Genomic DNA, 72,089 nt, shown 5'->3' on the forward strand with positions numbered 1-72,089 from the left:
AAGTGATTTCTTCCTGCGGAAAAAAGATTTCCGTGTTTAACTTATGGAATAACGGATTAATCTTATTTTCCTTAATATTTTGTATGAATATTACGGGAAATTCTTTACCAAAGATTAAAAGATTGTGAAAATATGGAATAGAAATATCCGGAACATTCCAGAACATTCTGGCTCGGGATTTAGCGGTTATCAGAAAATGAAGACGGAGGCCCGGACTCCAAATGTACTCTAATTACTGTCAAAACGACCGTATCGGCGCGTAGATGACAATTAAGAGGTAGACACAAATATTTGAGGAATCACTTGACGATAAACTTACGAACTGTCACAAATCGTTCCGCGTACCAAACATGCGGCCCAATCATCACCGGGTGGTTTGCGGGAGGTGCAAAAATGAAGTATCTACAGTAGGCAATGGTAGCAACATTAAATTTGGTCTGATAATTAGGTTTTTTCGCACCCACTTACCAGCAGTATGGTTGATGATGATAGTAACCGTGATCTTAATCTTTTGATTAAAGATTTCATAACCTCTGACAAACAATGGGATATTGGTAAATTATCCAATATAGTGAACAACGATATTGTGAATCAGATTACTAGCATTTTACTGCCACATAATGATATTCCAGATACCCACTTTTGGGGGTTGTCTGTGAAAGGAAATTTCTCTACAAAAACAGCAACTTGGTTAGCGCAAGGTTTGTTCGATCAAGCTTTTAACAAATGTGAATTTCAGTGGATTTGGAATTTGAATATTCCTCCAAAGTTGAAATTTTTTCTTTGGAAAGCCTGTGATGACGGCCTCCCAACGAAAGGCAGACTTCTAAAAAGTCATATTAATGTCCCACCTCATTGTGATTTGTGCAACTGTCCTATTGAAAACAAATATCATTTCTTCTACGAATGTCCCGTGATTGGGCCTGTTATCCAAGACATGAACATTTTTAGCTTCAACAATTTTTTGTCAAATTATGATAATATTGCAAGTCAAAGTTTTATAATGAAACTTAATTATCTCAAGAACTTAATTCCTAAAGATGATTTCATTAAAGTTATTTTTATTTGGTGGAATGCATGGTTTTATAGAAATGACATTATCTTTAATAATGTGGTTTTATAGAAATGACATTATCTTTAATAATGTTCATTTTAATATCAGCAAACTTATTACCTTATGTAATAATAGCACTAAGACCTGGTATGAGACTAGACATAGGGATCTCAACAATCCTGAGAAAGACGAGTCAACTAGAAACATTCCTAGTAAGGAAGAAATCTGGTGGGAGAAACCTAGAAACGGTTTCCTAAAGCTAAATTTTGACGGATCGAGAATAGAAGGTAATAAAGCTGCGTTAGGATATTGTATAAGAGAAAAAAATGGTAAAGTCGTGTTAGGAGCAAAAAAGTGTGGATCTAATAGTATTCTTGTTGCGGAAGCTCTCGCTTTAAAAGAAAGTGTTTTAGCCGCTAAACACTTACGAATCTCAAAGTTAATTGTGGAGGGTGATAATTTATGTGTTATTAACTCACTTCGCAGTATTTGGCAAATTCCATGGGAAATCTCTAGTATTATCAAGGATGTGAAATTAGACCTTCATTTGTTCGATGAAGTGATAATTAAACATTGCTTTCGTGAAGCCAACAAGGTTGCAGACTTCATGGCTTCTGTTGGACATTCTTGTCCAACTCTTTCGAGGTGGTTTGAAAGCCGGTGGCTTCAACTTACCTCTCTCATTCGAAAGGATGAGATATGTTGGTCCTACCCTAGAAGATCAACCTAGTTTTCTTACCTTATCAAAAAAAAAAAAAAAAAAAAAAAGTGAAGCGCGGCAAATTTGCCCCCTCGAACATCAGGTAAAAACTCGGTCAAAGCTCAACTCGTGTGACCTTAATTTGAGATCGGACTCAGCTTGATAACTTACTTAAACGAACCCAAATTAAAATTGGCTCGATTTAAAAAGCTTCCAAGTGGCTCACACTTGTATAATAAAATAATATCTTACTTTGTTTTATAATATCTTTGTATAATCATATCAAATGTTTTCATTCATTTGCGCAATATTTTATTTAACCTCTAAATCGTGTTACTAAAACTATCCGAAAGAAAAAGACGATAACTTAACAATTTTATAAAGGATCGAGTTGAGTTCGAATTTGGGTTAAATCTCACGAGCATAGTAATGGGCTCAATTTTTTTTATGCTCGAGCTTAAGCTTTGTTTCGTGAGTAGGAGCCGAGCAAAGCCAAGTTTGTGCACAGCTCGTTACTAGTGATGAACCCTAGTAAGGTGGATAAAAATCCAAATTAAATTTGGTGATAGTAATTTCAATTTTTTATTTATATAAACGAGCACAATGCTTAAGATAATTGTAGTTTCCTCTATGTATACAGAGTATTCAATATTAAACCTTAATTCCTTATTATCAAACAACGTTTTCATGAAAAAAATCAAATGTTAGTTATTACAATTGTTGTCAGTTCGACAAATGGAGGAAAAAAAACCTATTTAGAAATCCTTTAACTTGATAATACGTGAATCATGTTTCAAATTTTGTTTGGTTATATCGACGGGTAGAGATAATTTTTGCATGGTTAATTTATCAAAAATAATTCAATACTACTCCATATAACTAAATTAAAGAAACTATATTCCATTTGTCTCGTCATTTACTTATCTTTGCTTAAAATATCCTTTAATTAATACTCCCACCGTTCCGGTCAATTGTTGTCATTTCGTTTTGGCACAAAGACCAAGGAAAGAGGAGAAAGCCAATAACTAAATAACAAGTGGAACAAATTGAATGAGAATGATCAAATTACTCATCAAGTTCATTCTTAAAATAGAAAGGACAACAAATGACTGAGACGCCCAAAATGGAAAGGACAACAAATGACCGGGATAGAGGGAGTATAATATAATTAAGAAAAAAAAAGGGTTATTTCATAGGAATAATCCATCCTATAGCTGCCCTGCAAATAACACTCCATCCTTTCAATTATTTCAATTAAATCCATCCTATGCAACCTACCTTCCCATAATAGTCTAAGGTAACCGGCTACCTACCGATAAGGTCAGATTGTAAACCATAAAAATTCGTACCTGCGATAATCATTAAAGAGGAACAAATAATATGGAAACAAGAATTTATTTTATTATGGAAAGATTTAGGGTTACAATTTCCGTAACTCTCTTGATTCCATCTCTAAGGAAATTAGGGTTTTGATAGTGACTACGGGGTCTTATCGACTTAATTCCGTAGGGAGATGATGGGGTCGTTTTGTGACTTATTCCATCTACCTACAATTTGGTAGTAGGAAGACGAGGTCTTTTGACTTAATCCATCTGCTCTCCCCTTAAACCCTAAACACAAGAGCTGTATTTATAGTCTAGTAGCTTGGAGGGCAAGACGGCATATTCTAGAATATTCTAAGATATTATCACATTATTTTCTGATAATTATCTCTAAAATACAAAAGATATTATAAAATAAATAGATACCAAAATATAAAATTTCGGTGTCTACACAGATTTTTAAAAAAAAAAATCTAAACTAATACTCCCTCCATTCAACAATTATCACCTCATTTCTCTAATTTATGTGAGGGGTATTATATTAAAGTGGGGTGATAAAAGTTGAATGGAGGGAGTAAAACATTATTAAATTCTAAAAGAAAAAAAAAATTAATTAACAAAAACTTCATCACTTTCTTTTACCAGTACCACTCCTCCGTCCTTTTCCATTACTAAACACCAAGAAGCACCCTCTCAACCTCACCCCACAACCGCACTGCACTCCACCTAAAACCGCACCACTTTAACGCCTCACCATCGAAGCATACTAGCCCGCTCACCATTGCCTTCCCCATCACCAGATCCCATCACTTTTGTACTACCACACACCAACCTTCACTTGTAAATTAAGATCAACGGATTTGAGGGCAGAGTACTCGGAGGAGCGATGGTGGGGAAGACAATTTGTGGGTAAGCATGGTTGATGTATAGCAGGCTGTTTAGGTTGCATATGGTGGCGCGTTGGTGATGTTGGAAGTAATGCCTTGAAGAGAAAAGGCAAGGAAATTGGTATGTTGTCCCACATCGGTGGGAAACAACCTCTTTCTTCTATTTTTATATACTCCCTCCTTTGTATGGTTAAGAGAATGGACCAAGGTGGGTTTTGTTGTGTTTGTTGGGCCTGTGGGTTTGGGTCCAACACACACACGCGCGCGCGCGCCGGCCCGGCCCGGCTCGAGCTCGGGCTCGGGTTTGGGTTTGGGTAGAGCACCTGCGGTGCGGGCCAAAGGCCCCCTTTTGTCCTTTCCTTTTTGGTTCTGATTCAGTTGGCTTGTGCGGTTTTACTCAGTCTTTGTGACTGTTAGTGGGTGCGATTTTCTCTCCCCACTTTCAGTCCCTTGACTGCTCCGTTTTAGGGAGTTGTTTAGGCTCCTTAACTGCTCTTATTTTTGCTATAAATAAGAGCTGAATCGTCTCTGGAAAAACACACAAACAATCAGAAACATTACCTCTCTCTCTTCCTCTCTTACAATTTCTGGGTAAAGTATTAATGTCGTTCCAGGTCTTACATTCTTGAGTGGGCGAGTTTGTAAGACGGTAGTAGTGTAATCCTTGGGGACTACCGGTCAGTGCTGATCGCCACCACGGTCGTACCGGAGAAATAGTTTTCAAAGCAGTGGTCCGTCCACGACACTACCTTCTGTTCGGTATTTCTGATCTTTATTGTTACTGTTTCGCTTTTTACAACAACAATTTGAAAACTATTTATTTGTTGTTGTCTGCTGCTGTAACATGTCGTCTGTGTTAGCAAAAACTCTTCCTGATTTGACTAAATTGGAAAAACTAGACGGTCATAATTATAAGCGTTGGTCACAAAAACTGCTGATGTTTTTCGAACAACTAGAAATTGATTATGTGCTGTTTAGTGATCCGCCTGCTCCTGTTAAAGAGGCGGCTGCTTCTGAGACTGTAGAGAACACCCCACCTGCTAAATCTGATGTTAAGTCAAACGAAGAAGATATTAAGAAATTTGATAAGGACAATAAACTTGTTAGATGCCAGCTTCTAAACAACATGACCGACACCCTTTTTGACCTATTTATGGTTCATAAGTCTTCCAAACTGATATGGGAGTCCTTAGAGGCCAAGTATGGGGCTGATGATGCGGGGAAAAAGAAATATGTTGTGGGTAAGTGGCTGGAATTTCAGATGGCGACGGAAACCCATCATGGAACAAGTTCATGTCTACGAAAACCTATGTGCTGATGTAGTGAATGAGGGTATGAAATTAGATGACACTTTTGTGGCCAATGTTTTGCTAGAGAAATTTCCTCCCTCCTGGTCTGACTATAGGAACCACCTTAAGCATAAGAAAAAAGACCTGTCTCTCCAAGAACTAGTAGGACACATGAGGACCGAAGAGGCAAATCGCCTTAAAGACCAACCTCGCTAGTCTTTCGTGAATGCTTCATTTCTTTGCTTTGTTAAAGCTAATCTGGTTGAGTCTGGTGGTCCGTCCAATGCTGAGAAGTTCAAGGGTAAGGGTAAGGCCAAGGTTGGTCAGGGTAAGAACCAGGGTCCAGCTAAGAAGAATGGTCCAGGGAAGCATACCAAACCTGTTGCTAAGATTCAGAAACCAAAGGGTCCCATTGTTTGCTATGTCGTGGGAAAACGGTCACAAAGCCTACCAAAGGTAATCGAAAAGAAAATCTATGAAGCTAATGTTCTTGTGACGATGATGTCATTGCTTCTTTGTGGTTGTGGAAGCTAATCTGGTGGGTAATCTTTCTTGAATGGGTCTTGATACTTGGCGCTTCCAGGACATCTCTCGTGCCGATAAGGGATTATTTCTTTGAGTTCGAGGAGGTAGGCGATGGGGAATGCGTCTACATGGGTAATTCTTCATCTGCAGGTGATCACGAGGCAAAGGCAAGATCTTTCTCAAACTCACCTCTGGGAAAACACTTGCTCTCACCAATGTTTTATTTGTACCCTCATTGCGTCGAAACCTCGTGTCTCGGTGCCTTATTGAACAAAGTCGGTTTGAAACTTGTTTTTGAGGTGACAAGGTTGTAATGTCGCGTAATGGGAATTTGTGGGCAAGGGTTATCTCTCCGGGGGTCTTTTTGTATTGAACACCGATTCAGTTTCTAATAATATTGCATCTACTTCGCTTATATTCTTTGAGTCTATTGATGTTTGGCATGGTAGATTAGGTCATGTGAATGTTGACTATATTAAAAAACTTAGATCTATGAGTTTAATTCCAAGTTTGACGAGTCAAGAATTCTCTAAATGTGCTAGCTCATGTTTGAGGCTAAATTCACAAAGAAACCTAGTAAACCTGTCACAACTAGGAATACGAGTCTTCTTGAGTTAATTCACACCGACCTAGCTGACTTCAAAAATGTGGCAAGTAGAGGTGGAAAGAATTATTATGTCACCTTTATAGACGACTGTTCAAGGTACACCCGTGTCTATCTGCTTAAGACTAAAGATGAAGCAGAACAATCGTTTATAAACTTTAAAAATGAAGTCGAAAATCAACTCGACAGAAAAATTAAAAGGGTAAGGTCCGACAGAGGTGGTGAGTATAAATCTAGTTATTTGGCTGACTTTTGTGCTGCTAACGGTTTAATACATGAGACTAGTCCACCTTACTTACCTCAGTCTAACGGTGTAGCTGAACGAAAAAATAGAACCTTAAAAGAGATGATGAATGCTATGCTTTTAAGTTCTGGCCTATCTGACGATATGTGGGGGGAAGCAATACTATCGGCTTGTCACATTCTTAACCGTGTACCTCATAAGAAACGTGACAAGACACCCTACGAAATTTGGAAGGGCTATCCTCCTAACCTAAGTTACCTTAAGGTATGGGGGTGTTTGGCTAAAGTGGGTTTACCAGATTTTAGGAGACCTACCGTTGGACCAAAGACCTATGATTGTGTTTTTATAGGTTATGCTCAAAATAGTTCTGCTTATAAATTCATGTCTTTAAGTGATCGTTCTATATCTGAAGCTAGAGATGCTGTGTTTTTTGAGCATGTTTTTCCATTACAGAAAATTGTTGATTCACCTCCTAGTTTACCTGTTACATCTATTGATATCTCTTCACATGCTAGTAGTAGCACTTCTATTGATCATGTTGTTGAACCTAGAAGGACTAAGAGACCTAGATGTCCAAAGAACTTTGGAGCTGATTTTGTTTCAACTTTGCTGCCTGAACATGGATACACTGTTTTTGCTAGTGACGAATTTGTTTCAGCTTTTTTAATAGAAGATGACCCAAAAACGTATAGTGAGGCAATGAAATCCATTGATGCTAATTTTTGGAAAGATGCTATTAAAAGTGAACTTGACTCTATTGTGTCAAACCAGACTTGGGAGTTGACTGACTTACCTAAAGGTAGTAAACCCATTACAAGTAAATGGATTTTTAAAAAGAAAATGAGACCTGACGGTACAATAGAGAGGTTCAAAGCTAGACTTGTAGTTAGAGGCTTTACACAAAAGAAGGGTATTGATTATTTTGATACTTACTCTCCTGTGACCAAAATTTCGACTATTAGGACTCTTGTCGCCTTAGCTGCTATTCATAACCTTATTATACATCAGATGGATGTTAAAACTGCTTTTTTGAATGGTGAACTAAGGGAAGAGATCTATATGTCTCAACCTGAAGGTTTTGTGATTGAGGGTCAAGAGAGTAAAGTGTGTAAACTGAACAAGTCACTCTATGGACTGAAACAAGCACCTAAACAGTGGTATGAGAAATTTAACAACACTTTGATAAGTAATGGCTATGTGGTTAACAATTGATTCATGTGTTTATTCAAAGGTAAATGAGAATCCGATTGTGTGCTTATATGCCTTTATGTTGATGACATGTTAATACTTGGTAATAATTTAGAGGTGATAATTAGAACCAAAGAATTTTTGTCATCACAATTTGAGATGAAGGATTTAGGAGAAGCTGATGTTATCCTAGGAGTTAAGGTCATCCGAAACCCCAATGGAATCTGTCTAAGTCAATCTCATTATGTTAAAAAAGTGTTGAGAAAGTTTAACTGCTTTGATGATGTGCCTGCTAGAACACCCTATGATCCTAGTGTAGCATTGTGTAAAAACTTGGGCAAGAGTGTTTCCCAAGAAGAGTATGCTAAAATACTAGGTAGTGTGATGTTTTTAATGAACTCGTACTCGACCGGATATTGCTTATGCGAGTTAGTAGATCGAGTCGTTATACACATAACCCTAGCAATGAACACTGGAATGCTCTTCGTCGTTTACTAAAATACCTAAAAGGAACAGTTGACTTATGTTTGCATTATAGTAAATTTCTCTTTGTGTTAGAGGGATATTGTGATGCGAACGGGTTGCGGTAACGATGAGATCTGTTCTACTAGTGGTTATGTCTTTACCATGGGTGGAGGTGCTATATCGTGGAAGTCTTCTAAACAGACTTGTATTGCACGCTCTACCATGGAATCGAGTTCATAGCTCTTGAGTTGGCGGGACGGGAAGTGAATGGTTGAAAAACCTTTTAGGCGATATACCGATGTGGGGGCGGACGGCTAACACCGGTCTCCCCGCACCGTGACTCGCAGTCGCTATTGGTGTTGCAAAGAATAGTGTCTACAATTCGAAAAAGAGACATATTCGAATAAGGCACGCTGCAGTTAGACAACTCCAAGACAATGGAGTGATTGCTTTGGACTATGTGAAGTCCGAAAACAATCTTGTTGATCCCTTTACTAAAGGGCTGGCTAGGAGACTAGTCGTTGATACGTCGAGGGGAATGGGGCTTAAGTCCTTAGGTCAAGAGTGAGACTTGACTAGGACTAAAACTTCTATTCCTATGGCGTTGTATGATTCATAGCCTTAATGGTGGTGCTTTTGAGACGCACTTGATGGATCATACACCAGGTTGGACTTAGGTCCTTAATGACTCATGTGAGAAGTGCTATTGAGAAGCACTTGAGTCACCTACGTAGGTGTAACGATCATTAGACTATGAGAAGTCTTCTGAACACATCTATTAGTACCGAGGTAAACGCATAGCTCTTAAAAGAGCGCGTTGCACTTTGGAACGCGGAACGATCTTAATTACGAAGGTATGATATGTGTTGTGGGGGTATCGACCAAGCTCACTAGGAATTCAAATCGCAAGATATTCTCTAATTGTAAGTAAGTTGTTTCCTCATTTCACTAAAGTGTCAATTCAAATCGAAAGATATTGATACCTAAGTATCCAATCCTTCCTTTACCCAGTGTTCTTTTCTTCTGTTTTTTCTCTTAGCCATTAGTGGGGGATTGTTGGAAGTAATGCCTTGAAGAGAAAAGGCAAGGAAATTGGTATGTTGTCCCACATCGATGGGAAACAACCTCTTTCTTCTATTTTTATATACTCCCTCCTTTGTATGGTTAAGAGAATGGACCAAGGTGGGTTTTGTTGTGTTTGTTGGGCCTGTGGGTTTGGGTCCAACACACACACGCGCGCGCTGCCCGGCCGGCCCGCTCGAGCTCGGGCTCGGGTTCGGGTTTGGGTAGAGCACCTGCGGTGCGGGCCAAAGGCCCCCTTTTGTCCTTTCCTTTTTTGTTCGATTCGATTGGCTTGTGCGGTTTTACTCGATCTTTGTGATTTGTTAGTGGGTGCGATTTTCTCTCCCACTTTCGGTCCCTTATCGCTCCGTTTTAGGGAGTTGTTTAGGCTCCTTAACTTGCTCTTATTTTTGCTATAAATAAGAGCCGAATCGTCTCTGGAAAAACACACAAACAATCGTAAACATTACCTCTCTCTCTTCCTCTCTTACAATTTTACGGGTAAAGTATTAATGTCGTTCCAGGTCTTACATTCTTGAGTGGGCGAGTTTGTAAGACGGTAGTAGTGTAATCCTTGGGGACTACCGGTCGATCTTGATCGCCACCACGGTCGTCTTCTGGGAGAAATAGTTTTCAAAGCAGTGGTCCGTCCACGACACTACCTTCTGTTCGGTATTTCTGATCTTTATTGTTACTGTTTCGCTTTTTACAACAACAGGTGACTGTGAGATGAATTGAATTCGTCGCCGCAATAAGGTGGAATTGGGATCTGTTGGTGGTGCGAATGGTGGCTGGTAATACGTATTGGAGGGGAGAATAGGGATCAGCGGTAGTGAATGGTGATGAATGGAGGTTGAAGAAGGAAATGGGTTGTTGGAGAGGTGTTGGCAGGGTTGTGTTTGGTAGCCGCCGAAAGGGTAGTGGGCGGCAGTTGGTGGTTGAGGAAATGTTGAAGAAAGAGAGAAAAGGAGATGTTGAAGGAGGGAAAAGGCTACCTAGTGTAACCGGTTGGAATTTTATGTGAGTTTGTTATGGGAAGTACGAGGGAATAACATGGATTTAATTGGAATAACTGAAAGGATGAGTGTTATTTGCAGGGCATCCATAGGATGGATTATTCCTACAAAATAACCCAAAAAAAAAGGTCAACATATGACTCAAATGGGAAAAAAAAAAAAAAAACTAGGTTAGACTTTTGACAGGATTCCTGTTCTTAGTCCATAGCAGGACTTTTTCGGCAAAACACCATATATGCTGCAGTGATGCATAAGCAAGAGTTGCAACGCCTGCAAATAGTCGGTAAAAGGAGGCAACAAGACAGAATTTGATGTAAACTGTTTTTGAATGAAGAGTTCCAAGTTATAATCATCCATAACTAGTCCGCTAGATTAATGGACATCTTTTGTCTACTTTAATGTCTTAAACAAGTAGAAATCACTGATAATAATTACGAGAAAAGAGACCTCGCATGAGTCGCATCAGACGTGCGAGTGCAACAAGATAATTGAGGATCCATCATGGGAAAGTTTCATTATCTCAAGTTCTCAACTGCTAATACAGTTGCACAAATAAGTGCAGTATGGAAATGTTCCATTCATACAGAATTACAGAGACGCAGCTTATTCATAGAAAACAAATTACAGCTTATTCATCAAAGACTAGCAGACTAACTAGGAAGTTACAGTACAACATAATCGACAACAACAAGGTTATCAACAAAATTCCGCACCTCGCCTTTCTCCTTACTCAACTCCTCATTCTCCCCCACAGCATCCCAGAGATCAAGCTCCTTAACGCCATTGAATACCCCTAATGATGCGAGTGAAAACCCTTTTGCCCTTTCCGGCGAAAAATTCTCACCAAAACTTAACTGCTCAATTCCTTCAACTTTGTCCTTTAACCCACCGAACACCTTAATCACCTTACCTTTTTCTTCGTCTCCTAACCCCTCCTTCAACTTGACTAATTTTAATCTCATTGCAGACCCGGGTTTTACATCCAATGGACCCTGTAGGTCCTCTGCCATCCAATCGATGGCCAGGAGGTCATCACAAATGGGAAGTACACTGCTTCGTACCACAGATAAATGGGTGTTAGAAGCTGAGTAGTTGGCAAGATCCTCCTTTGTTCGGTACCTGAGAGAGTGTGGAAAACCTGAAGATGAGTTGCCCAAGAATGATTTTTGCATTTTGTGTTGACGGATATCTATGACCTTATCAACTAAGGTATTACCATTTTCAAGTCGAGCAATTTACGGATCATTTTGGAGCACAAAAATATTGGGTCAATATATCTTTCGAGTTATATTCAATCCATATAAGCAATCTGTCACCAAATTTGCAATTTGATAGCAGCTCCTAAACACACAACCACCCCTAAAATTGTAGTCCCCCGGTCCTAATCTTTTGTGTAGTTTCGTTCTTGTTATATACTCCCTCAATCCCAATCATTTCTAAGCCTTTGATTAAAATACCAGTGGCAAAGAATAAACACAAATGATTAGACAAATGGAGTATTTTTTACACACAAAAAAAAAAAAACAATTGCAATAAGTCAAAGGCATATCCCATTTATCCCCAATCATTTGTTTACCTTTGATTGGACACAGGAGACGATTAAAATCAATTTATACATACAAAAATAAACAATTGACCGAGACGGAGGGGAATGGAGATATCATCATCATCATATTAATCTAAGAAGCATGGTAATTAAGCACATTGTATAAGCAACATACTTGACTAATCTAAGAAGCAGTAACTAAAACAAATATGCTGACTACGTCTCCGTCAATTGTTTACTTTGACGACTACGGAGAGAGTAATAAAAATAATGAGATAAATAGATAAAGGGTAGTACAGTACAGTAGTACCTGCTGTGGAGCAAGTGAGTAAAGGTAAGTGAGGGAGAAGAATTCCGCAACAGTGGGCCGGCGGTAAGGTGGAGAACCATGTCCATAGATCGAAGCCCATTAAGCCCATCAACCATGGCAGCCAACTGAGTTGAATCCGCAGAGGGCTTGATGTTGAACAAAACCACATGCTCCACCGTCTGAGACGACGACGACGACGACATTCTGATTTGGAACTGTCGGCGCTGGTGGTTCACCTGGCGGAATACAGGGTGGCGGTGAGTGGCGCGGAATATTGCCGGTGGTGCGATAACTAATGGTCGTGCACTTGTACGGATCATCATCATCTTTGTTTGTTTGATTGTTTGTTTGGTTATGGCGTATAGGAAATGTGAATTATTTTGTTGTTTTTTTTTTTTGGTACAAATGGGAGTCGTGAATTATGTGGGTGTAGTATTTAAATGAGTTTTTGGGAAGAGTTGGTGACTTGTTGTAGTCAAAATCTTTGATTGTGTATTTGTGTTGTGTGTAGTCTGTATTTAGTATTTACATGTTTGGAATTTGTATTTGTGCGCAAGTTTTTGAACTCGAGAATGATCACCTTAGAATTTTTGTGAAAGAATTGACTATGTGAAATAAAATGTCGACGAGTTTTAACAATTGGACACGGGACAATAAAATCGGATAGAGAGAATTGTACTCAATGATATAAAAAAAACATGAAATCTTTAAGGAGTCAGCGGGTCACGGTAATTACAAACTTAAGAATTTGTATATTCATTCCCCTTTGACATATACGAATTCATACTAGTTAGTTTCAACAAAAACCAACTGTTTTAGTTTATTTGCTGATAGTTGGAGTCACATGATCGGTTTTATATTCTAACACGCTTCATTCACACGAATGTCCTTTTAGCTTAAAGTGTGGATACAACTGTGGGCCTCATCAATCATCATACCTGGTACTAATATTCTGCTTTAGAAATGAGGGTGGGGATATGAACCCGTGACCTTTTACATTAGCTATGATAACATGTCAAGAAACCATTTTAACCAAAACCTTAAGGAGATGGTTGATGCTTAACTATTATGCTCTAACCTTTGGTCACACTTAGGCGTGTTCACCGTGCAAAATCGGACCGGATAACCACCTACCCCAAGACTGGGGACCACATCGGTTATGAGGGGACCCGACCAGACTGATACTACTTTACAAGGTAAATTGAGTTTTTTTTTTCAACGTGTACCGGACTGGAGACCGCCACCATATTTTTTGGAACTCGGAGACCGGAGCGGTATTTATCTGGTTTGGACTGGACCGACCAATCTGGGTCAGTCCGATTTGCTGATCCGGGCGCTTTTTGTTCACCCCTAGTCACACTGACTCTAATACATAGTTAAAAGACTATCTCAACTAAAAGTTTAAGCATAGTTAGAGTTCCATGATCGGTTTTATATTCACAGAAACCCGTCTCGCAATTGAATATATTATTCTATCCGATTCATTTGTCCACTTATACAAATTTAAAGATCGTAATTTGTCAACGATAAATAACGATTGTCCGATTCGAAGAAAAAGGCCTACGAACTCATGAGCGTACCAGCAACACAAACTCCCCCAAAACCCAAAACCCAAAAATCCAATCAGCCCATCTCACACACACTCTCAAAAAAACCCTACCTACAAATCCCCCTTCAAAAGCTAGGGTTTAGTACATTTTCATTTTTGCCGCACCTTCAACACACAAACACACACTACAACCAGAAACTTTCTGAATCAAATCCTCTTCGGATCTCCAAAACCATGGCGACCCAGATGAGCAAGAAGCGAAAATTCGTCGCTGACGGTGTCTTCTTCGCTGAACTCAACGAAGTTTTCACTCGTGAACTCGCTGAAGATGGTTACTCTGGTGTTGAAGTTAGGGTTACTCCCATGAGAACCGAGATCATCATCCGTGCTACCCGTACCCAGAACGTTCTCGGTACTTTTCTCCCCATTTTACCCCTGCCCTTTTCCATTTTGTGTTCATTTTGATGTGGGTTTTGTTGTTGTTGTTGTGAATTATTTCCCTTTTTACCCCTATCCTTTTGCTCTAGTTTCCATTTTGTCTTGATTTTGATACAGGGTTTTGATGCTGTTATTAATTATTCCCCCTTCTATTCCTATCCTTTTGCCCAAGTTTCCATTTTGTGTTGATTAGATTGTGGGGTTTTGTGATTGTGAATTATTCCCCATTTTACCCCTACCTTTTTTATCTTATTTTCATTTTGTGTCGATTTTGATCTCGGTTTTTGTTGTTAATTGTGATAGTGATTTATTTCCCATTTTACTCCTATCCTGTTGCTGTAGTTTCGATCTGGTGTTGATTTGATGTGGGTTTTTGTTGTTGTAAATTATTGAATTATTCCTCCGTTTGTCCTCACTCTTTTGCTCTAATTTCCATTTGGTGTTGATTTTGATTTGCGTTTTTTTGTTGTTGTTGATGTGAAAAGGTGAGAAGGGAAGGAGGATTAGGGAATTGACATCCATAGTCCAGAAGAGGTTCAGGTTTCCAGAGAATTCAGTTGAGCTGTATGCTGAGAAGGTCAACAACAGGGGACTTTGCGCTATCGCTCAGTGTGAATCTCTTCGTTACAAGCTTCTCGGGGGCCTTGCTGTTAGAAGGTTTATTACTTTTCATTTATTTGGTCTTGATTTGTTCTCGTTTCGATGTATTTTAATTGTTGTGAAGGACTTTCTGTGTTTCATCACTTGATTATCTTTGATCGAGTGCTTTTGTTTTATTTTATATCTTCCAACAGAGATTTTTTATATAATCACTGTATACAGCGTGTACTCAAGTAGTCAAGTTCATTCTGAGGGCTTTTATTCTACCTTATACTTCATTGTTTCCCTATTTTTTTTATTCTAGTTTTGTAGCTAAATTGTGCTATTCTTAGTTATCTAATTGTTTGTTGTCTTTATATGTTTACTCTTACTCCCAAGTTCACTTCTTTTTGAAAAAATTAGTACCATTATCCTTATAAGATTAAGGTTGTTGGTGTCTTTTGGTCTTTTGCATAGCATAGTTTTATAATCTTTTGAAGAGGTACATCTTAAGATATACAGTGTTGTTGTATTTGTAGGTTGTTGGTTAATATGCATCATCCAGTTAATTTTTTTATTCAACAGTTCTATATGTCCATATTGTACATTATTAAAAAAATTGAGTGTGTTCTGCAAGTTTTTTTTAAAAGAATTGTCATCTTTAAAGCAATTTGGTAATCCTGTACCTTTTCTTGTGTCGGAGATGACTATATTCAAGTTCCTCTATGGTACCATCTTCATGAGATGTTTATGTTTTCGTGTGGGTACTGTAACAGGTACATTGTCTGTTCAAATTGTCAATTGTTTTTGCTTTGTGTTTTTCTACATTAGTACTTGTTTGTGTTTCCGCCTCCCTCCTGCATCAGTTTCTATCTTTATGTCATCTACAAAGCAAATTGGTTCTTTGTTATCTTCTTTGTGTCGGAAGATGACCACAACAAAGTATGCTAGACTGGTTCTATACTGATGTCACAAAAAATGTGCTTTTGTAAATCAGGACATTAACATTATACTCCCTCCATTCAACTTTTGTCTTCCCATTTCTCCAATATATGTGAAGTATTTTATTGAAGTGGAAAGATAAAAGTTGAATGGAGCGGAGTAGTTTTTGTTGCTTATTTAGAACCTTCGTTTAGGTGTGCAGTTTCTTTTTTCATTATGTTTGTCTTCTCTCTACGTTTACATTTTATTTCAGTGGGTTCGTTATAACTTCTTTTGTCTGATCATGTTCCTTTCAGGGCATGCTACGGTGTTCTGAGGTTTGTCATGGAGAGTGGAGCTAAGGGCTGTGAGGTTTGTTTCCTTCATTTTAGCCTATTACATTGTCATCAATTAACCCTCTGGTACAACTTTCTCAATCTAAAGTACTCTGGTTCATTGTAATCTTTGTTTGAACAGGTGATCATCAGCGGAAAGTTGAGGGCACAACGTGCTAAGTCCATGAAATTCAAGGATGGCTACATGATCTCATCTGGTCAGCCAGTCAAGGAGTACATTGACTCTGCCACCCGTCATGTCCTGCTTAGACAGGTATAGTTCATTCAAAATTAACTTGTCGTTTTCTCAGTTTGTCCTCGTGTTCCGCCAAGTTCTATATTTTTTCTTTATCCGGCAAAACGTCCAAATGTCTCCACTTGCTCCATTTCATGGACTCTTTTAAAGTTGAAAGAGACGTAAAAAAAGTATCCATACTCCCGCGTTTTGTATCTTTTTCTTAAATCACATTCTTATGGTGTATGTATACAAATTCTTCATGATTTAATTTGTGATTGTACTTTGAACCCAGGGAGTTCTCGGTATTAAAGTGAAGATCATGCTCGACTGGGATCCCAAAGGAAAGACGGGACCTCAGACCCCTCTTCCTGATCTGGTTACAATCCACCCACCAAAGGAGGACGAAGTCTTCAATAGAGATCCAGTTCCCGCTGCTATTATGCCAGAAGCTGAAGTTGTAGAACCCATCGTCGCTTAATTTTCAAGACTTGTCTCTTGTTCCCGTGCTAGTAGAATGTTTATGTGATGTTTTTTGGCAAATGTTTTGTAGTTTCCATGAGATTGAAGGAAACCTTTGTTACTACTTCCGTTCTCATTTGACACCTTATGTTATACAGTACTATGGTTGTGGAATTAATTTCGCCTTTTTCTTGGTAATTACAGTATGGTGTAACAGTACACTCTGTTTGGCACCTTTAGCTCCATTTATCAAAATATTTTGAAGAATTTGAATAATTGACCAGCGGAAGTACTTCACCCTGATATGCCTGGTTGATTAAGTGGTTTATGTACGAGAAAGTGTCTGTGCCGGAAGAGTTGACTTGACTGGGTTACATTGGGGTTGTTACCGTCCAAGATTTGTCACCCCATGCCTTTTACTCTGCTTGTGAATTAAAATTGCTCGACCTAAACACACTGTAAAATGTGGAATGTGCATGTTAATTGATATCTTTTCTAGGATAATCCAGGATTGAATTTCGAAATTCGTGATCATTTTTTGCATTTTGCTTTGAAAGTACACCCTTTTCTCTTCAACCTAGATAGAAACTGAACCACATGATGATGAATATAAGGCGAAGGTGAGGGTAAATGACTGGCTATGTGTCACGGTCCGGGACTTTTGAGCCGGAATGTGGTGCGCACCCTTGTCTAACACACGACAAGAATGCAAGCGAGAGCGTCAAGCACTAGTGAAGGATCACTAGTGCATTCGTAATCGGTCTCGGTCGGCGTGTGTCGGGAATCCTAGTCACGATTATCAAGTTCGGCACACGAAAGCAATAAAAGTAAGTAATATGATTATTGAAAGCAAGCAACAAGCAATAACAAGCTCTCATAGAGGCAAATTTGATAGTTTGGTCATGGTAGCAGGATACATTGATTGCGTAGAATAGCGATATGTTTTCTAAACGTCTAAAAACATATCTTAAACTAAAAACGAGACTCTAAGATTCGAGACGCAGGAAGTAGTGTACTAAATGAAACTAAAAACAGAAATGAAAATACATAAGTACAAATAAGAAATCTAAGGGTTCGAAGTGGAAGGACCGTGCGCGCAATTTTTAGGGATTGTGCACTACACCTGCGACTCATTACACTATGTCACCAAGAGCAAACTCTCGCTTTGCCAACAAACGATCATAATTTATCCTTGAAACGGGAAGATGAATTTTTTCAGAATGGTGTTCCTACATTAGCACATGTATGATGTACGTGATGAACTAGACTTTGTAATATCAATCTGGATTCAAATATTGTTACACAAGACGGATTGAAACTTGAATTAACTCCAATTGAATGACCCAAATATCACACAGTCTAAACAGACCTGATCCTATTGCGTGCGTTTGACCCAAATTTGCTGTAGCCAATGGCTGACCGACTCGAACAATGACTGAATAGCCTATTACAACAACCCGGAGTTAACTAACTAATTTGGAATCACAACCATGTTCTATGTACCTTAAAAATGACAACCCTCCCAAAAACAACAATCTAAAATTGACAGCCCAAAATGACTCGATATTAGATTCCCAGAATATACAGACCTTGAAATAACTTGACCAAAAGTATGCCAAACCTACGAAATGACCTAACTCACTCCAAGTGTCGATGCCCATATTTGATCCAAATAACCCGTTTGTCAGGTGTAGGCTAGCCACGAGGACCTTTCTAGTCAAGTTCCCGAATCCATGTTGCCACAAATTTACTGAATGATACCTATGAAACAGATGTTGATGCAGGGGACCCGACATAGGAGACATGGACGGGTTGTGGTACGAGATAATACTTGATTTCCAAATCTTCGAGGATTTTCTTTAGTTCCATGACTAAATCAGACCTTCTGATACCTCTGTCCCCAGCATTCTGGAAGTTGATAGTATGGTTTACATAGACAGCCATCGGCATCTTGTTCATGTTCACAATGTCTTTCACTTGCACACTGTGACCTGGTCGCCAGTGTTGGGGTTTGCTTTCAATGTACCTGCGTTTTTCAAACCGAGTTTGTGAGCCTAAGAAAGAACCCAAAGAGACAAGGAATGAGAGGGCGAAAGAGATAACTTACTCCTTGATTCTAGCCTTCAAAACAGAAATGGTCTCAGCTGTAGTCGAGAAGTCAACAGAAAACTCAACAGCATCGCTCATTTCAGGGCTCCGGTAGAAGTTGCTGATGGGTTTAGTTGACAGAACTGAATTCGGATAGAAGATCTTCTCATTATCATATCTTAAGAACACGGTTGTCAAGATATTCATCTCTTCAACGATCATCTGTCACAAACCATACTCGATTAGTGGAATGAGTGAGTTACGGACTGGTAATACTATGTTTGGGATATACCTGCACGCCATCAATCACACAACGGTCCCCTACATCGAATGGATGCATGATGAAGACGAAGATGATAGCCTCGAAAACAGTCTTGACTGTATTGCCAAACATAAACGCCACAAGCAGTAGCTGAGACGTAATGAAGACGAGTATCTTAGTTGTCAGAAACCCCATCATCAGATTCCATACAATTACATCAATTATCAGAATCACCCCTGAAGCTATGTTATTCAACTGTTTGACTGCTGTTTTTGTGTCATTCAGAGAATGAGCTAGCGACTTCCGCTCCAAATAAGCATTAACCTGCAATCACAGATTTAAAGTTATACGAGGTGGTATTCACTAATTCACACATAACTTCAAATCCCGTCATTAGTCAAGATGAATGTCTTACCACCCATTTCCTTAAAGCTGATTTCTTGATCTTTCCTGTTTCAGTAGCACCCTCGAATGATGGTAAAATCTCGTGCAACTTATCTAATCTTAAGAATCGTAACAGATCTTCATCGTCAATGTACCTATTTCCATACAAATGAAAAGAAACAATTACGACTCAAAAACTTTCTATGAGTCTGTCTTATGATAAAACCGTCTTATATAAGAATATACAGGTAATGAATGTCTTACTTGTGACCAGGTTTCGCAACATTCTTGAAAATCTTATCAGCAGCAGCTTTCGCTTCCCATTCATTAGTAATCTCCCTATTTTCCTCGCTATTCTCATCGTCTTCAGCATCATCAAGGTTATTAGAGATAGTCATCAACTTTGTTCTCCTAATCACATTAACTAACCCTTTCATAGTCCAAGCCGAAACTTGCGCCTGGTTAATTTTCTGAAGCTTCTCCACATTAATCACATCTTCCTTCATCCCTTTACCTTTCGCAATTCTCTCAAAGCTCAACTCATTTTTCGACTTCTCCAATGATTCTTCCATCTCCACTAACGGCGGCCCAGAGAGTGTCTGAAGCACATACTGATGAAGTATCGATTCTTGGATTCGGTCAAAAAATCTCTTAACATGGAAAGACAGTGCTACTGTCTTAATTAACAGAGTTTTCACAAGCCATATTCCTGCACCAACTAGAATACCGGCAATTGACAGTGTAATGTAATGTAAAATTTGATTAGCCTTGTGTGATCTCTCGATTCCTCGACTGCTGTTAAATAACAGAATCCAGGCTAGAAGAATAAAAACCAACCACAGAAAAACCTGTACACTTCTCTTTAGCCCGAATATGAAGTACAGAACTTTCTTCTTCAGCAGGAAGTTTCTTTCCACTATGCAAACCAGGATGCTTATAACCCATTTTGAAACTAATCGGCCCGAGATAACTACTAGAACTAAGATGCACCATTTCCAAAGGGATATACTCCATAAGGAGACTTCTTCCAAGCGGCGAACAGTTAAGCTACAAACTAGTAGCCCGGTTAGGGTTAAGAGTATTATCCATTCCATTGAAGCCAAGACTTTCAATTTTTGAAGCGAACTTTTCTTAGAATGAAGATTAATTGACTTGTAGAGATCATCATCGTCTTCTTCATCTTCTCCTCCTACGAGAGGTGTCAGTGGGGGAATCAATGGAATGGCTTTTGGAGTACTGACACTGACTCTAGGAGACACCTTTGGAGAATTTCTAAGGGTTTCGCGGAATGATACATTAGGAGGATATGGTGGCTCTACTAAGCGCGATTTGGATTTTGAGAAGGAGGGTGTAGAGAGGGAAGACCGCCTTTGTATGAGCTCATTTGGGATCTTCGGAGGTCTTTGTGGGGTTGAAACTTTCCCTTGCTCTTCAATGCCATACCCTTCTTGTGATGTGCTTACATGACTTGGACTATTTATTCCTTGATTACTTGATTGAGCTATCATTCTAGTTGCAGCTATTGATAATACAACATCATTTGTTGCATTGTCGACGTAGGAGCCTGTTACATCCGCCATCAAATCTTCAAAGTACAACGATAAACAAACAACACAGTTAGTACCACCACCACCACCAACAACAACAACAACAACAACAACATTATCCTAGTGCTTCAATGACTCCCGCAACAAATTAGATATTAATTTTATTTTTCATGAAAAATTCTATTAAAACTGTCATTTTTAAAGTACCCATTTACATCATATCGAGAAACACATACAACAATAATACTGAAATAGACAATCCAATACAAATCACTATCGAAGATAGTGAGGGGGTCCAAACGCATTCAACTTCACCCATATATCTATATATAGTCAAATCAAATCTCGTAAAATTTACATAAACACAAACGGAAGAAAATCGTATTATGAGAGGTTCTGAACAATCGCTATCAACGAGTTCAACAACAACAACAACAACAACAAAAATAATGATGACTCAACAGATATCGCCATAGAAATTTTTGGAAGGTCTACTCAAATCACGCTACTACGACAGTTGACTCTAAATAGTTGATCATCCAAAGGATAGAAGAAATCAAATAAGGTCGACTAAAAGAAGAAAAAGTCGAAAATGTACCATGAATAATATGTCTGAGATCATGCAGGGAATTGAAGAGTTGCTGAATTCGGGACGAAAACAGCTACTGTTTACTACTCATTATTTGACGTTGAATAGATAGATGCATACAATCATAAGTTGGTTAAGTTTGAAGTAGTTGTCAAAAACATGGTGGCCTTATTATAGACATCATCACTTGGAGTTGGCTTAGCTGCCATACCAAGTGGGAGGGACATGGTCAAATTATGACCTATTTCTTTAAGCAATAAGCTCATCTTTTGGTGTATAATTTTATATTCTGACATGTTGATCTTGTGTTCTATATCCATTATTGCGTATCCTCAACATCATAGCCTGTCATCATCATATATAGGTTGTTAAGGGGTCAAGTCGGAATACAAGTAACCACCATTTTCAGCCTTTTTTCGTTTAAGTTTTAAACGGTTTCAGGCGATGATTCATGTCAGCTAACCCCAAATCATTTTGGAACTAAGGCTTTGATGTTGTTATTGTTGTACTGCTTTGTGGTTATAGAAACCTTTGATTCAGTTGAAACAACCCCTACCAATAGATCTAAGTGGATAGGTCGGAAAACAAAGATTTGATACCTTGTTTTTTTTTTTTTTTTTTTAAATCTTAAGAAACTTACCGAAAAAAATAGACGGATAAGCGATACAATTGGCTATGTTTAGTGATCGGGTCAACTTCGAATCTTGTGTTCGGGTGTTTGGCCGGATCAATTCGACGAGGTCTACTTATGTTACATAACTTTGACATTGATTTTTTTTAATGGCAATTTGCAGATAGCGGAATGTCAATGCCTCTCCAGGTTGCCTATAATTTCAAAAGATTTTTTTTGCACAACTACGATGGTGTGAAATCACAATCATACATAGAGCTGACAAAAGTTGACCCGACCTGCCCGAAACCCGACCCGATACAACCCAAAAATTGGGTGAACCAAAATCGAACTGACCCGACCCGAACCAACCCGATAACAACCTTATTTTTCCAACCCGAACCCGACCTGAACCGACCAGACACGTGACTCGATATTTTCTCAACCCAATTATGAACTAGCTTAATGCGAGTAATAGTTTAAATAACATCAAATTAACATTCATCTTAATTATTTTCACTTAAAACTATAATAAATACACCTTACCATTATTTAACATAAAAAAAACCATCTAAAATTAAATATATAAGATCAAATATATGTTGATAACCTGACCCGCTAATGACCCATCCCGACTTACCACCCGTTGATGACTCGACCCGACCCGAAGATGACCCAACATGAACCAAACCGACCCAAACCCGCCACTGACCTGGCATAAACCGAACCCGATATAATACGACCCGCTTTGACCCGACTCATAACCGATCCGAGTGACCCAATTGCCACCTAATTCATACATAACAAAGCAAGCAGCTAAAAGAAACTAAAATTAAGTTGAACATTAGATAAGAAGTCACTATCAGGCTTGTATAATTGTTGAATTGCACAATATTTACCCTTTATTAGTGCAAGCATGGAATGCATGTTCTCTACTAAAATATTGCTGAGTTTTTGGATAACGATCGACGAAAGTCGTCCAAATAAGAAAAAAAATACAGGATAGTATCGCGTATATTTCTTCACAAATTCTTGTTTGTGACGGCACATATCCGTCACTCTTGAGTAACGGAAACCATTTTACCTCACAAAGTACCCACTTTTTCTTTCTCTGCAACACTATTCATATGATCCCCTTTCTCCACTAACCCATTTTGTTACCATTTTATCTCACAAAATATCCGCCACAAATGGTAACCCGTCACAAGGGAGACCAATTGATATTTCTTTTACCCAAAAGAGTACGCGGCAGTTGGTCTTTCCCATATACAATTGCACAGCTAGATATGTACCGTCGAACTATCACTGCCTATCAGCGACGACTTTAACATTCTGGGAGGGTTTTAATATCTAACTTTATTCGAATTTAAATTAGACATGAATATAACAAGGTTATCGAATTGAATCCAAACAAACTCCGTCTTATCTTAAATCATCCAAAATCTTTCTCCAAAAAAAAAACACAACTGCTTCAGCGCTAAAGTCTTCAAATACGATCTGATTCAGAACCAGATTAACCTTAATCATAAACAATGTTGAATCGATGACAGAGGACTAATGATGAGCAGACACCCAGACTCCAATTACCATAAAGAGTCTAAGACCCAACAGAAGTTACAGAACAGTTAACAATAAATTGATCCCTTATTGTTAAAATGTTTGACTAATCTGCAGGCTGCACCAGTTAAATCAAAGAGAGCAATTTATTACTGAAAACCTAGAATCAATGAAGAACCTTTAATCTACAATGTATTTACATTTCCTAATTTAGACGACAATAGAAAGGAAATAATCATCCATATTCGGACAAAAAGGATTATAGATGAAAACAGACCTATTGGCTCAAAACAAATGTAAATGCAGATTATCCTAAACTCTATAAGCAGGGAAGGCGGACAAAATGTACATGGAGAGTGGGCGACAGGTGTTGACACATACTCAGCAGTTGTTACTCAGACTCGGTGTAAATATCTTGAGAGAGTTTGCCGTAGTGTCAGACTCGGAAGGAATCTCATGTTTCTGGCTTAAAATGAAGTGTCGAAGTGTCATACCCGGGTATACGGTGTTGAGTGTCGAGCAGCATAAGCGAGGTAATATATAGCTCGCCATGATGAATGTCTTCATTTACTCTTCCGCCGAAAATGAGAACCAACTCTGTCTGACATCCCCCTTCCCCCATCTGATAGCCTGACATGAATAGCTTGCATATCAATCAAATTGGTGTCTCAAGCAAAGATAACGATTGAACTTGAAGTGCCGAACTGAACATTCAGTACTCGCTACATCCCATTTATGTTGTCTTCACTTCCTTTTTGCTCCACTCTAAAATAATTGATCCATTTCTACACCTATGAAAAAAATGAACTAATCATATTATCCCTGGTCATATAACATAACGATAAGAATAATGTAGTAACTATACAATGTAAATTGTTTAAAGCAAGGGATAATAATTACGGAGTACATTACATCATTACAAACTGAATATGACCTCTAGTCAAATGGGGACAATAAGTGCAATGGAGGGAGTATCAAAGTTCATCGTACCTTCAAGGCTTCACATAGCTGGACCGTAAACAGGGCATCAAAGCAGACACTAACACCTCCTGCACGTTTCAGCGTACTCTTGACAGTCTTTTTCGTTTCCTGCGATTCTTGCGTTGGACCGGAATGTCACTTCCATTCATAGATGTTGAAGGAAGAGCCAGAGTCTTTGATGGTTTTCCGACAGAAGTTCGGGGTTTCCTGGAAACCCATTTCAGAGGAAATTTATCCACAACAGTGCCCAGATCTTTTGCATCAGATATTTCCACCAGCCTCTGAACTTGATCCAGTATCAGACTGGTCCACGCTTTTGCCTTGTCCAATTCAATAGAATCATCCATGGGGTTTCTCAGTAAAGTAGTCAATAGTTCTTTGAATGAATGTGAGGAAATAGAACCTAGACAACCCTTTCGTTCCTGGCACATCATATTGACTTTAATTACATGTTTGCAAAGGTTTCCTTGTAGAAACCAGGCACAATCACAGAAAGCAAATTCCGATCCAGGGTTCCAAACTGTGTGTGATACATTGTTGTCCCTTAGACTCTGGATAGTGGCAAACAAGTGAGTGTTTTCCGGAAAGTAAACAGCACTATCCGGGATTTGCAATGCACGGTGCCATGATGTCGAAGATATGTATGTTTCCTTCACATTTTCAAAAGTGTCATGCTCATCAGCATAGCGGTCCAACCAGTAACTTGAATGAAGCTCGGCAGTTAATTTATGGACTAACCAATCAACTCTTTTAAAAGCACCTAGGTGAGCATCATCATATAGTTTGCTCTTTAATTTGACATGATAGGCTTCAATGGCACCAGAAGCTTCCTGACTCGCAACCGGAATGCTCCGCATTATCGACAGCCACATCTCTGACAAAATCAAGCATTAATGTCAGTTCAAGACAAAAATGTAGCTTATCCGAGCAGAAATGAGAAGAAAAAGAGTCAAGTAGTGACCAATTTTGGGAAACCAGTAATCCTTGAAATACTGCATGAAGGATGTCTGATCACTAAAATCTTGCATGAACGTCTCAATTGCAGCCACGGAATCAACCCCATTCCAAATGCTGGAAATAATATCACCCAAACGTTTAAACATTTCCCTCCGAACTTCCATTTCAGTACATTTTTTCACAATATTCTTGAGCCATGCTCTACGAACACGCCAAAGAGAGAATAAGACAGGGCAGGAGAGAACATCCCTGTAAAATGAGTATAAGGATTGTCAAAGTTTATACCCGAAATGATGAGATATACAGTTCACCTCAAGGAAGTATAGAGATTCAGATGCCTGATGAACTCAAAAGAGTGGTGATGCTCATGACACGGCGTAAAAACCAATAAACATCAAGGTCGCTCTTTTGAATCCCTTTACTTTAATAAATAAATAAATAAAAACAAAGATGTATAGTATGAGTGTAGTGCCTTATGGGTTCCAACTCTGACGCTGCATTGTCTACCACAAAACCACTGATCTTCCATCCAGTATCCACAGTGTGAACTCGATCAAATAGAGCTTTCATCCACTTTGTAACATCAGCCTTTGCAGAGCTACGAGTAATGACCCAAGCAACAGGTAGCGCGTGATGTCTTGAATCAAATGCAAGAATTGTGCACAAGGGATACTGAAAACCAGTAATACTGTAAATAAAAACCTAACAGAAGCATAACCAGCAATCTCTGCATTCAAAATTATGAAGAAGAAGTATAAAACACAAGATGCAAAGAAAGCTTCAGTGGCAGAGAAATAGCTATCATCTTACCCTAAGCTTCTTTATTCCGAAAGTAGAATCTGCTGCTATGATACTGCCATTCCCAAAACGCGTCAATTGTTGCATTTGCCACTCCGTTTGGATTCCCAGAACAAACGGGTCATCTTCAGATGAATCCTGATAAAAGAAAACAGACTTTTTGTTGCGCTCAACCCAAAGCCGGACACTAGCTCGGTCATCCAGGTCCAATTCATGAGTGGATCGTTTAATTATCAGTCCTAACTTTTGAACATACTGGGAGGCCAGCTTATTAACTTTGGCATCTGAGTGGCAGTAACGTTGAATTCCTTCAAGATGTTTCTGTACCACATTTTCTTCGGGAATGCCAAGGTATATCATTGACATTGTCTGCTGTTGAATATCGTTCCCAATGTATGGAATATTCTTAGCAGCTGGACCAATTGCATTTCTGTCAAGGACGCCATGGCAAGGCAACCCGGACTTATTTACATGACGTCTATCATTATAGATGATGAGAGCAAGTGAAGGCCTTGCATACAAACGCTTCACCACAAAGTGGCACTGACAACCTCTCATAGACTGCGGTCTAGCGACACGATTTCGTGTATTTAGACGATATCGTCGGCTCGGTAAGATATCACCATCTTCTCCATAGTTTTCAGGTCCAAATGAGCACCAATATCTGCATTTAGAAAGGAGAAGTAATACACCAATTCAGACACATATGAGCAAAGCCACAACCAGGGAAGAAATGTTCTAGATCTCCTGTTTTAAAATTTTGTTCTCTGTAATCTTTTTACCATATTTGTCCAAGCCCAAGTTAGGAGCTGCTGGACGCTTAAGAAAAATAATATTCGTATGAGATGCTAACCAACATGTTTATAAGACAGAAAGAGCAATTTCCAAAATCACGACAATAACCTTGACACCCTTGCAATAGTCAGAGAACAGGTTCGGTAATTTCCGTACAAAAAAAAGTTGCACAAGCTACTCACAATCCTTGTACTAAAAAAAAATGGTGTTCTTTGCTTTTAGGTTAACGAGTCGACTCATGGCTATAGTTGTCCAATATGAGTATATCAGTATAAAACACTGCATTTATCACGAGCTAATAATTGGAAATGCTACAGGCCTACAGCAAAGAATCATGCAGAAGCACGAGAACAAAACATCAGTTACCTACTTACCTGCATCTCACAAAAGATATGACACACAAGATCATTGTCAATAAAAATTATTAACCAACGCAAGGCCCAGTGAAGTATAGTAAAGACGTAAAGCATCTACTTTGCTTGCCAAGTCAGGATTTGAAATAAAAAAAGGCACAATCTTGTCAGTATGTAAAATTGTACTTACTGTCGATACTCCAGATATTCATCATCTTTGTAGTCCTTTAAGGTACCCAAGACACGTTTTCTCCCTCTTTCAATATGAAATTGAGTAGGGAATTCCAAATTGGAACACTCTCCAAGAATAAAATCATCAACCCGAACATAGGGAATTTTGGCAACATCATCTTGGTGCTCACCAGTGCCATACTTGGTCCATTTCAGATCAGAAGATGAAAAATCTCCTTCAGGTGGATTTTGCACAGGGATATCATCAACAGATTCAACGATTACCATTGCCATAACAGCAGGATGAAGGAAAATGGGGTGCTTCTGAAGCACGTCAACTAAAACCACCTTCTGGAAATCATCAACAAACATATGGAAGTAAATGACACTAATGATTGAGAGACACACAGGGGCTACCATCCAAATCCACTCATATTCCATCAATCAATGAATGCAACACGTCAAGGCTAATTTGGTCGTGGCCAGGCCCGGTTCTGAGTGTCGTCTAGAGGGGCGGCGGCCTAGGGCCCAAGCTAGAAAGGGGCCTATTGTTTAGAGTTTTAAAATAATAATAGTGGTAGGAAAAGAAAAAAAATCTAATTTAGTAAAAACGAAGCAATGCTTTTCTAATTTCTCACCCTGACTCTCTACCCTCCTTTTTTTTTCTAAGACCCAAATTTCCAACTCTTTTCTTCTTTAATTGGAAATTTAGAATTAAAAAACTCATCTTCTAATTCCTAAGCAACGTTTTCTTAATTTCAATGGCCCAAGATATAAGATATATGATCACTGATTAACTGATTTAGTCGATCATAACCTTAAAGCTTTGATTGAGATGGTCTTCAAATGTGGTAGGGTGAGGCTCTTGATAAAAGTTAACGCCTTAATTAAGAGTTAATCTTCTTCCACTACCACCACCCTTAATCCACCTTACACAACCCCAAGAACTGCAGCAAACCCACTAATAATGTTTTGCCGCAACTCCTTTGGTCAACCACCGCCAAAATTATTGGCCACCAGCCTCTTGGCCAAATTACCACCAAAATTGCATTATCTCACTACTAAAATTCACCACCACTCCTTTGGTCACTTTAAAATTCGCCACAACCCCTCATGGTAGATATTATTTTTAAGCGAAAGCAAAGAAACCACTTGCCCAAAACCCGGCATGGCTCATCCCAAAATCCACAAAGCCTCTTCCGCTACACGAAAGAATTGCATTATACCCACTCCAAATTATGACACTATCCTTCTCTCACTACCAATTTCGGCCACCATCTTCTTATTCTTCTACTGGATTTACCCCAAAAGAATAAGAGGACAATTATCTAGAGTAATTAATGCATTTTTTTGTAATTGGAAAGGTATACGCAAAAATAAAATTCAAACACCACTGATTTCACTTGCATTAACTAGCACATGTACATTATCCCTGAAAATCAAATAAGCAAAGTTTAAAGCACTCATTCATTAACTAGCACACTCTTGGACAAATCATCATCAGTAAAATCAGATGAAACATATGAAATTAAGAGCAAATTAATATCAATTGAATAGCAAATTAATACAGTACTAATTTAAGGGCAAATTCGTTTGAATAGCAAATTTGTATGAGATTCAATTCAAATAAGCATATGAAATTAAAAACAATAAAAAGATTAAAATCATACTTACTAAATAATTGATGGATTTATCCTTCTTGCTGGTCGTCGTCTTCGCCGGTCACTATCGTCGTCGGCTGCCGTTTAATCTCAGTTTATGGTTTAGAGGTGCGTTTAGGGTTAGAGCCTAGAGGTGGGTTTTGGGCTCAAGGAGAGAATTGGGATTGTTTAGGGTTTAAGAAGCAGAAGAGAAATAAGGCGCGGTAGAAGTGAGAGAGAAAGAACAGGGTATGGAAGAAAGATGGAAGAAAGGCACGAGGTTTAAACCTTGACACGTTGTTTTAGGGTTTTTCACCCCTTTTTTTCATTTTATTTAAGGATTTTATTTAAGTTTATTTAATAGGGATAATTAATCATATGTATTACCTTATGCTTTGTCGTGAATGAAGAAGATAAAGGGTGGAGTTGGTGAAGTTTAAGGGTGGTCTAGTAGGTTTATTTATGGCGAATTGGCGCGTGCGGAGGTGTGAGGAGTTGCGCTGGTGGTCGGAGGGAGTCAACGTCGAGGAGTGACCGCAAGAGGAGTGGTTGTCGGAGGTAGGACCGTCGACGGAGGAGTAATGAACGGAGATAGAAGAGATGAATTGGTTTTTTTGGAATTAAGGTAATAATTAAGGTGTTTTAACCCTTAAAAACATAAGGGTGACATGTTGTTCAGGTTATCTGTCGCTTAAAGTGTTATTGGAAGGTATGTTGTATAAGATGGATTAAATTGGAATTACTTATAGGATGGAGTAATTAAGTAGGTCACCCATATCATAGATTATTCATATGAAATAACCCTTACTCCCTCCGTCCCGGTCAATTGTTGTGCTTTAGTTTTGACACAAAGACCAAGGAAAGAGGAAGCGGCCAATTAGTAAATGACAAGTGGAACAAATTGAGTATGAGTGATCAAATTGCTCATCAACTTCATTCTTAAAATAGAAAGGACAACAATTGATTGAGACACCCTAAAATAAAAAAGGATAACAAATGACAGGGACAGAGGGAGTATTTTTATCCAATTTTTTTTTTTTTTACGAAAATTTCACGTGATACCTTTGAATTTTGTCATTTTGCACGTAGTATCCAATTTTTTTAAGTTTGTGCACATATTATGATACTACCTTTGAGATTTGATTTTTAAGTACAACGTGCCCTTTTATCGTTTTTAAAATCTTTAATTGAACATAAATTGTAGACCAGAAATCAGAATTAGCCGATTCTTTTTCCGGAAAATTCACGTGGTAACTTTAGAACTTTCTCACTTTGTACATTGTACCCAGTATTTCAAGTTTGTGTAAACCAAATTAACGGATCTTGGAAAATGCGAAGTGAAAGCCTTGGGCCATATCAAGACAGGATAGATTAAGTCGCTCAATTCTTCGACCAAGTCGTCTACTTGTATCTACCTCGAGAAGAAAATCAGTTTGCAGACGCTCTTGCGAAACTTGCATCCTTGATCAACATGCCCGAGAGCATGATAGAAATACCACTGTGCATCGAGCGACGGTCCGAACCAACTTATGTCCACTTTCTTACCGATGAGAACGAAAACCAAGAGGATCCTTGGTACCAAACTATTTTGAATTACAAGCTCAACGGCGAATAACCACCAGATATGGACAAAAGGGGACAGCGAGCAATACGTTTACTAGCATCTCAGTATGTCCTAAATCAAGGGGAGTTATACAAGAGAACGCCACAAGGCGTCATTTTACTTTGCCTTGATCATTCAAAAGTAAAGAAAGTTATGGAAGAAGTCCATATCATGGAGAATGCGGTCCTCATATGAGTGGACCAATGATGGCAAAAAAATCATGCGTCTAGGCTACTACTACTGAAGTACAATGGAAACGTATTGCATCAAATACGTAAGACATTGCTGCAATTGCTAGATCTTCGAGAATGTGCAACACGTCCCACCATCTCTAGTATATACGATGATATCTCCTTGGCCATTTTCTACTTGGGGAATCGACGTCATCGAGACAATCACTCCAGCCGGAACGGGAGGTCATTGTTTCATTTTGGTGGCCATCGATTACTTCACAAAATGGGTAGAAGCAGCATCTTATAGAACTTTAACGTCCAAACTTGTGGCTAAGTTCATACAAGACAATATCATCTGTCGATATGGGTGTCCACATGAGATAATCAGTGACAACGGGTCCCATTTTCAAGCCGAAACTAAACGATTCGCCAAGTATGGTGATAGAGGCAAAAAAACAAAAATGTCATCATGATCCTTAAGAAAATGATCGAAAACTATCGTGACTGGCATAGCAAGATACCATTTGCATTATGGGGATATCGAATCTCAGTCAGGATGCCCACTGGGGCCACTCCTTTCTATTTAACATATGGTATGGAAGTCGTACAACCAGTAGAGCTAGAGATCCTGTCTCTACAAATTCTGCTCGAAAGTCAAATATCGGAAGCGGAATAGAATAAGGATAGGTACGAAGAACTCGTCTTCTTGGACGAACGAAGATTACGCGCCTTGCATAATGTCCAAACATATCAAGCACAAATTAGAAGAGCCTTCAACAAGAAAGTCAAACCCTGAAACATTAAAGAGGGGGACCTAGTGCTTAATTCTGTCAGAGCTTTTCTGCCAGTCGACCCAAGGGAAAAATTCAAGCCTAATTGGGCCGGGCCTTACCTAGTCAAGTCTATACTCTCAAGGGGTTCGGTTAGAATTACAGACCTAGACGGGAATGAGTTTTCAAATCCGACAAATCTAGACCAACTTAAGCGATATTACCCTTAGACTATGTTTTAAAAATGCACCACACGTGATCCACGTGCCGCTCCCGCGACATGTTATACACGACCACGATCGGCTTCGAAAGGCGTGTTACCCCACTCTTGCGTTTTGACATTTTTTTTGCTTTATCCCCAGTATCACCGAATAACTTAATTGCATTTTTAAGAGTAAGTAAAGCACCATGCTTATTCCCTACGTTCATTACAAGCTCTTGCTTCGAACATTTATTCCTTTACATTTTTTATTTCGAACTACATTCTGGGTTTGATTTCATCTACAATGAATACGTAGGCAATCCTTCACAGAATACAACCCGATTTATTTCTAATCCAAAAATGTAAATAGAAGGACATTTGCTTTGACACTTGAAATTCGAAAGAATAAATAAAGGGAATCGGTTTAAAGTCTCCAACTAAATATCCAGTTTATTCATTTATTAATAATATGCCAAATAATACATCTAACAATAAATGCTGAAATAAATGCTAGGCTAGGACTTTAAAACCCCGCCGTTTATTACAAATAACTAGTTTTGTGACCCGTGAAAATCACGGGTTTGACTTTTTTTGTTGTTTTGTTTTCATTGTATAGTTCCTGAAAGTGTGTGTCGGTTTTTTTTTTCTGTACTTTCTTTTTTACTTGGAGATATATTATAGTTAGGGTATTTTGAAGTTTTGTGATATTAGTAAAAACTATGTAATGATGAATGACACCAAAACCCTTGAATCTATATGATGGTTTGATTTGGCTTAATGACAACCCCTAAGTTGGTATTACATTTTAATATTCGATGATTGTAATCACTAAATCAAACTTACTTAAGGGAAACAAAAATACTTGGTATATGTGAAATAAAAGTAGAAAGAATGAATTATTAATTGTTTATACATCGACATTTCACGTTTAGATCCTCGGTAAGTAAAAATAAACAAAAATAAATTAGAATCCAATTGAATAGAGTGTAAAAGACTAAGCAAACAAAAGTATGCAAATAAAAAATCATAGGTGAACAAAAGTACCGCCGCCTTTTTGTGGTCTTATTTATATCTCAATAAACCCTCCTAGTACTAATGATAAATGAGAGTTATTGAAATTAGACTTTATAAGGAGTTATAAGATATAAATATTATTTTAATGAGTCAATTTAACTAATTTTTATTTTTTGTCTGTTTAGTTGCCAAGATCATTAACGATGGAGTAATGAAAAATTACCCATGCATATTTTTTTAGAGAGTTTGTGAAGGTTCTTACATGATCACTTAGTCATTTATTTTACCAATTTTTATTCTTTGTCTTTATAGTTACCAAGATCATTACTCGTAGTTATGAAAAATTTAGTGCATATTTATCTTTCTTTGTCTTTTTAGTTACCAAGATCATTATTCATGGGGTTATGAAAAATTTAGTGAATTTATAAAGGTTCTTAAATTATCACTTAGCGAGAGTAAGATGATGTCACTTGACACTTAAGGAATTGCTCAAAATATCATTTTTATTTATTGTATAGATAATGATGATGATGATGATGATGATGATGATGATGATGATGATGATGATAATAATAATAATAATAATAATAATAATAATAATAATAATAATAATAATAATAATAATAATAATAATAATTTATGAATGAATGGATTATAAAAATGGTCATGTTAAATAAAATTAAATGGTTTATGTAGTCTTTTTAAGTAAAATGTATAGATAAATAGATCATAGATAGATAATATCATAATAGTAAGGGAGTGAAATTGGTATTTTGGTGTCGGTGGAATTAGAAGTGAAATTGGATGAGGTTGGGTGAAATGTGAATAATAAACTACTCTTTTTTTTGTCATTTTTTTGCTTTTCCATTTCTTTGCTACTCTTTTTCATGTTCTTCTTTTTGGCTTGGTAATTAATAAATAAATTAAATAATTTATTAAAATGTATAGAAAGTAAATTAATTGTTAATCTTATGTGGAATTAAATTAATTGCTAGTGACATGTGGAATAAAATTAATTGCTTTTACATAGCCTTTTAATTATATAGTATAGATAGATAATAAAATAATAAAGACTAATAAAGACCTAGGCTATTTCTACTCTTTCATTTTCCCTTACCTTTGTCATTTTTGTCATATTTCTTGTCTCGACCTCGAGGGGGGCGCTCTTGCGTTATCTCTGACCTAATCACCAACGATCTTTCTCGAGGCCTAGCCTTTCCTTTCCGATCCACAACCGTCTTCTCAATGGGAGCATTCTTTGGCTTTTTCTTCGGGCAGAGTACTCGGAATCCAACCTTTTATTCTTCTTCAGTCAAGTATCTTTGGTTCTCTTTCGCTACATCGCGGATCTTGTAGTCAATCGGCTCATGCTTCCTTAGCTTCTCGCGTTCTTCCGAGGTGCAAAACTTCGTCCACTGCAAGTAAGAATCCGACACTCACAATGAACCAACTGGGACATGTATAAACCACATGTTTCTTTGGGCCTAACGAAGTGCCCATTCGCGGCAAGACTTGAAGGTATGCGCCAATGCTGTCCGCGGTACGATGTCAAGTTTCAGAATTTTCCGCTTCATGCCCACTTGCCTCATCAATTTTTCGGGAATATGCTGATCATTAACACTAAGCCGGGGACACGAATAGAACGAGTAGGGTCGAGGGATGATACTCCCATCAATGCTCTAAGATACCACCAAGGAACAATCCACCTAATCAAGGGACCGTCTTCGCTCTTTAGCTTGTTCTCCCAATAGTTGCGCACTCGAGTAAAATCCACCATGTATAGCCTAGTACTCATCACGATCGATCGTGATTAATATCCAAGCACGTCAACTGGGGGCTCGATCAATCGCAGTCGCTCCATTAGCCAGATCTACAAAAAGGGACGAGCATGACCCACAATTGAAAAAAAACGACAAAAAAAAAATAAAAAAAGAAAGAAAAAAACGAAGACAAAAAAAGGAAAGAGAAGAAGCAGGATCGTGTTACCTGTAAAATGATAGGACTCCCTAGATAGGGAGCTTATGGTTCCCCTTTTGGTTATCTAACTCTAAGATGGTCTCTACTCTATCCTAATACCAAGTCCATTTCCTCGATAATACCCAAGAATCGCGGATCACCTCTCATTTTCGTGTCAACATGGCCTTTTAAGACAAAGCAGTGAAGAAGGCAAAATCCAAAGGCTCTACGCCTCGCCGCATAGGAAATGGTAGGGTCTTCCCTATCTATGAAACGGTCTACAAAGTCAAACATCCTTACACCCTTAGAGGTCATAAGTCGATCCACCTCAGCCTTGGCCAGTCCTAAAAGGTCCCTAAATTTATTTTTATATCCTTGGGAGCTAAATGATAAGGCCGGAAGATTTTCTACATCCCACCCTCCAATCGCTGCAAATTCCTCGGAAAAAGGACAAATTTCGCATCCAGGAAAGGCAAATACATGAAAATCGGGGTCCCAATATTTAAGACAGGCATTAAGGAACGGTCTTACCACTTTTACTTGCTTAAAACTGATGATCGAACCAAAAACACCCATGTCATGCTTCTCCGTGTTCGAAAACTCGTTCGTCCATTCTTTAAGTCGGGATTTTTTTAATATTATATTTTTGAATATTATATTCTCCGCATTAAGGAACGGTCTTACCACTTTTTGAATATTATATTTTTGAATATTACTTGCTTAAAACTGATGATCGATCCATAAGGTCCATTTTTTTAATATTATATTTTTGAGAAAGAAATTCTAATAAAAGGGAGAATTGTGAGAATAGAAGCTAACCCGAGGCCTCTATTTATAATATTCGGCATTTCCTAATTCTGCTCAGGAAGAGACCACCTCAAGAGAAAACGCAACAACAGTTGCACCTCTTGGAAGTGTCGCAGCTCTTGCTACGTCCTTTCCTCAGCTCTATTTTCTGCTAATTTCCAAGGAGGATCTTTCCAATTCCCGGATTAGTTAATATTTCATATTCCTATAGGAATTTATTTGATGAATTCAGAAATTTAGTTTCCCTACCAAATTTCTAATCCCGTTTCGTTGCGAAATCCTGTTCCAATGCGGGTTCGCTTTTCGAGGTGATATCGTCGTTTCACATTTCGTCACACGCAACTCATTTTCATTTATTTTTAATTTTAGGAAATCATTTCGCTCCCTCCTCTCGCCACATTTTTTTTATTTATTTCACCCCTTTTACACTTACACATTTCATTTATTTTCTTTTTTTCGGAGGAAGCACTCCTCTCATCCGTCGCGCATCGAGTCCTTTTTTTGCTCGCTAGGGGGCACATTTTTTTTCTACATTTTCGACTTGGTCAAGTTGCACTTTATGCCGTTTAGACCAATTTTAATTCGCTACATGTGTTTTGCTTGCAATTTCTACGTGAATTTCGGCAACATGACGACGTAAACTATCGATATACCAAACCTGCTTCTAAGCTAACCTGCAGGCACGATAGATTTTACACCCATCAGCAGCAAAAGGCTCGCAGACCTTCATATATACAAAGCAAAATATGAATTTATATACCAAAATTCTAAATCCTGCTCGAAAACAAAGTACAAAGAACGAAGAATGTACAAAGCTACAAGTCTATCTACGACGATCAACTAGACGACCCCTCAGCTCTGCCACCATCGCCTTAAGAATGTCGATGTCAGCATCCCGTACCTCAAGCTCCCTCGACAAGCGGGCCGTCTCCTCTCGGGACAGCTCCAACTCGCGCTCCCTCTAAAAAGGAAGAAGGTTGGTAAATGACAAAACATAAGAAGGCAAGTGCCCCGAAAATACCTCAAAATACTCACGCATATCAAGAAATAAAGAAAGAAAGAAAGGGAGGTTAATATATGCCGTCTTCGGCCACCTGAAAGGGCCTCAGCATCCGTCGCTCGCAGCCGGTTGGCCATCCTCCACAGCTCCACGTGCCTTGATGGCACCACCTGCATTTTCATTTAAAAAACAAGGTTATTATCGTGTTCTTACACGATCATCAAAAGAGACAAGACAGCCTAAACTGGTGGCTTACCCTCCTTACGACGTGCTGCCACTCGTTGAGTCCAGCTTATGTCACCACCTCGGAGAAGGACGGAATCTCCATGCACACCGTCGTACCAACTGGTCCGGGTACTCCAGGATCTCAGAGAAAGCTTGGGGCTCGACGCCCGCCGCATCGATCTCCTGCCAAATCAAGTTTGTCATTTCTAAACTACTATCAAGGAATTTATCATTTCAAGCAGCCAAGTAAGAAGTATACTTACCACGATCGGCCAGTACGCTAGTCTCCTCCGCACAAACTCCTAATACTCGAGGTCGGGAAGAAAGAGGGCATCACCACTCGCCCCCGCCAAGTCAGCCGTCATCTCAGCCCCCGAAGGCTCCTTAAACATCGTCTGTGGAGGATCGATGGGAACCATGAAGACGTCACAAAGACATTACCAAGCCAACTTCTCACCCAAGTGCCACACAAGCCCCACAATCCCCACTTTTGGATACCTCTATACTTCGAGTATATTTGCTCCATATATTTCATTCTGGTGTATTTCTTTGCCCAGTTGGTCTACATTCTCCTCAACAAGTTGCAACATTTTATTCCCTAGCGAGAGTTTATTGCCCCTATACATCCCATATATTTCTCCACCAAAGTACGATTCGCTTGAGACGACGCACGCAAATTCTTTCGGCGGTTCTCACAAAGTCCTATCTTCTTCTCCAGCAGTGCCCATAACATCCCGCTATTTACAAAGTTGATTATTTTTCGGCGGTTCTCAGAAAGTCCCGCCTTTTTCTCCAGCAGTGCCCATAACGTCCTGCTATTTACAAAGTTGATTATTTTTTCGGTGGTTCTCAGAAAGTCATGCCTTCTTCTCCAAAGAAGTTGATTGTTATTTTTCCCGGTTCTCGTAAAGTTCTCGCCTTATTGTTCTCCAAAGTGCCCATAACTCCCTGATATTTACAAAGTGATTGTTATTCCCCGACGGTTATGAGAATGTCCCGCCTCTCGTCCTCCCAGCGGTTTCTTCTAACGTCTTGTTGCCGATATTAGATGTTTCGTCCCCACGACGTTCCAATTCGCCTAAACCTCAGGTATGGTTTCTTCTTATGGTTGGTGAGCTTTCCCACGTAGTCTATGGACTTTAAACGACCATCATCGATAGTCGACAGACTCTAAAATCTTCCCGACGACATGCCCTTGGCTCAAACCCCTTGAGCCGCCTCGCGTCGCCATAGTCTTTAGGTTGTAATCTTCGATTGACTGAGGGTCATTTTGACTTTTGCCTTGTCCAAGCCTCACTCAAAGTGGGGTCTCTGTAGATACCGCGTTTCTACACCTTTCGCCAAGTACCCAGTGATGATTGGGTCGCATAATTGCCACGCGGAGTGATTGTGACATTTTGTAAGTTCGTTGACAAGTGATAAGCTCAAACAGTCGAGTCAACATCATGGTCATAATCTACGTGCCAATACGGTCGTTTTGGCGGTAATTAGATTACGTTTGGAGTCCGAGTCAAAAACCGTTTCTATTTTCTAAAAACCGTCTTAAGCCGAGTCGAATGTTCTAGAGTCTATCAAATATAATTAAAAGCCTACCCTAAAATGACAAATAAACGCCACCTAGACAAAACCACATAGGATCCAAAAAGCCACCTAGATTAAAATTTAATGTGACGTGGCATATTTAAATGTGATGTTGCATATTTTAATGTGACATGACCAATTAATGTGACATGATTATCAATTTATTATTACATGACATTAATTTAAATCATTTATCTATAAATTAATTTAATTCACTTATATCTATAATATTTAATTATATTATCATTATTCTTAAATTAATTTTGTATATCAAATATATTGTCTTCCAAAATTTATATAACCCTTACAAATTTACATCAAATTTCATAATTTATAATTAATATTGACATTTTAATTGAAATTTTTGTAATAAAACATGTTAATAAATTTCATAATTTATAAATAAAATTGAAATTTTAATTAAAATTTTTGTAATAAAACATGTTAAGGAATTAACTAAACCTTTTTATATTACTAAACACTCACTATTATTAACATTTTCTTATTTAATTCATTTTTTTTTAAAATTTTTTTATTAAAACCTGTTAATAAATTAATTAAACCTCTTTATATTACTGAACACCCATCATTATTAATATTTTCCTATTTTTTTTTAATTAAACATGGTAATAAATTGATTAAAACTCTTCATAATACATAACACACATAATTAATTAAAAGTTTTTCCTATTTAATTAATTTTTGTCATATAATATGTTAATAATTTTATTAAAGCTCCTTATATTACTCAACACCCATAATTTTAATTAACATTTTGTTCTATTTAATTTATCTTTTGAAGTCCCCGACAATCAATTATCTAATTTAATAATACCACAAAAGAAATTAAAAATTAAATTAAAATATGGGAATTTATGGTTGTGTGATGATTATAAAACCTATAATATCTATAATAGTTTCTATTCACTTTATTTATTTAAAATATGCCCATTTGTCATGAGTTTCTAAGTTGTGGATTGTATTTTATGGTTTAATTTATTTATTTGATTATATTGATTATATTGAGTATTATTGTTGTTGTTGTTGTTGTTGTTGTTGTTGTTGTTGTTGTTGTTGTTGTTGTTGTTGTTGTTGTTGTTGTTGTTGTTGTTGTTGTTGTTGTTGCAGATACTGCTGCTGCTGCTGTTGTGTGCAATAAAGTATAATTTAATTCGTTATGTTGTTGGTTTTATGAATCATTTGCTTTATATTTGAATTCATGTTTTCCAGTTGGTTTAATTTAAGTGACTTACATGTGACAATGTTTTGATTCGTTTGTCAAGTTTTTGCCAGGTTGATGTTTTATCTTTTGGTCAATGTATTTTTTATATAACTTTAAAGCACCATGAAACATATGTGAATGCAGATAAGGCAAACCATCACGTGGGTAATCTGAAGAGGGAAGAAATACAAAAGGCATGAAACTGAGGTAAAATTAAAGGTAAAAAAACGTAAGGTAGAAACTGATAAGTAATGGATGATTGTTGATCTCAAAATAGAAGTCTTATAATGTTTCTTTTAATTTGTTATTAAACGTATATTGTGGTGTAATTTTACTATTATACTTTCCCGATCAACCTATTTGAATTTGTATTTTTGTATTCACGAGGACAATCATCTCTAACATACATTTTTCTTTTTCATTTTATATGAACTATTATCAAGCCATGTAATAAAAGGAAGCGAAAGTGAACCTTAGGGTAAATATTAAATAGTGTGATTTCTAAATTCTACTTCGTATGTTTTTAAGTTTATGTGTTTTTTCTGTCAAAACAGTAATAATACATAAAACTTACTCTCATAATTTCCTAAAAAAAAAAAACACTCTCATAATTAATGGTAAATAAATAAGTACAAATAATTGAATGAAAAGTCTTAAAATTTTAAAATTTACATTTTGAACCATCATGACGATAATTAATCATTTTAATTATGTCATTTCCTCTTCCAATTTAAGTTTTCTCTAACTCCCACCTTTTGAATGTTTTTCTATAAAATTTACTTTACTTTTCAAGTGGTTTATGATTTTTTAACCATTATAAGATGATCGTTGATCTCAAAATGGAGATCTTATAATATTCTGTAAATTTGTTATTAAGCATATATTATTGTGTAATTTTACTATTATGCTTTCCCGATCAACCTATTGAATTTGTATTTTTGTATTCATGAGTATATCATCTCTGACATATATTTTTCTTTTTCATTTCATATGAACTATCATCAAGGCATGTACTAAAAGCAAGCGTACTAAAAGGAAGCGAAATTGAACCTTCAGATAAATATTAAATAGTATGGTTTCTAAATTATAATCCGTATATATTTAAGTTGTTTTTTTTTCAAAACCGGAATAGATTATTTTATAGTCTTTAATACTATTTTTATTTTTTATATAGGATTGTGGACATAAGTATAACAAGAGATGGATCAAATTCTTGAAATAGTAATAAGGAACTTAAAAAATTTTATGAACCTTTTGGAATTCGTATTTAGGGAATATAGTTTTTTAGATTATTGAGCTATTGAAATGAAAATTTATTCGTAATACATGGAGTAGATACCGACCATACCGTTGAATCGTATCTAATATTTTTCTATCGATACAATAAATATTTTCTGGTGTAAATAATATTTGAAGCATGCACGTGGTGATAAGACTTCAAATATATTTCTATGGGAGGGTTAACTTTGAGATGACTGTACTGAGGTATTGAGTTTACAACCTTATAAGGCGTCGTTGAAGATTTTTTCATACGGAATTTATTATATACGGATGGTTTCAACTTTTAATATTTAAAAAACTCACTTTATTATATTGCGGAGTAAAATACACGTATATATAATGAGTCGTCTTTGTCATTGCTCCGTTGTCAAGTTTCTCAAAATTAATAGCTATCACATTGTCACTTGCAGGATTCGATTTACAAAAATAAACCAAAGTTGTCAAAGAAATAAGGTATTAACTAACTAATTTCTATATATTTCAAGACTGTATATTTTTAAATGGATCAACAACTAATTGCTCGAACAAATATTAACAATACGATAAAAATATTAAAATTATGCAGTCTTGAAATCAGATTAAATATAAAGTGCCACGTAGACAATGTCACCTAGCATAAAGTGCCATGTAGACAATATAAAGTGCCACGTAGACAATACGATTAAAAATATCAAAATTCTATTTAAGTTTAATCTACACTCGATATCATCGACGATTGAATATAATCATCAACGAATGGTGGTCAAACTTTAGTGAATGAAATCATCAGCGAATTACTGGCGGAAAAAGGCTGCCCTTCAGTAACCCGCGTTTTTGTAGTAATATAACTTGACTAAATTGTAACTTTAGTTTTTTTAATCTCTTTTCAATAGTGATAGATTGTTTGCGGATGTTTTTAATATATTCGTCATTGTTAATGTGTAATAAATTTATTATGATTGATATTAACAACAAATTACAAATATGACTAGGGCAAGGTGGTGTACATATTGTATTCTCTATCTATTTAATTAAGTTGGTTATATTGGTAAATCTATATTTTTCTTATGATTTGAATACTAATGAGATGAGATGGATACATTTGATTTTGTTGTCTTATTGTTGCTTTGATGATAAGATGGCAAAAGTACATTGTATGTATCGATTTGCGATAATCTGTTTATATTAATTCTCTTAGTATAATTACTTACATTTTATCGCAAAACAACATAATACTAATGAGTAGAATATCTTTTTTACTTTTAATTTTGAATGTGAGAATGGATGTTTTATCTATTTACCCACCTTATTCAAATTATTTTTATTTAATTAAACGTTACAATAGTTAAGAGAAATTGAGTGAAGAATATTTTAAGTCTTAAATATCATCATTATTTCCAAACTGAAAAAAAAGAAGTATATAAACTATGTTTAATACTACTTATTTTTTTTAATTAATACGGAGTATCTTCATTTTAATAAAGTTGACTAACGAAAATATCAAATTTGACATTGAACAAAAATGATATCATTTGGTTACAAAAGTAATGAGAATGAGAATAACAAAATAATAGCTTACAATAAAAAAACAAAACAATACTAAAGAATGACGTAAAATCGTAAATAACTGAATATCAAGCTACTACAAAAATTAGTAAAAAAATTTACGCCAACAAATTAATGAAAAGTTAGAGCTTAACTCTTACACTTAAACAATAGGTTATCTCCTATTGAATAAACCACACCTCATCCTTTCGATTCCCTATCATAATATTGGAATAGTTAGAACCCTACACAAATGATTTATGTGTCTTTCCATCTTTTCTAACTTTTAATTCTTTCATTAATTTGCCATAAATTCAAATCCATCATCCTCTTTAAAAGCCCAATCTTTTACTTTTAAAAAATATGAGTATATTAGTATGAGATATCGTGGAGGGTCTCATGTGTCAACTTTATTTTTGTTATCGATTCATAGAAACGAGTCATTTTCTAGCTCAGTAAAACATACCTAAAATATGAACGGCTAAAATAATTAAAGAGAAAGATCACGAATGAAAAATGGAAAAATCATAAAAAAAACTAAAGGGGAAAATGCATGAACGATCCTTAAACCGAACCCGTGAATTTCACGGGTCACAAAACTAGTTTTATTCTCAAATATCTACTCCCTCCATTCAACTCCACTTTGCAAGTTTGCTTTATCACGTTTGCCAACGCAGCTTTTACGCGATAAATATCATTAGCGACGTATTTGCAAAAATTATAAAAGTTAGATATTTTTAAAGTACTCTTAAAGACGAATCTAATAAGATCCCACATGAATATATTTTCACTTATGTATCGAGAGAAAGTTGAAGTTGAATGTTCGCTTGTGAATAGTGCGCAAAAGAGAAACTTGCAAAGTGGAGTTGAATGGAGGGAGTATTGTTTATGATTAAATCTCGAAAATATCTTCTTTACGGAATAAGGAAGCATAAATCTTCCTTAATTCCTAATTAAAACCGCGGAAATCTTTCTTGCTGAGGAGGAAACCACCCGAGAGAAAACGCAGCAGGAGCTGCGCCTCTTGGAAAGGTCGTAGTTCCTACCGCGCCCCTTCCTGGGCTGCTTTTTCCCAGTTTCCAGAATATTTCCGGATTTCTTTCCTAATCCGACCTTTTCCTAAATTCCTCCTCGTGAGTCGTGATTAGTATAAATAGAGGTATCCGCCTCACATTTTTTTCACGCGAGTGTCCGCTCTTTTCTTCTCCCTTTGCATTCTAAGACCACGCTCTTGCTTTTTGACGCCTACGTGCTTGATCTACGCGACCACATAAGATCAGATAATTCTGAGTACCAGTCATGTTGCATAGACCGACCAATTTGACCAACTCCACTTAATCAACTTAATCTCAATTGTTTTAAATCCTTTTCCAAGGGCACTTTCGTATTTGCATATATCGAGTCGAGCAATCACTAAACGACAACTTAGTCAATCTCGTTTGGCCAAACATGTAAGTCTGAGGGTGTAAAACCTATTTATCTTGTACTTTATTTTCTTTATTAAATTTATGTACGAATTTATATCATAGATATGCTCAAACCGTTTTCAAAGTTAAGTTTTGAACCGTTTTGGTGAAAACAGCAGCGATACGACGTCAAGGAGAAACGCATCAACTGATGCGCCTTCTGGAATAGTCGCAGCATCTGCTGCGCCTCTTCCAGGGTATGCTTATTAGTTGCTGTTCTTCTTCTTCCCCGAGTCTCTGTTTGTTTTCGTCTTTTCGTTTCTTTTTCTTTATTAAATTATTTTCATTAAAGCCCTTTTCGACTTAAATCCCTTATAACCAATATTTGCGGGTTTTCGTCATCTTAAAGCAAAACCGGATTTTAAACGTTCGATTCTTCTATATCGAGTCTTTAGAATTTGTCTTTTGTACATACTTTATTTTATTTTTCCAGTTTTATTAATCTTTAACTCCGTTCTCGTCTATTTATAGTTTAAGTTTCAACCCGACATCGTAAATAACTATAACTTGTAAACTGTTGTAATATCTTATTTTAATTCCCTTTTCTCGCTTTACGACGATCTTCAGTACATAAACATGCTAAATCACTTATACTCGAGTCGTATATCAATATCAATGTAAATTAACCAACAAACAATAATTAACCCGCAAGTCTGACTTTTACAACCAGAACACAGCTCAAGAACAGTCGCAACTCGCAATAAGTGATGTGCCTCTTCCAGAGGACACAATGGTTGCTGCGTCTGTTCTGGGTTGGTTTCTGTCTCTAGACACTTTCTCATTTTAACGTAGGCTTTCTAATTAGGATTCTAATCGACTATTATTCATACTATCAGCCTTGATTCGACATATTTTCATATTTTAATTTTTTTTGTTTCTTTTATTTTATTTTCTTTTCAAATCCTTTTTGAGCATATTTATGACGTAACTTCAAGCTAATCCATTGTAATATATATCATGTAATTTATCGTATTTTCATATTTATCTTTTATGATTTATTTCTCTGGCATATTCACATGGAAAGAATCTAATTCCAACCTCGACCCAATTGATTGCTAAATTATTTGCTCACCAACATAGTCTAGTTTCACATTCTAGGATTAAAATGTGTTTGTTGCATTGCATGCATATAATTGACAATATATCGAGTATAAATAACTTCCCTGATCATTAGTAAAGGCCGCTATCGAGGCGGGCGGGATTAGGTGTTCAAATAAAGAGCTTCCTAATACGTACACTCACTCGTTACTTAAGATCTCTGTGAACATCCGTGTTCATTGGCATCACCAGAGTCATTCTAGATATAGAATGTTAAGGGTAACGAATTTGTTAATGTTCATGTTACTACTTTGTGTCTTGACATGACGCGAAATATTCGAACTGTTCTAATTTTCCATAAACATTGGCGGCGACTCCACAAATGCAGGCTTGTCAAACATTTCACCGATTTCGATGCCTTTCAAATCAGTAACGACCCGTGACGTGCTTTGGCTTGTGTCGGAGTTCTGTGGGAGGGGTGTTGCCGCCTCGAAAACAACCCGGGTGGCTATGTCCACAGAAGCAGTACACTAATTTGTATTTACTCATCGAGATGTGGATAGTGTTGTCTGAATTTGTTGAATTTGATGTCCAACAAGGGCTAGAGCCATGGTCTGCTTATTGAAGGAGATTTATATAATGAATTCGAAACGGATATTGTTGTTGAGTAAGGGTCAGAGCCCTGGTTCGCCTCTCAAGGCTAGGCAAATTTTGGATGATATGTGGAAACTGGAAAGGTGTTAATCTTGATCATGTGCTACACTGTAGTTGGAAAGTTATAATTTTTATTTTTCAAGCAATCATTTATAACATAGAGTTATTCTAATGTGAGGCGGTTTACACAATATTGTCTAAAATAGATTTCATTTACAAGTAATATTTTCCAATCCAGTGAAAAGTTAGTCACCAAAAAAGTCTGTTTTACAAACTTCGTGAAGACGCCTTATAAGAGAATTTTACACCGACAATTTGGACAAGCGTTTTCAACTTCTAATCAAGAGTAAGTGATCTTAGTAAGTTAGAATAGACGACCAAGGGCTACTGTAATACCCCGTATATTTTTACCTTGGTCAAAGACTAGTCAACAGTAAATGAGTAAATATATTTTACAAAATTATATTATATTTCTACGAGTTATGTTATAAGACGGAATAATAATAATAATAATAATAATAATGATAATGATAATAATAATACATAATACGTATACATGTATAAATATACTCTTACCTCCCGCCTTATATACTCCACCTCACCTCATCCACCCATCTTTTCCATTCACAACATCCACCACACAAAAGATGAGACGAGAGGATGAGAGACAAAGGAAGGGAAATTGGAGACCCTCCGCCTTGAGACCGTAATATAAGATCGTATTATACTAGTTTATATATTAATTAAATTACACCGTTGACCCGACTCAACCCCGACCGACCTGGACTCGTTATTTGACCGCCATTGACCACCCATAGCTGGGTTTGATCGAGTATAATAACTGGAAATGAGTTATTATGTGACCGTCTTAAGATGGATTTTTACCTTGCTTTTTGTGGCCTACTTGGGGAAGTCTTGGGTGGTCCTTGTCGTGGGGAGTGAGTAGAGTCTAGTGGTAATCTTGGGTGGTGTTTTGGGTGGCTGTAGGTGGCGGAAATCGTGGGGTGTACGGGTTTGTTGTGGTTATTGGTTGTTGTTGATTGTTGCGTGGTTGCAGTTATTGTGGTTTCTATGTGGGTGGTTGCTGGTGGTGACAGTGGTCAGGGACGCCACAGGTGGTTGGCGTTGGCCGACCGTAGTAGTGGTAGTCGTGGTGGGGTCATATGTTGTTGTTGTTCGGTGTTGATGTTGGTGTTGCTTGTTGTGAGTATTGAAGCCGTGGTGGCCGTGGCCATCATGATTGGTGGCGGTGGTCCACGGTGGCAGCCAGTGGTGGTAGGTGATGGTGGCTACCGTTATTAAGGAGGGAGTATGCGGTTGTAAGCGAGACGAGTTTTAGTGAGTATTTGAATCGGGATTCAAATTTAATTATATTAAATTATATATTATAATTTAATAATATTAGTTAGTAATTAAATGTATTTAATTATTTTATTTAGGTGACGGTTTTGTGAAGATTACTATTATTCGGACTGCTTACGGAGTATGCTAAAAGGTAGGTTAATCCTACTCAATTTCAATATAATTGAATGGTCATGTGAGTCGTGTTTTAGTGGTCATTGCATTATAACATGTCGTAAATTCATATGTTGTTAGAAATGCATTATAACATGGTATTGGTTAAGACGACTTGATGAGTCGGTAATTGGCATATTATGCGGTATCTAGTATTTATTGTGTTTGTCATGCATATTGGAGGACATGTGGCTACCTGTTGTTGAGAAGACGTGAGGAGGTTGGGAAACCGTCTCACGCTTGGGTCGCCTCTTGGAGCTTCCCACTCGAAGAGGGATGTGCACATTAATGACTTGAGTACGGAGGGACTCGTGTGGTTGAGACACGATGTCTGGCAGGGGAACGGTTGGCTTCTGGAACCGGTATGTCTGGGCGTGTCCCGGTACCTGTTTGTGTGGTGTGGTGTGTGACACCCTCATTCATTGCGGAAAAGTAAACACGTAATTCTAGAATAAAACTGCATGGATATGTATGTAATAGGTTTATTTGGGTAAAAACCTGTAATTCTTAAAACCTGAACCTGTTATAAAGATATCCAAATTGAAAGGTGTCAAAACATACAAGGTCTAAATAGAAGTTTCATAACATAACCATCGCTAAAGTCGCGAATAGCAAAGTTATACAACCAAATGTAAAGAGGGAGACATATGTCCCTAAAATGTATGTGACATAAAAACTCGTATAAGAGTCTCTACAAATAAAACCAAATCTACGTAAGTCCCAAGGTTACTTTGCTCGCTAGCTCGTCCATGAACCCCATATAAGCATCACCATACCTGTCGATCGCATTTTATACAAATACGAAAGCCACGGTCGGTGGGAGTAACTCCGAGTTCTCCCGACCACGAAATGTCATAATTAATATAACATGTAAACATAAGAATATGAATATGAATAACACATAGCCTTAGCATATAGATGCTAGACAATCGTGTTTATCATGTGAACAACAATATAACAACACATAGTCCTAGCATGTGAATACGAGACCGACTCATACTACACTAACATGTGAATCACATAACATCCAGGAATCCAAACTCTATCAACCATAGCCGGCTTGCATCTCACCTTCTATGATTCATAGAATCATCAAACAAGAAAGGACAATATATCTAGAGACAGTCATAAGTTCCTAGTACAAATCAATAGTCACTCAGAATCTCGAGTCTATACCACGAGGTAAGGTAAACACCCTAGTCCTAAACCTGCGTAGACCTAGCGACATGCGGAAAACTACCGCATCCAAGACCCATGATAACAACACATGAGTACCTCTAAGGAGTCCACCAAAGGGTTGGCTAGTACTTAAGCTGACTACATACTTCTAAGAGTACGTCAGGAAGTCATACCCTAACTTGGATATAAACCCACCAAGCTAAGACACAAAGGCTATTAAGCGGTGAACATACACTCGTCAAAGACTATAAGGGCCTATCTATGACGATGGTCTAAGATACCAACACCACACAAGACAAGTAGGACACCCACTTAACCATAAGAGGGGCAAAGAGTCCAAACTGGCAACATAAATACTTATACTCAAATCAAGGACTCTAGGATAACATCCTTCCTTGTGAAAGACTACATGAATGTAAATTCAGCTGACAATCCAACAATTTCCACAATCTCATTAGTAATCCAAAACTCAGCGAACCGTTAATCTCATAATTCATGATGTGACACCCCTCGATGAGGCATCAAAAGAACTATTAAATCTAAGCGGAAAATAAGGAATTTTTAAAACCTTTAAAGTTTAAAGTGTGAAATCCACCATAAGTGATCAAACGAAAATGAAAAGTAAGATGAATAAGTTTTACAATTAAAAACGAAGTGCGTTGGGGAAAAGATATCCCACGAATAAACACAAGTCTAACGATAGGTGAGTCTAAGCAAACTATAACTAAGGTCCAAGGTTCAACGTTCTCGCTAGCTCACACGTCTTCCCCATAATCTGCATCACAAACCTGTCATTCATGTAAACATGAATGCCACAGTCAGTGGGGAGTAACTCAGGGTTCTCCCAGCCACAATATGTCAAAATGCACATAAGCAAGAACTTAATTAAACATATTGATCATGCATCATACTTGAATAATATGAACAAGGGAATATAAACGATAATCATAATGAGATAGGCCCATTGCATTCTTAATGAGATAGGCACATTGCATTCTTAATGAGATAGGCACATTGCATTCTTAATGAGATAGGCACATTACATTCTTAATGAGATAGGCATGGTACATTATATTAAACATGCATTCAAGGTAACCAAAACATGGATATGAGATTAGGCATCGAATCATATGAAGAAGGTAAACAACGGATCAATTGAATAGAAAATACATGGATGGAAACCAATAGCCATTACTTGAAAACCTCTTAACAACCATAGCACGGGACGTGGCTACTAATGTCACATTCATACTTATGGCTTGCATCTCACTATAAGAACGGATGGGAACATCAATCCCGGCGATCATATCGCAACTAGGGGCTTGCATCTCACCACTAGTATCCGATAGGACCAAGACTCTCACAAACAATCATAGAAGACGTGCACTCTCGTATATAAGAACACGCCAATGACCGTAACAAGCAAGACATTTACAAAGGATTGACTCAAAACAAGACAAACCCCTAGACTCCAACCTCCTGGTAGGACGACGCTCATAATATGGTCCTAGTCTAAATCTGGCCAGATTCTCGGGATGGACGACACCCGATTCGACATACAATCCCAAATCGTATCCAAGACTCGATCCATGACACCTAGCCGTGCCCCAAGGTCGAGTAACCCCAAATCGAAACCATGGTACCTAGCCGTACCCCAAAGTCCGAAGAGGCGGAAGGAAGATAGCCCAACTCGGAAACAATGGCACCTAACCGTGACCCAATGTCCGAGGGCAAATAAATAAGGAATGTCGAGTAGTCACACAATGTAAACCGTCACACTCCGGTCACAAATACGAGTAACAATGATTATATAAACATAACGTAAACAATTCATGTGAAGCATGCATAAGTACAAGAGTATAACAAATATCAAGTACTCCCATGATAAAAGAGTCTCAACACATCATACACAAGCATTAGAACCAAGGTTAAGATGCATACCCAACAAGAAACTCAAAACTCAATCTATAACAACAAGTTTAGTACTCGACTACAACAAGGGTCAACTTCAAACGGTCATAACTTGAGTTCTAAATATGATAATGAGGTGAAACCAGTTGGAGGTGATAGCTTATCCTCTTACGGTTCTAACGGTAGGTCATAAGCCTTAAACAAACAAGTAACGAAGCAGTTATGGCCATTTTACGAAAACTGGTCCAGGCTGTGTGCGCAGCCTGCGCCGTGGTGCTGATTTGCACGACACAACAAATTCACCTTCATCCCCAAATCATTTTTTTATCATGCCATTACAATCCTAATTCCACCATATATTACCCAAGCAACTTTATACAAGTATTAAGGGTGAAATCAAAGCATAAAAGAGGGATTAAAACACAAGGTTCGATTCAAATTCAAACAATTCCAAACTAACAAATTCGTGACATAATTAAACACAATTATTAAGCATGAATAAGACGGTTTCTTTACTAATTCATCCATGTATACAAAATACTATAAAATTCTTCAAACCACCAAGAGAGATTCCACACAAAACTCAATCAACAACAAACAAGTAAAAACATGTAAAGAATCTAACTTTAACACACATGTGAACAAACTATAACATGTATGAACACCCAAATTGACATAATGTCGAGTAACCCATCACCGTTACCTTTTTGCACTTAAATCCACAAAAGACTCGTCTACCTTTCAAGAATCCACTTCCAGGTCAACTAAAACTTCTCCTAAACATAAGAAAACACAAAATAAGACTAAAAATCAAAATTAGAAAAAGGGTACCATGTATAAAACGGCTCGACAGCCCTATATAAGGAGGAAAGTCGGTGTCTTTCTTACCTAGAAAGATGGAGGGCGATGAGAGGAAGAGATAGACGCGAAAATCACTTGATTCGGATAAGAATTGAGCAAGTTATGGTGTTTTGAAGATTTGTAAGAGGAGAGTATGAAAATGGTGTTTGTGTTTGTGGTGGTGTTGCTGAAATTGGGAGGAAGGAGGAGGGGTTAGGGTTTCCCTCATTATTTTGATGAGGAGGAAGGAGTAGTAGGTGAGTCCATTGGTCATACTAGGCCCAATAAGCAAAATTGAGTCGATATACACATGAATTTACGTCTCAAGCCCACTACAACTCAAGACGGAGAATATTATTATTATTATCATTATTATCCGACCAAAATATTTATTTTGTATAACTTAAGCTTTAAAAATCATGTTTAATAATGAAATTAATTAAATTAAATAATTTAAAATATAAATAAGACCATAGAATGGTTAATTAAATTATAAATGTCAAAATGGAAAATTCGCGGGTGTTACACATGAGAATAAGCTAAAATGGCAACAAGGCAAGAAGACTCAAGTATAAGGCAACCAATTCATCCAACAACCAACATATGAAAAGACAATCATACTCAAAGACAAATCCTCGACCCTAGTCCCGCGACGGGTCATCGGTCAAATCGAGGCTGACCGGTTTAAACTAGAGCTGATCATATGGCCCAGGCCCGCTAGCCCGACCCGGCCCAGCCCGATTTTTTTCCGGGCTTGGGCCTCGATTTTAGGCCCGAAAAGCCCACGGCCCGAAGCCCATGGTCCGATTTAATATAATAGGGCCGGGTTTGGGCCACCTTTACGGCCCGAATTTTGGCCCGGCCCGGCCCGAACATATGCAAAATTTATAAATATGTATAATTTAAGAATGTTAATAAGCATTAAGTAAAATAATTAACCAATCAATTGTTGTATTGTAAATAAGCCGTAATAACTTGTTTACATGTATTAGTTTGATAAGGCTTAGTATTTTCCTTCACCAGTATTTATATGATAAAAAATGAGCTAATGATTTTGTATCATATTAGTGCCGATAAATTATTTACCATTATCGGCGTGCTAAGTCAATGTTTTTGAGCCTAAAGAAAAACAAATATCAAATCAATTACAAAATTACAACAACATACAGTGAGCACCGCACTAAAATATATTATTACACTACTAAAAATTGTGCATTTAGTTTGTATAAGTCACCTCAAGCAATATCATAAAAGCTACATTAGGTTACTACTTCTTAATTGCAATACTCGAAAAAAATCAGACAATTCTATACGAATTTTTTGATAACAAATACACAAAGTATTATAACTTCAAAAGGGGATTTCTAAACTTATTTTAAGAGAAAAAATATTTAGCCCGAATTGGCCCGAATCGGCCCGAAAGCCCGCATGGGCCGGGTTTGGGCCGACAAAATAGGCCCGCACTTGTAGCCCGGCCCGGCCCGACCCGCACACTTGGGCTTAATTTAATGCTTGGGCCCGGCCCAAACCCGGCCCGGCCCGGCCCATGATCACCTCTAGTTTAAACCTAGCTTGACCAAACTCATTTGGTCAAATTGGCCCAGCTCAGAGTCTTTGCCCATTTTGGCCCACATCACGGAATTTACCACAATGTCATACTTTGCCATTTTTAATTTCTATCATGTGAAAATTATTGACATAGAGAAAATATGCTAACTTATAAAATAATCAATTCAACGGAAGTATTAGCTTAAACAATTTCCTACATGCCAAAATACCAACATACTTCAAAACATGAACCATAGGCCCAAAACATCAAACAATAGACCCAAGACCCGACCCACACAACTGGCCATGAACCGGATCAGACCGGGCCTGAACCGGGCCTGAACCGGGCTGTTTTGGTTCGGTACTCTCGGTCAACACAAGTCTCCATTTGCAATTTGTTCCAACATCAATACAACATCCCTTTCAAGCAACATTCAACAATATTCATTCCGTTTCAACACTTAAACATGTGAAAAACAACATATTTAACAAACTTTAACAACAACAATTCATGTGAAAATTAAAGTTAACATGTTATTAATCACATAAGCATCCAACACATCATAAACAACACTAATGTGACATTATTTCGTCGAGTAACTCGGAATAGTTACCTTAAGCTAGAAAGAGAGCAAAAAACTTGAGAAAGATCCTATAGACCGAAATTATGCATCATCTTCCACAATATATGAGTCTCCTAACTCATCTTCATATTCTTCACCTATAAGAACAACAAAAACACAATTATTAAGCTTAAATTCGAAATTCTAAAAAGATAAGACCCGAAATGAAATTGGGAGAAATGAAAATAAAGCTTACTAGTAGATGAGGATTGAAGAGAGGATTTCAAATATATAAGTTTTATGCAAATTGGTGGAGAAATGAAGGATTTATGGTGGTTTTAGGGATTGTAAGGAGGTTATTTTGAGAGGAATTTGGTTGTTTGATGAAAGGAAGAGAGAGAGTGAATTATGGAGGAAATGAAAATTGAAAGATGAGGCATATGGAGGGAGATGGCCGGTCAAATGGCATGGGGGAGGTTGGTCAATTGTTTACGTTTTGGGTTTTGCTTCGACGGTAATTAGAAATATTCGTCGAACGCGATTTCCGAGAATATTAAAGTTCTTAAACACGATTTTACTAAAAGATTAAGTACTCATATGCCCAATATCCAAACTCGTTTACCCAACGACCGTAAGAAATGGGAAAATCCCAATATTACGACTTTTATCAGAAATCTATTTTATCAAAGTAAAAGGTTTAAATATAGTTTAAATTACTTTTAAACATTTCTAAACTATCAAAAGTGATTACATTACTTCAAACTAAAATAAAATTATATTTTATCAAATTATTATTATTTCAAATAAATTAATATTAAATTATAATGGATTAAAATATTACTTTTAAAATATAATGAAGGTCTTCAAATTTACGGGGTGTTACAATCATCCCTCCTTTTAAGAAGTTTCGTCCCCGAAACTTAGAAGAAGGAACATTGTATAAATGTAGGTCTTTCTCTTTAAATCAATTAATCAACATCTTCAAAACATGAACTTATGAAAATATACGTGTCCTTTCAATGGAATGGAAATATCCTCGTCGGTCGCCCGAGAACACCAACATTCCAAATCAGAACAAAAATACATTTTTACGCCAACAATCGAGAAAAACTAATTATCGGACGTCTCCAATAACGAGCCTTAACACTCATTGACGTTAAAACCAGTGGGAAAACATTAAAACATTTTCAAAAACCTTTAGTTCGAAACTCTTCAATAAGGATAATGACTCCACTAATCATGACTAAACTCTAACTACGGCTCTTATACAACTAAGCAATGACTACTAACGCGGAGAATATTCCAGGGAAGGAGAGGAACACTCGAAAGGATAGCTAAAACTCACAAGGATTAGATAAAGGAACGGAAAGTACCTCACGAGAAGAGTTCGGGATATTTAGCTAACATAGAAGATTCAGGCTCCCAAGTTTCTTCTTCGACATTTCCACAACGCCAAAGGATACGAACTAGGGGCACCATTTTGTTTCTAAGTTGCTTGTTTGCCCTTTCGAGGATTCGGATCGGCCTTTCTTCCAAAGCCAGGTTAGGTTCCAAATCTGGGATTTCTTCCTGAATAACATGGCTCGGATCACTAATGTACTTCCTCAACTGAGATATATGGAAGACATTATGAACCTTACTCAAATTCGGGGGCAACTCTAAACGGTAAGCAACGGGACCAATCTTCTCAAGCACACGGAAAGGTCCAATGTATTTGGGACTCAGCTTTCCTTTCACACCAAAACGCTTCACCCCTTTCATAGGTGACACCTTAAGGAATACTTGATCATCAACCTCAAAGGCAAGTGGTCGACGACGGGCATCAGCATACGATTTCTGTCGGTCTTGAGCGGCTTTCATACGCTCTCGAATGATCTGAACCTGATTGATGGTCTCAGTCACCAAATCGGGTCCCAACACATGAGCATCTTGGACTTGATCCCAACAGACCGGACTACGGCACTTCCTACCATACAAAGCTTCATAAGGTGACATCTTGATAGAAGTATGATAGCTATTGTTGTAGGAGAATTCAACAAGAGGTAAGCACTTCTCCCAAGAAGTGTGGAAGTCTAAAGCACAAGCATGGAGGAGGTCTTCTAAAGTCTGGATAGTCCTCTCAGTCTGTCCATCTGTAGCGGCATGAAAAGCGGTACTCATCAGTAGCTTACTACCCATGGCTTCTTGCAAAGCGTCCCGAAAACGGGAACGAGAATCTCGGGTCACGATCTGAAACTATATCCTTAGGCACTCCATGGTAGCGTACTATCTCCTTCACGTAGGCACCAGCTAGGACATCTAATCTCCATGTCTCCTTGATAGGTATAAACCTAGCATATTTGGTCAATCGATCTACAACCACCCAAACCGCATCTTTTCCGCTAGCGGTCTTAGGTAGAGCCATCACAAAGTCCATGGAGATGGACTCCCATTTCCAAAGGGGAACATCCAAAGGTTGTAGCAAACCCCCGGGTTTTTGATGCTCAATCTTCACTTTCTGACAGGTAAGACACTTGCTAACATACTCTAGGACATCAATCTTCATCCTAGGCCACCAAAACTGTAATCTCAAGTCTTTATACATCTTGTCACCACCAGGATGAATAGAGTAAGGAGAAAGGTGAGCTTCATCAAGGATCTTCTTCCTCAACTCGGCTCCTCTCGGAACATACATCCTACCTTGGTAACGAAGGTATCCATCACTGTCCACCACACAATCCTTAGCTTGCCCAAGTTGGATTTTTGCTTGAATGGACTTGAAAGTAGCATCCTCAGGTAGGCAAGTACGGATCTCACGGTAAAAGTCGGGTTCTGCACTCAAGGCACTAAGATAGTCAAAGCCCTTCCCAACAAGGCTTATCCCTAACTTTTGAAATTCCGTGGTAAGTTCATCAGGTAACACACGGATAGTGCACACAGAGTGACTAGTCTTCCTACTCAAAGCATCGGCCACCACATTTGCTTTCCCTTCATGATAAATCAACTCGGCATCATAATCATTCACCAACTCTAGCCATTTTCTTTGCCTCATATTCAATTCTTTCTGGGTAAAGATACAACTCAAACTCTTATGATCGGTATAACTGCGGCAATGAACTCCAATAAGGTAATGCCTCCATGTCTTCAAGGCATGTACCACGGCGGCTAATTCAAGATCATGAGTCGGATAGTTCACCTCATGAACCCTCAGTTGTCGAGAAGCATAAGTAATAACCCTTCGGTTTTGCATCAAGACACAACCTAGGCCATGCTTTAAAGCATCATAATAAACATCGTAGTCCACACCATCCTCAGGTAAGGTCAACACCGGAGCGGTAGTCAACCTAGTCTTCAACTCTAAGAAGGCATTCTCACACTCATCGGTCCACACATACTTAGACTCCTTCTTCAACAATTGAGTCATCGGTCTAGCTAACTTAGAGAAATCTTTCACGAATCGATGGTAATAACCCGCCAAACCGAGAAAGCTTCGAATCTCAGTCACATTTTTCGGACTCTTCCAATCAACAACGGCCTCAATCTTAGAAGGATCTACCATAACACCATCTTTGGATATGACATGTCCAAGAAAAGTTACTTGATGCAACCAACATTCACATTTAGAGAACTTAGCAAACCACTTTTGTTGACTTAGAATGTCTAAGATGATACAGAGGTGTTTGGCTTGTTCTTCATCATTCTTTGAGAAAATCAAGATATCATCAATGAACACCACAACACACTTATCGAGGTACTCACTAAAGGTACGATTCATTTGATCCATGAAGATAGCAGGAGCATTAGTCAATCCGAAAGGCATCACTTTAAATTCGAAATGACCATATCTCGTCTTTGAAAAAGCGATCTTAGGAATATCGGACTCACGCACCGGAATTTGATGATAACCCGATCGGAGGTCAATCTTGGAAAAAGTAGAAGCACCACGTAATTGGTCAAAGAGATCATCAATTCGTGGAAGAGGATACTTGTTCTTGATTGTCACACGATTGAGTTCACGATAATCAATGCAAAGTCGCATAGATCCATCCTTTTTCTTCACAAAGAGGACGGGGGAACCCCAAGGAGAAGCACTAGGCCTAATAAAGCCTTTCTCAATCAAGTCATTAAGTTGAACTCTCAACTCCTTCAATTCGGAAGGTGCCATACAATAAGGAGCTTTAGCAATAGGACCGGTTCCGGGAACTAGGTCAATAGAAAATTCAACATCCCTTTCAGGAGGAATCCCGGGTAATTCATCGGGAAATACATCCGGAAATTCACAAACAATGGGAACTGTGACACCCTCAATTATTGCGGAAAAATAAACACATAATTCTAGAATAAAACTGCATGGATATGTTTGTAATAGGTTCATTTGGGTAAAAACCTGTAATTTTTAAAACCTGAACCTGTTATAAAGATATCCAAATGGGAAGGTGTCAAACATGCAAGGTCCAAAATAAATCTCATGAATGAAACATCGCTAAAGTCTCGAAACAAAGTTATACAAACCAAATATGAGAAAGGGAGACATATGTCCCTAAAAAGTATATGACATAAAAAGTGTTTAAGGGTCACCATAAAATAAAGCCAATCTAGGTTCCAAGGTTACTTTGCTCGCTAGCTCGTCCATGTACCCCATATATGCATCACCTACACATCATTCGCATTTTATACAAATACGAAAGCCACAAAAATGGAGAGTAACTCCGAGTTCTCCCAACCACGAAATGTCATAATTAATATAACATGTAAACATAAGAATATGAATACGAATCACACATAGCCTTAGCATATAGATGCTAGACAATCGTGCTTATCATGTGAACAACAATATAACAACACATAGTCCTAGCATGCGAATACTAGACCGACTCATACTACACTATCATGTGAATCACATAACATCCAAGAATCCAAACTCTATCAACCATAGCCGGCTTGCATCTCACCTTCTATGATTCATAGAATCACCATACAAGAAAGGACAATATATCAAAGACAGGCATAAGTTCTTAGTTCCGTCAATAGTCACTCTGTAACTCGAGTCTATACCACGAGGTAGGGAAGGTAATCGAACCGGTATCTTGGCTCAGAGGTTCTATCAAAACATGGCCAAGACACAACACAACCCTAGCCTAAAATCTGCGCAGACCTAGACATGCGGATACACACCACCGCACCCAAGACCCACAATTGTATAAAACCATGTGAGTACCCTAAGGAGTCCACCAAAGGGTTGGCTAGTACTTAAGCTGACCACTTACTCTCAAAATAAGTAACGAGGTCATACCCCAACTTGGATATAAACCCACCAAGTCAGGAACACAGGCTATTAAGCCGGGAACATACACTCGTCAAAGACTATAATGACCTATCTATGATGAAGGCCGAAATACTCACCTAGGACCTAGTCCCAGCTAGTCCCAGCTTGAATATTTTAGCCCACACCACACAAGACAAGTAGAACACCCAATTAACCATAAGAGAGGCAAAGAGTCCAAACTTGCACACTCAAAAGATTATACACTCCCTAGTATATGAAAGGCTACGCAAGAGCATATTCAGCTGACAATCCAACAATATCTCCAATATCAATTATAATCCAAATTCCAGCTAACCGTTAATCTCATAATTCATGAGAACAAGCTAAAATGGCAACAAGGCAAGAAGACTGAAGTATAAGGCAACCAATTCATCCAACAACCAACATGTGAAATGATAGTCACAAATATTAAGGCATCAACTTAAAACATCCAAAAACAACCAATCTCACCTCAAAGACAAACCCTCGACCCGAGTCCCGCGACGGGTCATCGGTCAAATCGAGGCTGACTGGTTTAAACCTAGTTTGACCAAACTCGTTCGGTCAATCTGCCCACTTCGTCTCTTTGCCTACTTTGGCCCAAATCATAAAATTTATCACAATATAATTCTCATGCTATTTCTAATTTCTATCATGTGAAAAACGAAAGTAACACATTATCAATCCCTAAACACTTAACAAACAACGAGCACAACATTAACTACTAATGTGACATTAATTCGTCGAGTAACTCGGAATAGTTACCTTACGCTAGCAAAGAGACAAGTAATAACTTGAGAAAGCTTCTAAAACCCAAAATTACTCTTCCTCTTCAACCACAAATGAGCCACCTAAAATAATTATGTGAAAGGACGATATTAACGAATTATCTTTATATAAAATATGAGACGAAAATTAATTTAATTATATTTTAAATAAACCAAACTAGCGTCAAAACAATTTATGGACACGGCTCAAAAGTTATTATGACAACCTCAAACTCGGCCTAACCACCAACTACACATGGCCTCAAACTCGTGACTTAGCTAGGCCACGGCCGGGCCACACACTAGGCCACTGGAGTCCGACACGACCACCAACCGACTACCCATAGCCACCCTTCACCCTACTTCATAACCTGACCCAAAAATCAGTCCAAAACAGAACCCAAAAGATGCCTAAGTTCGACCCCAACTCCAGTCCTCAAATGCAAAGTGAAAACCCACGATGACAGCTCTCGTCCCTGCCCAAAACAGAGTACCAATCGTCCCCTTAAGACTCCATTCTTGTGCCTAAAAACAGTCCTAGGCGAGCCAACTAAGTCGGCATTTAAAACGGTTTTAGAGCGGAAATCCACAAGTATAAAGCAACTCAAAAATGTACAGACCTAAAGACTACAAAAATCGCCCCAACACGAGTCCAATTTAGTCCAAAACAATCCCTACATGTCAGGATACACCGTCTCAACTATAAAACACACCAATTATCACCCAAAACAATCCATACATGTCAAAGATACACCGTCTTAAATATACCACTTACTAACTAGCATCCCAAATGATCCCTAGAGGTCGGTATACACCGTCTCAATCATTTCCACATATCGATACACCGTCTCAACTATACAACCGACTAATTAACATCCATAAGGATCCCTATATATAATTATACACCGTCTTAATTATAAAACAGACTAACCAAAGATTCGAAATAAACATATCTTACAAGTATTATCGAGTAATCCATAATTGTTACCTTTTTCCGATTGAACTAATCATTTATGACTAACAAATCTTCTACAAGACCGTCTATTTTAGTACATACAACCGTCTTATAATAAATAAAGCTCAAAATATAAATGGGTTTGTAAAAATACATGACGAAAATGAATTTTACTTACAACGGATTGACGAGAACGACGAAAGGAGCACTATGGAACAAAAATCATTGATAACGGATGACAAACGGAGTGGCAGGATCAATTTAAAATCTGATAAAAATTAAAGCAGAACGAAAAGAAGAAAATGGAAGGGAGAAGAAGAATGATGCGTGAGAAATGAGGGAGCAGCTTGCCTGCCTGCTATTTATTATACGTACGTTTCTTCGTCGTTAAGAAACTTCGATAGTTATTAAAACCGTTTCGAGTTAAATTTAACCGATTTAAGTAAAAGTTTCAGTAATAAAACGGAATCAATAATAAATAAATTTAATGAGTGAAAATAAAATAAACTCAGCTAGTTAACATAAATAATAAGAAATCGGCTTGAAACGGAGTTATTAGCGATTTTTACGAAACTAACGGATATTAATAAAAATTGCTAATTTAGTGAAATAAGCTCAAAATAGCTAATTGGACGGTTTTGTTCCCAAAATCCATCTCGGGTTCACTTAAAACAACTTTCATAAGGACTCGTAAAGAAACGAAAATTATTAAATAAATAAACTCGAACTAATTTCAATAAACTCGAACTAACTTTAAATAAACTTATTAATGATTATTAAAATTAACGTATCGAATTATGATGAAATTAATTAATTAGCTAAGCATAAATATATAAATCGTTAAATGATGTAATTAAATTCAAAATAGCAATTAAAAGAATTTTATCCAACTTAATAAAATACGGGGTGTTACAATCACCCCATCTTTTAAAAAGTTTCGTCCTCGAAACTTGAAAGTATAAATCAAAGGTTATAAAAATAAAACTGAAATTGGAATCGGTAACCAAAACATTTAAAAGGTCACTTATCGTAAGAATCAAAATTCTTTCAAAAGTTTCAAATAAAATTTTCCGACAAACGATTCTCATCAAAGGAACGGAAGTGCTCTCGTTGCGCATTCAAGAACATCACATTCCAAATCAAAGATAAGGTCAAAAAGCAAATTATTTGTATAAATCGAAAATCAAAATACTTTCAGAAACATTAATGAAAAGTTTTCAAAAGTATAAGTCTCATTCATGGAACGAAATTGCTCTTGTTGTGCACACAAGAACGCTAACCTTCCAAGTCAAAGACAAATTTAAAACCGAAAATCACTCGTCGACAAGAGTAGAACAAGTTATTAAACGTTTCTAATAACGAGTTCTAACATCCGATCAACGTTAAAATCAAAAGAAAAGGTAATCTACTCAAATTTTCTTTTGCAAAAAGCCAAAATAGAAATAAAGGTTTCACCTTTAAACTAAAAGGGAGTTAAATTCCGGAAATATAATATTAAACTTTGACAAAGAAGTCATAAATAGATCAAAGTTAACAGAAATTGGATAAAATTTAAAGAAATCTCGGGTCTAGTAATTAAAATTACGATAAATGAGTCTATACTCAAGGAACAAATATGGAATTAAATCAAATTTTCATTTTCAAATCTTTAAAAATAGGTTAGGTTTGCAGAAGTGACATAAACTTTTAAGAATGAATCGAAACTGGTAGCTTGAAAGTTTAGAAGTTGTACAAAAAGGAAAGTAACTTAGATAGCATAGAAACAAAGTATGTTAAGAGAGCTCAAACTTAAGCAACAAGAGAGCTATAATGAATTTCATAGGGTAGAAATTGAAGTCAAAATTACAAGGATGTCAATGATAGAGTTTCACAAGATACGAATGTCAAACTTAAAGGAGGAGCAAGATGAAGCGAGGAAATGAGGTATGAACGGTAACGCTTATGATCAAGGAGAAAGGGAAATTAGACAACAAGGAAACTTAAGCAACATGTCAGGGTGTGAGACTAAAAGAGTCGAATCATAAAGATAACTAGTTAACAACCAGTAAGAGATATTAGAATTAGGAAGGTATTCAAGACAAGGAAATAACGAGTAAACATTTATACTTAAGAATCAAATCCAACCAAGGTATGAACGAAAGGGAGGAAAACGATTAATGGTATGAAAGAGGATTTTAAGGCTTAAACCATACGCTTCCTAGAACTTAAGGTTCTCTCTAACAAGGTCACGCCTATTAGGGTATTGTACCTTCATAACACAACGACCAAATCCCAAAACAAGGGTCAAGGTAAAATAAATGCTCGCTTAAGGGGTGATAAATCGGTTAGATACTTCTTCCACCTATCTTATCACATATTAGGATTTCCCTAAATCAAATCTATCACTCAAGTATAAAAGCATCTCTTTATCTCAAGCACTCGACACAACCTCAATGTTTTAAAAACCAAAGAATAAATTGACAAAGACTTCTCAACAAAGTTCTCAAGAAACAACTAACACCAAATCACATTCCCAATCTATACGGGATTGTTAACATATAAAAATGGGTTTTCTTCCAAATTCATATTCTAAACTTATCTCATGGTTACTCCTAAGGTGACGACGCTCAACCTACTAAGCTTTCAAATCCCAAACATAAACAACAAAGCCAAGTTCTATAACTTTAATTACATAGGCAACTCATTCCTAACACAAAGAATCCACCAATCAATTATACTCACTTTGTCAAGGAACTAGGTATAAGAATCACTAAGTATGTCTCATCACATTACCTAAGTCTTTCTAACATCACGACTTCTCAAAGCCAGGGTTAAGGGTCAGACACAAACAATCTCCTCAAAAGTCGAATTTTCCAGCCAAGGTCAACATTCCTCACAAGAAAGAGTACTATCTAATGGCGTTAAGGGAGGATAAGCCAAGAACAAAGGACAAGTTAGGAGTACAAGCGTAGCTTTTAAAGTAAAACAGAAGGGAGTTTAGAAGGAGGATAAGCACCAAGAGATTAAGAATAAGGCGAGATACAAAAAGAACGAGAAACATCTTCAAGGAAGTAGAAGCATTCTTCAAAGGTTGAACAAATCTTCAATCCTCAGCAATAGGCACTAAATCTTGATCTTCGTAAAATATAAGTGTCCTTTCAATGGAACGGTGATACTCTTGGCGAACACTCAAGAACATCAATATTCCAATTCAAAGACATAAAAATACATTTTTACACCAACAAATGATAAAACTAATTATCAGACGTCTCCAATAACAAGCTTTAACATTAATTGACGTTAAAACCAGTGAAAAACATTAAAATATTTTCAAAACCTTTAGTTAAAAAATTTCTTTATAATAAGGGTAATAACTCCATTAGCTATAGATAAGCTCACGGTCATTGATCCAAGAACGCAACAATTATTAAATGACAATCAACAAACAGGTTAGTACCTAACAAAGAGCAAACACAAAGAGACTACAACATAAGGTCCTAAGTCTACCCATCTTACCCATCTCTCAAGTTTATTATTTTAAGGTCAAGTTATTTATATTGGGGTGCACAAACGTGCGTCGGGAGCAAATATGCTCTGATACCAACTGTGACACCCTCAATTATTGCGGAAAAATAAACACGTAATTCTAGAATAAAACTGCATGGATATGTTTGTAATAGGTTCATTTGGGTAAAAACCTGTAATTTTTAAAACCTGAACCTGTTATAAAGATATCCAAATGGGAAGGTGTCAAACATGCAAGGTCCAAAATAAATCTCATGAATGAAACATCGCTAAAGTCTCGAAACAAAGTTATACAAACCAAATATGAGAAAGGGAGACATATGTCCCTAAAAAGTATATGACATAAAAAGTGTTTAAGGGTCACCATAAAATAAAGCCAATCTAGTTTCCAAGGTTACTTTGCTCGCTAGCTCGTCCATGTACCCCATATATGCATCACCTACCTGTCATTCGCATTTTATACAAATACGAAAGCCACAGTCAGTGGAGAGTAACTCCGAGTTCTCCCAGCCACGAAATGTCATAATTAATATAACATGTAAACATAAGAATATGAATACGAATCACACATAGCCTTAGCATATAGATGCTAGACAATCGTGCTTATCATGTGAACAACAATATAACAACACATAGTCTTAGCATGCGAATACTAGACCGACTCATACTACACTATCATGTGAATCACATAACATCCAGAAATCCAAACTCTATCAACCATAGCCGGCTTGCATCTCACCTTCTATGATTCATAGAATCACCATACAAGAAAGGACAATATATCAAAGACAGGCATAAGTTCTTAGTCCCGTCAATAGTCACTCAGAATCGAGTCTATACCACGAGGTAGGGAAGGTAATCGAACCGGTATCTTGGCTCAGAGGTTCTATCAAAACATGGCCAAGACACAACACAACCCTAGCCTAAAATCTGCGCAGACCTAGACATGCGGATACACACCACCGCACCCAAGACCCACAATTGTATAAAACCATGTGAGTACCCTAAGGAGTCCACCAAAGGGTTGGCTAGTACTTAAGCTGACCACTTACTCTCAAAATAAGTAACGAGGTCATACCCCAACTTGGATATAAACCCACCAAGTCAGGAACACAGAGGCTATTAAGCAGTGAACATACACTCGTCAAAGACTATAATGACCTATCTATGATGAAGGCCGAAATACTCACCTAGGACCTAGTCCCAGCTAGTCCCAGCTTGAATATTTTAGCCCACACCACACAAGACAAGTAGAACACCCAATTAACCATAAGAGAGGCAAAGAGTCCAAACTTGCACACTCAAAAGATTATACACTCCCTAGTATATGAAAGGCTACGCAAGAGCATATTCAGCTGACAATCCAACAATATCTCCAATATCAATTATAATCCAAATTCCAGCTAACCGTTAATCTCATAATTCATGAGAACAAGCTAAAATGGCAACAAGGCAAGAAGACTGAAGTATAAGGCAACCAATTCATCCAACAACCAACATGTGAAATGATAGTCACAAATATTAAGGCATCAACTTAAAACATCCAAAAACAACCAATCTCACCTCAAAGACAAACCCTCGACCCGAGTCCCGCGACGGTCATCGGTCAAAATCGAGGTCGATTGGTTTAAACCTAGTTTGACCAAACTCGTTCGGTCAATCTGCCCACCGAGTCTTTGCCTACTTTGGCCCAAATCATAAAATTTATCACAATATAATTCTCATGCTATTTCTAATTTCTATCATGTGAAAAACGAAAGTAACACATTATCAATCACCTAAACACTTAACAAACAACAGGCACAACATTAACTACTAATGTGACATTAATTCGTCGAGTAACTCGGAATAGTTACCTTACGCTAGCAAAGAGACAAGTAATAACTTGAGAAAGCTTCTAAAACCCAAAATTACTCTTCCTCTTCAACCACAAATGAGCCACCTAAAATAATTATGTGAAAGGACGATATTAACGAATTATCTTTATATAAAATATGAGACGAAAATTAATTTAATTATATTTTAAATAAACCAAACTAGCGTCAAAACAATTTATGGACACGGCTCAAAAGTTATTATGACAACCTCAAACTCGGGCTAACCACCAACTACACATGGCCTCAAACTCGTGACTTAGCTAGGCCACGGCCAAAGCCACAATAGGCCACTGGGAGTCCGACACGACCACCAACCGACTACCCATAGCCACCCTTCACCCTACTTCATAACCCGACCCAAAAATCAGTCCAAAACAGAACCCAAAAGATGCCTAAGTTCGACCCCAACTCCAGTCCTCAAATGCAAAGTGAAAACCCACGATGACGACTCTCGTCCCCGCCCAAAACAGAGTACCAATCGTCCCCTTAAGACTCCATTCTTGTGCCTAAAAACAGTCTAGCCGAGCCAACTAAGTCGGCATTTAAAACGGTTTTAGAGCGGAAATCCACAAGTATAAAGCAACTCAAAAATGGACCCTAAAGACTACAAAAATCGCCCCAACACGAGTCCAATTTAGTCCAAAACAATCCCTACATGTCAGGATACACCGTCTCAACTATAAAACACACCAATTATCACCCAAAACAATCCATACATGTCAAAGATACACCGTCTTAAATATACCACTTACTAACTAGCATCCCAAATGATCCCTAGAGGTCAAGATACACCGTCTCAATCATTTCCACATATCGGATACACCGTCTCAACTATACAACCGACTAATTAACATCCATAAGGATCCCTATATATAATTATACACCGTCTTAATTATAAAATGACTAACCAAAGATTCGAAATAAACATATCTTACAAGTATTATCGAGTAATCCATAATTGTTACCTTTTTCCGATTGAACTAATCATTTATGACTAACAAATCTTCTACAAGACCGTCTATTTTAGTACATACAACCGTCTTATAATAAATAAAGCTCAAAATATAAATGGGTTTGTAAAAATACATGACGAAAATGAATTTTACTTACAACGGATTGACGAGAACGACGAAAGGAGCGCTATGGAACAAAAATCATTGATAACGGATGACAAACGGAGTGGCAGGATCAATTTAAAATCTGATAAAAATTAAAGCAGAACGAAAAGAAGAAAAAGGAAGGGAGAAGAAGAATGATGCGTGAGAAATGAGGGAGCAGCTTGCCTGCCTGCTATTTATTATACGTACGTTTCTTCGTCGTTAAGAAACTTCGATAGTTATTAAAACCGTTTCGAGTTAAATTTAACCGATTTAAGTAAAAGTTTCAGTAATAAAACGGAATCAATAATAAATAAATTTAATGAGTGAAAATAAAATAAACTCAGCTAGTTAACATAAATAATAAGAAATCGGCTTGAAACGGAATTATTAGCGATTTTTACGAAACTAACGGATATTAATAAAAATTGCTAATTTAGTGAAATAAGCTCAAAATAGCTAATTGGACGGTTTTGTTCCCAAAATCCATCTCGGGTTCACTTAAAACAACTTTCATAAGGACTCGTAAAGAAACGAAAATTATTAAATAAATAAACTCGAACTAATTTCAATAAACTCGAACTAACTTTAAATAAACTTATTAATGATTATTAAAATTAACGTATCGAATTATGATGAAATTAATTAATTAGCTAAGCATAAATATATAAATCGTTAAATGATGTAATTAAATTCAAAATAGCAATTAAAAGAATTTTATCCAACTTAATAAAATACGGGGTGTTACAGGAACATCCTTCAAGGGAGGAAGAGAAGGAGAATTAGAAGTAGTCACTACACATAGGAATGCTTGATGACCCTTCTTCAAAGCATTCACCATCTTCATAGCTGAGATCAACTTCACACCTGTTTGCTTTCTAACCCCTTGATAAGATACGCGAGTACCCAAAGGGCTTTTAAGGACAATCTTTTGATCTCGACATTCAAATCGAGCATGATAAGTAGATAACCAATCCATGCCCAAAATAACATCAAACTCCTCAAGTAGAAATCGAAGGAGATTAGCCGGGAAAATAGATTCCGCTATCGATATAGGGACATCCGAATAAAAATAAGAACAAGAGAAGATGTCGCCGGAGGGTAAAGATATTGATGTACTATCTCCAAGTGAAGGTTCAAGAGGTAACTTATCGGAGAATTTCATCTATATAAATGACAAAGAAGCACCGGTATCAAATAAAACCAAACAAGGGACATCAAATATTAAGAACGTACCAGTGACTATGTCTGGGTGTGCCTCAGCCTCAGCACGGCTCATCACAAAGATGCGACCTCTCGGCCTCTCAGGAACAACAGGAGTAGTAGTAGTCTTCTTCTCAGGACACTCATTAGCCTTGTGTCCAGGCTTATTGCAGGAGAAACACACAAATTTCTTATCAAAGCAACCAATTCTGGGATGCAAAGGCTTCTTACAATGATAGCACATACGACCCTTAGGATTTTTGTCGTTGCTAGGAGATAGAACACGAGCACCTTGATTTGCTTGTCCACTCGGAACACACCTCTTCTTGTTAGGATAAGAGGGGGAAGAAGTAGGCACAAAGGGTCTAGAAGGAGTAACATAAGGCCTAGAAGTGGAGTAGAGTGGCCTCTTGCCAATGGAAGTACGAGAAGCACGAGCCTCTTCATCAATAGCCCGAATAGAGCTCTCGGCCCATAATGCATCATCATAGATTGAGACAAAGGAAGTAGAATCCCTACGGATCAAGCTCTTAAGCTTTGGAGTAAGCTTATCAAGGTAAAAGAAAGCCTTTTCTTCTTCATTTTTGACAAGTCTAGAAGCATAGTGAGCAAGTTCATTGAACTTGTCGGTAAAAGCTTGACAAAGACTTCCTTGCTTCAAATTCATAAACTCTTTAAGCCTTTGTTGTTTCAGCTCTTTTGGATAGAACCTAGTCTCAACTAGATCCTTAAAGCGATCCCAAACAAAACCAGGCTCAAGAGTGGAAATAGGACTAGTCATGGTCCACCATCTATCAGCTTCTTTCACAAGGAAGTGAGAAGCCAATTTCACCTTGTCCTCTTCACGAACATCATACAAGACAAAGCTCTTCTCCAATTCCCGAAACCATTCGGCGAGTGCCACCGGGTCTACTTCACCACCATAAGTTTGAGTCTTATTTCGAGTCAATTGACTTGCCACCCAAGTGTAAGAACCGGGTCTATCACCTTCTGGAAACTGAGGAGGGGGAGGAGGAGCTGGTTGGTTTTGCTGATTCTGAACAATCTGAGTAAGAGCTTGCAAGATTGCATTATCTACGGATCTTAGAGGAGCCATCTTGCAAAAGAGAACATTGGTTAGCCCTAACAAATAGCAATCACAAAGAGACTACAACATAAGGTCCTAAGTCTACCCATCTCTCAAGTTTATTATTTTAAGGTCAAGTTATTTATATTGGGGGTGCACAAACGTGCGTCGGGAGCAAATATGCTCTGATACCAACTGTGACACCCTCATTCATTGCGGAAAAGTAAACACGTAATTCTAGAATAAAACTGCATGGATATGTTTGTAATTGGTTCATTTGGGTAAAAACCTGTAATTTTTAAAACCTGAACCTGTTATAAAGATATCCAAATTGAAAGGTGTCAAAACATACAAGGTCTAAATAGAAGTTTCATAACATAACCATCGCTAAAGTCGCGAATAGCAAAGTTATACAACCAAATGTAAAGAGGGAGACATATGTCCCTAAAATGTATGTGACATAAAAACTCGTATAAGAGTCTCTACAAATAAAACCAAATCTAATTAAGTCCCAAGGTTATTTTGCTCGCTAGCTCGTCCATGAACCCCATATAAGCATCACCATACCTGTCGATCGCATTTTATACAAATATGAAAGCCACAGTCAGTGGGGAGTAACTCCGAGTTCTCCCAGCCACGAAATGTCATAATTAATATAACATGTAAACATAAGAATATGAATATGAATAACACATAGCCTTAGCATATAGATGCTAGACAATCGTGTTTATCATGTGAACAACAATATAACAACACATAGTCCTAGCATGTGAATACGAGACCGACTCATACTACACTAACATGTGAATCACATAACATCCAGGAATCCAAACTCTATCAACCATAGCCGGCTTGCATCTCACCTTCTATGATTCATAGAATCATCAAACAAGAAAGGACAATATATCTAGAGACAGGGCATAAGTTCCTAGTACGAGTCAATAGTCACTCAGAACTCGAGTCTATATCACGACGTAAGGTAAACACCCTAGTCCTAAACTCAACGCAGACCTAGCGACATGCGGAAAACTACCGCATCCAAGACCCATGATAACAACACATGAGTACCCCTAAGGAGTCCACCAAAGGGTTGGCTAGTACTTAAGCTGACTACATACTTCTAAGAGTACGTCAGGAAGTCATACCCTAACTTGGATATAGACCCACCAAGCTAAGACAAAAAGGCTATTAAGCGGTGAACATACACTCGTAAAAGACTATAAGGGCCTATCTATGACGATGGTCTAAGATACCAACACCACACAAGACAAGTAGGACACCCACTTAACCATAAGAGGGGCAAAGAGTCCAAACTGGCAACATAAATACTTATACTCAAATCAAGGACTCTAGGATAACATCCTTCCTTGTGAAAGACTACATGAATGTAAATTCAGCTTACAATCCAACAATATCCACAATCTCATTAGTAATCCAAAACTCAGCGAACCGTTAATCTCATAATTCATAAGAACAAGCTAAAATGGCAACAAGGCAAGAAGACTCAAGTATAAGGCAACCAATTCATCCAACAACCAACATATGAAAATACAATCATACTCGAAGACAAATCCTCGACCCTAGTCCCGCGACGGGTCATCGGTCAAATCGAGGCTGACCGGTTTAAACCTAGCTTGACCAAACTCATTTGGTCAAATTGGCCTAGCTCAGAGTCTTTGCCCATTTTGGCCCACATCACGGAATTTACCACAATATCATATTCTTGCCATTTTTAATTTCTATCATGTGAAAATTATTGACATAGAGAAAATATGCCAACTTATAAAATAACCAATTCAACAGAAATATTAGCTTAAACAATTTCCTACATGCCAAAATACCAACATACTTCAAAACATGAACCATAGGCCCAAAACATCAAACAATAGACCCAAGACCCGACCCACACAACGGGCCATGAACCGGGTTAGACCGGGCCTGAACCGGGCCTGAACCGGGCTGTTTTGGTTCGGTTCTATCGGTCAACACAAGTCTCCATTTGCAATTTGTTCCAACATCAATACAACATCCCTTTCAAGCAACACTCATCAATATTCATTCCGTTTCAATACTTAAACATGTAAAAAACAACATATTTAACAAACATTAACAACAACAATTCATGTGAAAATTAAAGTTAACATGTTATTAATCACATAAGCATCCAACACATCATAAACAACACTAATGTGACATTATTTCGTCCAGTAACTCGGAATATTTACCTTAAGCTAGAAAGAGAGCAAAATAAACTTGAGAAAGATCCTATAGACCGAAATTATGCATCATCTTCCACAATATATGAGTCTCCTAACTCATCTTCATATTCTTCACCTATAAGAACAACAAAAACACAATTATTAAGCTTAAATTCGAAACCCTAAAAAGATAAGACCCGAAACGAAATTGGGGGAAATGAAAATAAAGCTTACTAGTAGATGAGAATTGAAGAGAGGATTCCAAATATATAAGTTTTATGCAAATTGGTGGAGAAATGAAGGATTTATGGTGGTTTTAGGGATTGTAAGGAGGTTATTTTGAGAGGAATTTGCTTGTTTGATGAAAGGAAGAGAGAGAGTGAATTATGGAGGAAATGAAAATTTAAAGAGGAGGCATATGGAGGGAGATGGCCGGTCAAATGGCATGGGGGAGGTTGGTCAATTGTTTACGTTTTGGGTTTTGCTTCGACGGTAATTAGAAATATTCGTCGAACGTGATTTCCGAGAATATTAAAGTTCTTAAACACGATTTTACTAAAAGATTAAGTACTCATATGCCCAATATCCAAACTCGTTTACCCA

The 72,089-nt window shown here is 37.5% G+C and overlaps 4 protein-coding genes across 6 annotated transcripts; 1 reads left to right on the forward strand and 3 right to left on the reverse strand.

Annotated features, from left to right (window-relative positions):
* Positions 1 to 10,844: 10,844 nt before the first annotated feature.
* On the reverse strand, positions 10,845 to 12,816 carry LOC141592531 (stress-response A/B barrel domain-containing protein UP3-like). Its single transcript, XM_074413243.1, has 2 exons — positions 12,213 to 12,816; positions 10,845 to 11,475 (listed from the first exon to the last, which is right to left on the reverse strand). Exons 1-2 carry the CDS (start codon positions 12,536 to 12,538, stop codon positions 11,019 to 11,021), a joined length of 783 nt encoding a protein of 260 aa, XP_074269344.1. The 5' UTR covers positions 12,539 to 12,816; the 3' UTR covers positions 10,845 to 11,018.
* Positions 12,817 to 13,852: 1,036 nt separating this feature from the next.
* On the forward strand, positions 13,853 to 16,929 carry LOC141592532 (small ribosomal subunit protein uS3x-like). Its single transcript, XM_074413244.1, has 5 exons — positions 13,853 to 14,173; positions 14,685 to 14,856; positions 16,017 to 16,071; positions 16,177 to 16,308; positions 16,565 to 16,929. Exons 1-5 carry the CDS (start codon positions 13,996 to 13,998, stop codon positions 16,748 to 16,750), a joined length of 723 nt encoding a protein of 240 aa, XP_074269345.1. The 5' UTR covers positions 13,853 to 13,995; the 3' UTR covers positions 16,751 to 16,929.
* A 1,114-nt stretch (positions 16,930 to 18,043) lies between these two features.
* On the reverse strand, positions 18,044 to 21,859 carry LOC141592533 (mechanosensitive ion channel protein 10-like). Its single transcript, XM_074413245.1, has 6 exons — positions 21,611 to 21,859; positions 19,730 to 21,050; positions 19,497 to 19,620; positions 19,112 to 19,405; positions 18,839 to 19,041; positions 18,044 to 18,757 (listed from the first exon to the last, which is right to left on the reverse strand). The coding sequence occupies exons 2-6, from the start codon at positions 21,043 to 21,045 to the stop codon at positions 18,493 to 18,495; spliced, it is 2,202 nt and encodes a 733-aa protein (XP_074269346.1). The 5' UTR covers positions 21,046 to 21,050; positions 21,611 to 21,859; the 3' UTR covers positions 18,044 to 18,492.
* A 1,853-nt stretch (positions 21,860 to 23,712) lies between these two features.
* On the reverse strand, positions 23,713 to 29,767 carry LOC141592534 (uncharacterized). Of its 3 annotated transcripts, none has more exons than XM_074413247.1 (7): positions 29,498 to 29,767; positions 27,843 to 28,174; positions 26,517 to 27,168; positions 26,179 to 26,378; positions 25,711 to 25,955; positions 24,759 to 25,623; positions 23,713 to 24,559 (listed from the first exon to the last, which is right to left on the reverse strand). In XM_074413247.1, exons 2-6 carry the CDS (start codon positions 28,115 to 28,117, stop codon positions 24,827 to 24,829), a joined length of 2,169 nt encoding a protein of 722 aa, XP_074269348.1. In that variant the 5' UTR covers positions 28,118 to 28,174; positions 29,498 to 29,767; the 3' UTR covers positions 23,713 to 24,559; positions 24,759 to 24,826. The 3 variants fall into 3 exon arrangements, with proteins under 3 accessions (XP_074269348.1, XP_074269349.1, XP_074269347.1); XM_074413248.1 differs by having other exon boundaries at positions 29,494 to 29,766; XM_074413246.1 differs by having other exon boundaries at positions 27,843 to 29,757.
* Between the last annotated feature and the right edge of the window lie 42,322 nt (positions 29,768 to 72,089).

This window comes from Silene latifolia, chromosome 7, assembly GCF_048544455.1.
Source record: "Silene latifolia isolate original U9 population chromosome 7, ASM4854445v1, whole genome shotgun sequence".
NCBI classification, from domain to species: Eukaryota; Viridiplantae; Streptophyta; class Magnoliopsida; order Caryophyllales; family Caryophyllaceae; genus Silene; species Silene latifolia.

What these genes read in the sequence shown, in the direction of transcription:
- LOC141592531 (XM_074413243.1), bottom strand. Translation starts at nt 12,538, where the DNA reads ATGATGATGATCCGTACAAGTGCACGACCATTAGTTATCGCACCACCG. An exon ending in ACTCACTTGCTCCACAGCAG is followed by an intron (nt 11,476 to 12,212) that starts GTACTACTGTAC and finishes ACACTCTCTCAG; the next exon opens with GTACCGAACAAAGGAGGATC.
- LOC141592532 (XM_074413244.1), top strand. Translation starts at nt 13,996, where the DNA reads ATGGCGACCCAGATGAGCAAGAAGCGAAAATTCGTCGCTGACGGTGTC. An exon ending in CCGTACCCAGAACGTTCTCG is followed by an intron (nt 14,174 to 14,684) that starts GTACTTTTCTCC and finishes TGATGTGAAAAG; the next exon opens with GTGAGAAGGGAAGGAGGATT. An exon ending in GTCATGTCCTGCTTAGACAG is followed by an intron (nt 16,309 to 16,564) that starts GTATAGTTCATT and finishes CTTTGAACCCAG; the next exon opens with GGAGTTCTCGGTATTAAAGT.
- LOC141592533 (XM_074413245.1), bottom strand. Translation starts at nt 21,045, where the DNA reads ATGGCGGATGTAACAGGCTCCTACGTCGACAATGCAACAAATGATGTT. An exon ending in GTTGCGAAACCTGGTCACAA is followed by an intron (nt 19,621 to 19,729) that starts GTAAGACATTCA and finishes GTATGGAAATAG; the next exon opens with GTACATTGACGATGAAGATC. An exon ending in GTGTGATTGATGGCGTGCAG is followed by an intron (nt 19,042 to 19,111) that starts GTATATCCCAAA and finishes GGTTTGTGACAG; the next exon opens with ATGATCGTTGAAGAGATGAA.
- LOC141592534 (XM_074413246.1), bottom strand. Translation starts at nt 28,264, where the DNA reads ATGGAATATGAGTGGATTTGGATGGTAGCCCCTGTGTGTCTCTCAATC. An exon ending in TCGGAATAAAGAAGCTTAGG is followed by an intron (nt 26,379 to 26,516) that starts GTAAGATGATAG and finishes ACTGGTTTTCAG; the next exon opens with TATCCCTTGTGCACAATTCT. An exon ending in TTACTGGTTTCCCAAAATTG is followed by an intron (nt 25,624 to 25,710) that starts GTCACTACTTGA and finishes TGATTTTGTCAG; the next exon opens with AGATGTGGCTGTCGATAATG.